Here is a 72,089-nt window from a genome sequence, read left to right as displayed (position 1 = left end):
TTCCACGGTATGTTCATCTGTAATCATACCATCATTGTAACTAGAAGGAGATGTATCAAACATATAATCATCAGTAGCAAAAGGATTTTCAAACACCTCATCCCCAAGCTTAGAGCTTTCTATATCATTATGGGAGGAAGCATGGATAGTACTGATACTATGGCAATTATTAATATCATAATTTTCAGAATTAGTTTCCCAGAGATTTTCAATATCAAAAGTAGTGTGCTCTTCTAGATCATGATCACTAATGTAGGTAAAGGGCATAGGAAGATCATTGTACTCAGATTCATTATCATAATAATCATTAGGAGCAACATACTTACGGTTACCTATTGTTATCTCATACACGCAGGGATATGCCGTTACCTCTTTCTTTTTTTCCACTCTTCTTCTTCTTCTTCTTCGTTCCCTTCTTCTTGTTCCCTTCTTTAGGAGGAAGAGGCTTGAAGGTAGGCTTCTCCACATGACCTGATTTATTTCCAGAAACAATAGAAGAAACTTGGGAGGATTTCTCCTTTTCATTAATAAGTTTAAAACACACAGCGGTCCTATCATATTTTGGCAAAGTGTCATCTTCTAAAATATTCTGTATGTAAGTATTTGTATGACAATTATTAATGCAATAAGAAAGACACCCATGCAGGACACTATCAATATCGAGATCACTCATATGTAACAAAGAAATTTTTCTTGATAACTCCTCACACCCCAAAAATAAAGTAAGTTCATCATGCTGATTAGGAAGGATTTCATCATCACAATACAAATTTGCAGCACTCATGGGGTTCGAATTATCATAGGAGGAGCATTGAAAATTAAAATGACCCACTCTATGGCAAAGTTCACAAATAAAAGGATATAGGGCACAAAATTTTTCACCAAGATCATCTAGAGCCCTAAACCACTTTCTAGTTTTTTCATTCCTATGATGGATACAATATTCATCTTCGATTTGATTAATTCCACAAGGTCTATGCATTCCACAAAAATTAACATGCTTATAAGAAATAGTATTTTCAGAAGTTTGGGCATGTTTATTGCAATCATTAACAACAATTTCATTTTCCATGCGAGTGTCTTTGAAAGGTTCATGATACATGTACCAATTTTCTTTAGGAACATTAATATGAGAAGCAAAGGCTCTATAGCAATCGACCATAATTTGAGGATCATGACCATATTTAGCACTAAGCTCTTGAAAATCAACAGTTTCAATGAAAGACTTAATGCATTCATATTCATAGTTTATACCTGATTCTTTACCTTTGTCGTTCTCCCAATCTTCAGCGTTCTCTTGAATCCGATCAAGAAGGTCCCATTTAAACTCTTCTTTATTGTGCGTGAATGATCCAGAACAAGTAGTATCCAGCAAGGTTTTGTCTTGAAAAGAAAGTCTTGCATAGAAATTATCAATGATGATATTACCAGGAAGCTCATGAATGGGGCATTTGAGCATTAAAGACTTCAATCTCCCCCATGCTTGGGCAATACTCTCTCCATCATGAGACCAGAAATTATATATGCGGTTTCGGTCTTTGTGAATTTCACTTGGAGGATAGAATTTGGAATAAAATAGAGGCATAATATCCTCCCAATCAAGAGAATGCCTATTCTTCAGCAATTTATACCAATCCGCCGCTTTACCAGACAGTGACATAGAGAATAGTTTCTTCATCACTTCATCCATAGAGATACATGCACACTTGAATAACCCGCATAATTCATGCAAAAACAGTAAATGATCTCCAGGATGGACAGTTCCATCCCCTTCATAGCGGTTATCCATAACACGTTCAATAATTTTAATGGGTATCTTGAAAGGAAAACTTTCAGTAGGTGGATTTAAAATATCACAAGCATAATTAGAGTTATCGCATATGGGAGATAAAGTATTATCAGAGCAAATTTTCTCCCCTAAATATGGGAAGCAAAAAAGTTCATAAAAACTAGCTTCCCCAAGCTTGGACTTTTCCATAACATTAGCAGTAATTGCGTTCATACTAATAACATTGCTACTAGCATGCAAATAAGGTTCCCTAGGTTTTTTAATTTTCGCATCAAACAATTCATGTCTTAACTCAGGAAATAGATTAAAAATCTCACTAGTATTTTCCATTATGCCTAACTAGTGGAAAATAAAAACAAGAAACAAAAAGATGCAATTGCAGGATCTAAAGGAAATAGCTTCGAGCACTCACACACCGGCAACAATGCTAGGAAATAGCTTAGTAGTCGGAGGATGTGAATACATTTTACCTTTCCTCCCCGGCAACGGCGCCAGAAAATAGCTTGATGTCTACGCACTCTTCTATTCATGTAGACAGTGTTGGGCCTCCAAGAGCAGAGGTTTGTAGAACAGCAGCAAGTTTCCCTTAAGTGAATCACCCAAGGTTTATCGAACTCAGGGAGGTAGAGGTCAAAGATATCCCTCTCAAGCAACCCTGCAATTAAGATACAAGAAGTCTCTTGTGTCCCCAGCACACCTAATACACTTGTCAGATGTATAGGTGCACTAGTTCGGCGAAGAGATAGTGAAATACAAGTAATATGGATGATTGTAAGTAGTAATTGCCATCTGAAATAAAGATGGCAGCAAGCAAACATGTAACAGAACTTGTTGGAAACGGTGTTTCAATGCTTAGAAACAAGGCCTAGGGATCATACTTTCACTAGTGGACACTCTCAACAATGATCACATAACTGAATAAATAAATGCTACTTTTAAAAACTCTCTTGTTGGATAACAAACACCATTCATTGTGTAGGGCTACAAAAGCACACCTCAAGCCGGAGTAAACAAGCTCCACAACGTCCGGAGTTCATATTAAAGTAACCTCTAGAGTGCATAATAGACTGTTGCAATTTAGACCGAGTACTAACATAGCATACACACTGTCAACAATAGCTATGAAAGGGGTAATAGATCACATCAATACTATCATAGTAATAGTTAACTTCATAATCTACAAGAGATTACAATCATAACCTACGCCAAGTACTACATGATGCACACACTGTCAACATTACATCATGGAGGAGGAATAGACTACTTTAATAACATCACTAGAGTAGCACATAGATTAATAGTGATACAAAGCTCATGATCACATAAAGATCACACCATGGGAGAGAGAGATGAACCACATAGCTACCGGTAGAGCCCTCAGCCTCGGGGGAGAACTACTCCCTCCTCATCATGGGAGTCAGCAACGGCGATGAAGATGGCGGTGGTGTCGATGGAGATGACTCCGGGGGCAATTCCCCGTCCCGGTGGCGTGCCGGAACAGAGACTTCTGTCCCCCGAAACGGAGTTTCGCGATGGCGGCGGCGTCCCTGGAGTCTTTCTGGAGTTTCGTCAATCAGAATCGGGTTTTTAGGTCACGAGGGATAATATAGGCGAAGAGGCGGATTCGGAGGGGCACCAGGGCTCCCTCACCACATGGCGGCGCGGCCAAGGTGGGACCCGTGCCCCCTATGGTGTGGGTCCCCCTTGGCCCCCCTCCGGCTCTCCTTCGGTGTTCTGGAACATTCCGGGGAAAATAAGATCGTGGGCTTTTGTTTCGTCCAATTCCGAGAATATTGCCCGAACAGCCTTTCTGGAACCAAAAACAGCAGAAAACAGGAACTGGCACTTCGGCATCTTGTTAATAGGTTAGTTCCGGAAAATGCATAAAATCATTATAAAGTGTGAGAAAAACATGTAGGTATTGTCATAAAACTAGCATGGAACATCAGAAATTATAGATACGTTGGAGACGTATCAACCACTGCCAAGATCGTCGCCTGGAGGACACACGTACCTACTGGTCGCAGTCGACAAGTTCACCAAGTGGATCGAGGCAGTACCTATTCGAAACCAGAAAGCCGAAACCGCCGTTCAGTCTTCAGGGGAATAACCTGTCGATTTGGTATGCCTCACTGCATCGTCACAGACAACGGAATTAACTTTGACTCCAAAGAGTTTCGAAAATTTTGTGATGACAGTGGAATCAAACTAAAATTTGCATCAGTGGCCCACCCACAGACCAATGGCCAGGTGGAAAGGATCAATGGTCTAATAGGGGATGGCCTCAAGAAACGCCTTACGGGTGCGGCTGGAGCCTGGGTCGAAGAACCGTACTTTGGAGTGTGCGTACTACACCTAACAGGTCGATCCAATACACCCCGTTCTTCCTGGTACATGGAGCCGAAGAAGTTCTGCCAGCCGACGTTCGGTTTGAAGCTCCTCGGGTGACAGCATACACATAATCCACCTCCAACATCGCGCTGCAGGATGCTGTGGACCTCCTTGATGAAGCTCGAGATATTGCTTTGGCAATACAACGGTATACCAGCAGGCGTTGAGAAATTATCACAGCCGATGAATACGCACTCGAAGCTTTAATGTTGGAGATATGGTACTGCGGCTGAAGCAAGAGAGACCCTTGAAGCTCGAATCACCATGGGAAGGACCATACATCATCACTAAAGTGATACCAGGAGGAGCTTATCGGCTCAAAAATCCAACTTCGGGAAAAGACGTTGAAAATCCATGGAACATCGCGCAGTTGCGACGGTTCTATACATAGGATACAATTGTTTTTCTATCGCTCGACAGCTCTTAAGGTCGCTTTTACATTACGAATAAAATTCTAATCAGCTTTTCTACCTTTTTTCTTGATACAGGCCTCATCATCAGAACAAACCGTTAGGGGCCCCTATCACTGGCTCTTACTCCCACCGGGAGCGCTGGCCAAAAACACGCTCGCACGGTGTCATTAATTAAATACTCCCATCGGGAGCTAAGGTTAATGACACACAAAACAACCAATCCAAGCCTCGAGAAAATACGCGAGTGCTGTAGTCGATAGTTATACTATCACGAAATAAGGCTCAAACTGGTGCACCGCGTGACGAAGCCAAGCGCCTAATTCCCTCGATTATTTGACGGGTATCGCGCCTACAAAACTTACATATCGACTCCGCAATAAATTTACAAATTACAACGGATTCGTCGGGAGAGCAGGCTGAATTGATCACTCGGCCGCCCCCGACAAATAAATTATCAATCGAATTAACAAATTCGCCAGAACTACATGATGTGCCAAACACACATAAAACAATCTTATGCAGGTACAAGGATATCACATTCATGACGAGGCTCCTTGGTTCCCTTGGGCCCTCAGATCTCTCTCGATACCTGTCTCCATCCGTGAGATGATGGAATATGCAGGACCTCTAGCGACATCATAATACTGATCTAAACTTCTCTCGGTGCTTGCTATGGCCTTCAAATCTAAAGACGGATGACATGCCAGCACTGAAGCAAAGGCAAGTTCAGCACCAGCCAGGAGCTCTTTTCGCACCAACAGTCGAATCCTCTCGGGAGATTTGAATCGGGTAAACAGAGCAGACAGAGTTTCGGGTGCTTGATCTAGAGGAAACAAAGTCTTCCAAACCATCGTGAGATGAGCGTGGAACTTGTCAAAATAGTAGTGCACCTTCTCTGCCCGATGCTCGAATTTCGCCACGATAACAGCCTTCGGACGATGCAACCATAAATCATGTTTTGGGTGAGCAACATCAGTCATCGCCTCGATCTTTTCGTGGATCCTCCTGTTCTCCTCAGATTTATCCGAAGATACGACTGTAAAGGACCGAATGTCAGTTAAAAAACATCCAAGCTTCGTCAGGAATCAACGGATGGGCCAGCACTTACAGCTCAAACTTTCGGTAGCAATATGAAGACGATCGAGGGCATGTTGTTCAATGGCAGTTGCTATTTCACTCTTCCTTTTCACCAACGCTGCCATCGCGTGAAGGGTGGTAATATCTTTATTCAAACGGGATACTTGGTCACGTAAACAACGAACAAGGACAGATTCATCGCTAGCCGAAGAATTTGAAAAAGGTTCGGCACAGGAAGAAGACGAAGGAATCTGCAGTACAACTTTCAGTTCAGAACAGCATTAACATAAATCTCCCATCGGGAGTGCTGGAGTGTATATGTTACATTCAAAAGATTGTTCGTACTGGCTACAGAGCCAAAATAAAACAAGGTCGAGTCAAATTGCATCAGGCCTTAATTACAACTAAAAGAGCAAGCATTCAAGGAAGTCTGACGATGAACCAGGGGCAGCTTCAGGTGCAGATTTGGTCTATGCCTCATCAACCAGTTTGAGGAGCTGATTAGCACATGTCACTGCCAATCGTTTGAAGGGCTCAAGGTCGATTAGATGATTGTTGTCATCCACAGTCAATGCCTTAGACAACTTCTCTAAGTCAGAGCCCATCCCATGACCCATCAGCAGCTGGAAAGTAAGTACCGCTCCAAACAGGCGGGAACAGCGTTTCAATACCTCTACAGGCTCAGAAGGGTCGACAAGGAAAGCATCTGCCTTCTCGCCGAGAGTCTCGTCCTGTTTCACCTTTGGGAACATAATCGAGTATAGCCTCGACAATGCTCCTTTAGTCTTCTGCAGAAGACCAAGAACTTGGACGTTGGACTCAGCGGCGAGTGAAAGGGCATCAGATGTAGAGTCCTCCCGAAGCATACGAGCCCGAGTGATGGTTATGTCGGTAGCCTCTGAAAGAGGACAGATCAGCAACCAGAAAGGAAATACTAAAAGAGGAGTTATGAGCTAAGAACCTTACCCAATAAATTTGTGATGGATTCACGGAGGACGCCTTCCTTCTTGTCGGCTGCAGCTGCAGCCTCGCGCCTGGCATCTTGTTCATCCTTCATCTGTCGCTTCAGCTTTTTCAACTCGTCCTTCAGCAAGGCGTTTTCGTTTTTAGCATCGGTGGCAAGCCTGTTGGCCTCCAGCACCTGGTCAGCCGAAGTTTTGACGGTCTTCCGAAGCTGAGCATTTTCAGACTCTAGTCGGGTGAACTGCTCGGCGAAGTCTACCACAGCATCCACTGTGGCATAAATCGGCTGCAACGGAGAAAACCAAGAAAATTTGGTCGGATGAAGAAAGCTCGGCGAAGCAAGAAAGAAATCAAGACAAATAAAACACTTACATGGTCGCGAGCAACCGACGAGGTGGGAGCGTCGCCAGAAGGAATTACCTTCGACACCGGAATCTTCTCTACAGTCATTGGCGGGAGAGGTATTTGGCTCTTTAACTGATGCAGTTCTCTCAAAGGATAATTTAGCCCTCTTTGCGAGAGGAACGTCATCATCATCAGAGCTGCTTAAGAAGAGTAGATGGTTAGCATACAGAACAACAAAGGATAAGTTACAAAGGGAAAGTAGATGCTCACAGGTCCAGGTCGTCTTCGGCAGCGAAAAAGCCTGTCGAACCTTTCATGATAGGGGAAGGCGGTGCGTTTGAAAGGACACGGATGTCGCCTAGAGGGGGGTGAATAGGCGGTTTAAAACTTTTACGAGATGGGCTTAACAAATGCGGAATAAAACTAGAGTTTACTTTGTCAAGCCCAAAGCCTATATACTATGGTTCACCTATGTGCACCAACAACTTATGCTAAGCAATACAAGCAACTATGTGATAGCAAGATATATAACTTCAAGCACGATGGCTATCACAAAGTAAAGTGCATAAGTAAAGAGCTCGGGTATAGAAATAACCGAAGTGACGCGGAGACAACGATGTATCCCGAAGTTCGCACTCTTGCAAGTGCTACTCTCCGTTGGAGCGGTGTGGAGGACAATTCACTCCAAATGCACGAGGGCCACCGTATTCTCCTCGAGAATTCCCACCAAAAGGGATGTCCTCGATCCACTATGGGACCTTAGGAAGGTCACCGAACCCGCACAAAGCTTGGGGCTATCTCCACAACTTAATTGGAGGCTCCCAATAAATTGCCACAAAGGCCTTGCCCTTGAAGATTCTCCACAACTTAATTGGAGTCCCCAAGAACACCACTAAGATGCCACAAAGGCCTTGCCCTTGAAGATTCTCCACAACTTAATTGGAGTCCCCAAGAATACCACTAAGATGCCACAAAGGCCTAGAATCCGTCTAGGGTTCCAAAAACCCAAGAGTAACAACCTTCTTGCTTTCACCTCCACGAATCACCGTGGAGAACACAAACCGATGCACCAAATGCAATGGCAAGAACACCACAAAGATGCTCAAGTCCTTCTCTCTCAAATTCCAACAAAGCTACAAAAGCTATTGGGAGAATAAGAGAGGAAGAACAAAGAGGAGGAGCACCAAATTTCTCCAAGATCTAGATCTAGTGGATTCCCCTCACAAAGAGAGGGATTTGATTGGTGAAGATGTAGACCTAGATCTCCTCTATCTTTCTCTCAAATAGATGCAAGATTCATGGGAGGGAGAGGGAGATAGCAAGCTCAAAGAAGGTCAACAATGGAGGCAAAACGAGCTCTAACCGTTGGGGAACTTTGGGGAAGAAGACCCCCTTAAATAGGGGCAGAGAAATCTGCCCGTTGGGGCCAAAATCGTGACAGGCCGGCACTGCCGGAGTGCTCCCGGCGGCAGTGCCGGGGTGCTCCCGGCGGCACTTCCGGCCCCCTGTTTTTACCCAAACATCCGATACGAAAACTTTAAAAACCTTTGCATCCGGACTCTGATTTCGATGATCTTGGGCTTGTTTTAAAGCTATGAACAAGCTCTACAAGATCATGCAGTAAACCATCATAGTCCAACAAGGGAGGATAGAAACAAATGAATAAAGGTTTTACCTATCTAAAAAAGGCAAACCGGTAAAACCTCCAATATGGAAAATGCAACAACTTGAGGTAGGAGACTTGGATTTAGGTGAAACCAATTTTGTTGTAAAGAGGATGACAAGAGCTACCCCACAAAGAGTGAAAAGCTTAAGAACAAGTGGGGTAGGTTTTTCTATGTATTTTAGAGTGAAATATCTCAATACGAGAAACCGAGAAAAACTCCAATATCGAAAACGCAACAAGTGATTCATGCGGAATCCGTTTTCGATGAACTAGAGCTTGCTATGGAAGTAAGCACAAGCTCTAAAACATCACATGGATAAGATCCAATTAACAACCAAGAAATATGATGATGAACCAAACTCGAAAACGCAACAAGTGATCTATGCGAAATCCGTTTTTGATGAACTAGAGCTTGTCATGAGAATAAACACAAGCTCTAAAACATCACATGGATAAGGTCCAAATAACAACCAAGAAAGATGATGCAAAGATGCAAAGGTTTTAGCTCTCTCCGAACGATACGATCGAGTTACTCACTCGAGAGCCCTCTTGATAGTACGGAACTAAACTAAAAACCGGTCTCCAACTACACCATGAGACCGGTGAGAAAGATACCCTATCAAGAGCAAACCTTAACCTTGCGCATTCCACTTGAGCTCGATGACGATGATCTTGACCTCAACAAGATGGAACGCCTTTCTTGATTGTGCTTCCATGACGAAGTCTTGTGGATTGCTCCCCCATAATCCACCATGGGAGAGCTTCTTCTTCGGCGCATCTTCACATATCCATGATCACCATAAGGATCATTGCTCCCCCATAATCCACCATGGGAGAGCTTCTTCTTCGGCGCATCTTCACAAATCCATGATCACCATATGGATGGCAAGACTCGAGCAAAGGATCTCTTCGAGATGGCTCATCTTGAACTTGCACTTCATTTCTTCATTCTTCGTCATGTTGATGTCTTGAAGTAACTCGAGGGCTCATTTCATCTTCATATTCAAGACATACTTGACACTTGATATCCTTCATCAATTTCTTCTTCTTGCAACCTTGAAGCCAACATATGGTTCAAGCATTTCTTCATGGCAAGCTTCAAGCTTATGATCTCTTCGAGTTGGCTCATCTTGAACTTGCACTTAATTATGTTGATGTATTGAAGTAACTTGAGGGCTCACTTCATCTTCATCTTCAAGACATACTTGACACTTGATATCCTTCATCAATTTCTTCTTATTGCAACCTAATACAAACATGTTGATGTCTTGAAGTAACTTGAGGGCTTACTTCATCTTCATCTTCAAGACATACTTGACACTTGATATCCTTCATCAAATTCTTCTTATTGCAACCTTGAAACCAACAAATGGTTCAAGAATTGCCTATGGCCAACTCCTACAAATATAACTCAATGAAAACATTAGTCCATAGGGATTGTCATTAATTACCAAAACCACACATGGGGGATCCATGCACTTTCAATCTCCCCCATTTTGGTAATTTATGAAAATCTCTTTGAGAGGGTTTATATAAGGAATTTAAGTAACAAATAAGTTTAATATATAGAGCAAACTCCCCCATAATATATGCATGTGTGAATGATCTTGACTTTCATTGCATATATTGGCATTCAAAGCCTAGTGGAGTTTCCTCTAAATATTCAACTATGCAAAGCAACAAGATGCAATGCAATAAAAGCACATGCTTAAGAACAAAGCAAAGACATAACCAAATTCCCTTAAACCCTCCAAACTTCTCCCCCATTGGCACCAATTGCCGAAATGGGTGAAAAAATTAGAAGGCCAATATAGTGAGAGTTCCTCCATAGCGTGTGCATTTCTCATAATTTGAGTGGAATCAAATGCACATATCCAATGACGAATATTCTAAAGGAATCACACTATAGATAGGATCAAAGATTGCAAAAAGATAACAAAGTCAAGAAGCTTCAACAAATGAAGCAAGCAACCAAATGAACCACAAGGAAGATACCAAAAGAAAGATAGATATTATGATAAGAGCAAGAAGATTGCTCTAAATAATATGAGGAAGCTCCCAAGGTTTGTGCACAAAACTAGACAATTTGCATTGGAGTATAAAGTGCACAAACATGGAATCATCACTCCCTCATTATCATTCAAAAACAAAAGATACCAAGTGAATCAAACTCTAATGATCACCACAAAATAGTGCCTTAAATAAAATGAGAAATCTCCCCAAGGTACATGCATAAATTAAAATGTTGCATTTGAATACAATATGCATAACATGGAATCCTCACTCCCCCATTATCATTTAAAACACAAACATTTTCAATAGATCATAGATAGAAAAATAAGCTTAACACTTGCAACAAACAAATGGTTGAGCAACAAGTAAGAGGCATCATAATAAAAGGCTCAACCAAGAGGATATGTGAAAGGCATGATAAAGCATATTATAAGACTATTACAAGGATGAGCAAAAAGCATCATCATAGTCTTCAATGAATTATCTTGCTTAGCATGACCAATCAACACGCAATAAATAAATAAGATATCAAAAGGAGATGTATCATCTCTTATGTGTATAAGTTTCTCTAAGTGGGCAATATCACAAAGATATTTATCCACAAAGAAACATGCACACACAAAATAGATACGCAACAAATATAGCATGATATCCAAGACGAAGTCATGCAATATACCAATAATAATTTTTGCTTAATAGCATGGCCAAAGGCTCAATTTTATCTTATTGTACATTCATGAACTTCAACCACAAACATCTAAAATACATCACAAAATATCAACAAGGGAAAGAAGATAGTTGGGATGCATTGAGAAAGTCAACAAGTATCACAAACGAGGATACCAAAAGAAATAACTAAATTTGCACTTTCATCTATATTACACATGTGAGAGCCTTGAGGAATTGATATGCAATAAAATTGCTAGATAGGCATAGTTGGGATGGATGAATCATGAGCATGATTTAATATACTTCCCAACAAATGCACTCATCTCAAATTACTCACATTCACAATAAAGAGGTTTCATTAAGACTTTTGCAAGAAGCACACTATTTGCAAATCAAGAGATTCATGCCAAGATGCAACCATAAGGTTGGATACAAGAAAAGTATGCATGAGAAGATACTTGTTACCAAGATAGCATTGGTGTGGATGTAGTAGATATGTGTTCGTTGACCATCCTAGCTTGCCTCAAGTTACCATTGAGTCACCACTTCTTTCCAAGAGTGAGACAAGCATCCAATGCATATCCATTGTACCTAACACAAAGGTAAGTACAAAATGGTCCCCAAACTAATTGGGTCCGAAGTAGTTAGACACACTACAACATATAGGACAAACTCCACAATATTATGTGCATGTAGATATGAAATATAATTTCATGCACATCTTAATCAAATTGGGATTTGATGGAGTTTACCCTATATATTGGATCAAAGAAAGTAACACATGCCATAAGATATAGATATATTAAATATGCATGCACAATACTTTCAAGAACCAAAGGAAGATACAATTTGGACAAAACACCAAATAAATCAAGAGACAATGGTTGCCCAAATTATATCAAAGAATCAAATCAACAAAAGATTGACTCCAAATACTTATCTCATTATAAGAAGCTAATTAAACCTAAACACAAGGAATGAGATAACCAACTCCCAAGAGAGCAAGGTTCCAACAAATAAACCAAACCCTCAACACCTTTTTTTATGATGGCACAAAGTACCAAAAGGAAAATTTTATGTCTCCCAAAACCAAATTTTTGATAATGATCAAGAGATGTTAAGCATTCTAACAAATATAGAAGAACTCCCCCAAGATTAGTGCATTATCTAGGATTTTTCATATGAATACAAGATGCACAAACACTAGGATCATCACACTACCTATATCTACTAAAAAGCTAAGAAAGTTTGAATAGACAAATTAGATCCATAAGATGCAAGGAAGACACATGGGAGTCAAAGCAAAACAAATTAATGGCAATAAATAAGGCAATTTGAACACAAGAGCCAATGTAAATATGATCAATAAAAATCTACCTCATAATAGATTACCAATTGTCCTTGGACAAGAGGTATTAGGAAATATTTTCCGGTGGTAGTTTGTAAGTATACGAAAGATCATATTTACAACAAATAAAGCATATGGTAAAAGATAAGAGTTAACCATCATGCAAAGAGAGTTTCTTGATAGCTTCAATTAGTCATACCAACATGCAAATCAATTAATAGCATTCATGCCAACATGCAAAGCAATCAATAGAATGACTTGAAGCATATGGTTTCCCAAAAGTATATTGAGGTACATGTTATGAAAAACCATGCCAAGAAAAGCTTTCACAAATAAGATCCACAAAGATATTATCAATGAAGCATATTTAAGCAAATTGGAACTTGTTTGAGCAAACATGCCACATAGGAGAGAGATAAATTACGGTATCAATTCTATGTGACACAACCTCAAATGTTCATATTTTCTAGGCTTGTAATATGCACAAAGCTTATTACTCCCCCATAATTAGATAAGGAATTTAGTTTCACAAGAGGCAAATAAGATCCAACTAGAGATATTAATGGACATTAGAATTTGAATTTCTCATGAAGATGACATACCACATAGAGACTAGATAATATTGCAATATCAATTCTAAGTGATATTCCTCATGTACACACATTGTTTAGGATCATGAAATTCCCAAAGGAATATCACTCCCCCAAAATGGGATAGTCCATTAATCGCTCATAAGAGCCATATAAGATACAACAAGATGCAAAGTGGCTCCAACACAAACACAAATACATGGTGTGCAACCCAATATTCATAGACTTGATTTCTCAAGAGAAGCAAGTAGGAAGCACAACATATACAAACACATGTTAACAACAAAACTAACACATGCAAAGGGGCGAGTAACTTTCAATATAAATGAGTTGAGCACATGTTACCGCAAGGAGGAACATTGAATATATGATAGAAGCAAGATAACCAAAAGACTTGGCTTGAGATAATATAAATGATGAAGATCCCTTAATTCTTCATGATGTGGCCAAGTCTCCAATGTCCTCCAACAAGCACCTATTGATCAAGTTTTGGATTGTTGGTCCCCAACTAAGTTGGGTCCTAAGAGGTTAGTCACAATAGGCTTGGCAACCCAAATGGTTCTTTTCTTGACACCACTTTGAGCACCAACATATTTAGCAAACACATTGCCACCCTCATCCTTACGAAGAGAATAAACATCATCAATGGTGATAGAGTTGGATGAGGTACCAATAGTGCAAAAGGAGGAGATGTGGCCCTTCTCGCGGCATATGTAGCAAGTTCTTTTCTTCTCCTTCTTCTCACAAGATTTCTCCACAATGGGAGCATTGGCTTGATTCTTCTTGGGAAGTGGCATTTCTTCAACTTGAGGTTGAATATGAGTTTGAGCTTGAGGCTGCTTCCCTTTTTGCTTCTTCTTCAAAGGGCAAGATCTAACATGATGCCCTTCAATTTTGCACTTGAAGCAAACAATCTTGGCCGGGTCTTTGACTTGTACTTGGCCCTTCTTCTTCTTGTTGTTGTTGTTGTTGTTGGACTTGTTCTTGTTGTTGGATTTGAATCCAAGTCCACTCTTATCATTGGGGGATTGTTGCACACTTAACATCGTGTCAAGTTTGCATTTCCCTTCATGACTCTTTACCAAGTCATTCTTCAAAGAAGTGACTTGAGCCTTGAGCTCTTTGATTTCCTCTACATGGTTAGTAACAACACAAGTACTAGAGGAAGTAGAACCTTCATTGTTAGAGCAAGAAGGCAAGGAAGATAATTCATCACAAAATTTAATAATATTATGAGCGGATGAATTACTAGGACTAGCACATGGCAATATAACGTTTTGAGTAGTAGTGCTAGTACCCACATGAGGCTCGCAAGGTGTTGCCTTAGATATGATAGCCTCATGAGCTAACTTTAGCCTACCATGATAGGCTAGAAGATCCTCATGGGATCTAGCAAGCTTTCCATGATTTTCTTCCAATTTCCCATAATTGCTAGTTAGCAAATCAAGTTGAGCCCTTAGCTCAACATTCTCCTTAAAGATAGATGCTTCACAAGAAGTAGAGTTAGTAGCACAAGCATCATTATTAATAGCAATAGGAGAAGGCAAGTTTGCATGCTCTTTTAGATACGAATCTTTAAGTTTCTCATGCGATTCGGTGAGTTTAGTGAGTGCACTCTCAATGACCCTTGAGCCCTTTTTGAGTTGCTCAAAATCCTCAAGGAGTTTAGCATTAACAAACACAAGCTTATCATTTTTTAGCTTTAGTTCATTTGCCATCTCAAGAGCTCTATCATGGTTTTACTTTTCTCTAGACAATTCTAGAGCAAAGGTTTCCTCAAGAGCTTCCTTGGTGGTTTGTTCTTCTTCAAGTTCATCCTTTAGAGATGCCACATCATTGGCGTACTCACGTTCAAGAGCACCCTTTTTATCAATGGTGTTCTCATGCATCCAAATAAGTTTTTGGCTCTCAATAGCGGTAGTCAAGATTTCATAGAAGTGAGAGCAAGCAATTTTATCTTTGCAAATAACCTTGAATACACTCTTACCCTTATCGCGTAGAGAGACAACCCAATCCTCTTCTTCATAAACATCCTCATCCTTATCACCACGAGAAGTATGAGGTTCCATGGTAGGAGATACCGTGGAACCCTTGGCCATAAGGCACATATGAGAACCGTGAGATAAACCTGAGGAGTTACTTGAGGCTCCTTTCAAGATCTTGTCTTGACCAATAGAATCTTTTGTTTCCTCTACAATGTTAGTCACACAACAACTAGAGGAAATAGAAGCATTTTTATCATGGCCACAAGACAAAGCAAGCATATCATCATTAGATTTATTCAAGCAACTTACACATGATATGCAAGGACTATCAACACAAGCATGTAAATCATTTCTAGTGCTAGATGTGTTTAAGTCCAAAGATGAACCATTGCAATGAGATATAGATGAAGGATCATCAATAGTAAGCTCAATACAGACATTGCAATTTCCATCACCACTCACCATATCATTACTTTGTGTCTTGCCACACATTGGTGAAGTGGATGAAGATGAGAACTCATCATGGCTGGAAGTGGAAGCAATACAATCATCCTTAATAATATTGGACACATCATATTTGTCTTGAAGCTTTGTCCATAATTCATGAGAGCTCCCAAAAGGCATGATTGACGAAGTAACTACATTGCTCACAACAATGGAAAACACATGAGAAGCAAGAGCATCGAGGCAAGAGTTTTTCACCTCCTCGAGAGATAAATTTTGAGGATCCTTAGGAGAAGAAAAACCCATGCCAAGAAATCGCTCCATGTCCGGGGACATACCCCGTAAGATTTTAAGCACATAAATTTTCCATAGATCATAATTTGTGCCATCAAATATAAACAAGTTATTGTGCGCTAATCCCCTAACTGACATCTTTACTCTCAAGGCGGTGAAGCCTAAGAATGAGAGACCTTGCTCTGATACCAAATGAAAGGACACGGATGTCGCCTAGAGGGGGGTGAATAGGCGGTTTAAAACTTTTACGAGATGGGCTTAACAAATGCGGAATAAAACTAGAGTTTACTTTGTCAAGCCCAAAGCCTATATACTATGGTTAACCTATGTGCACCAACAACTTATGCTAAGCAATACAAGCAACTATGTGATAGCAAGATATATAACTTCAAGCACGATGGCTATCACAAAGTAAAGTTCATAAGTAAAGAGCTCGGGTATAGAAATAACCGAAGTGACGCGGAGACAACGATGTATCCCGAAGTTCACACTCTTGCAAGTGCTACTCTCCGTTGGAGCGGTGTGGAGGACAAGTCACTCCAAATGCACGAGGGCCACCGTATTCTCCTCGAGAATTCCCACCAAAAGGGATGTCCTCGATCCACTATGGGACCTTAGGAAGGTCACCGAACCCGCACAAAGCTTGGGGCTATCTCCACAACCTAATTGGAGGCTCCCAATAAATTGCCACAAAGGCCTTGCCCTTGAAGATTCTCCACAACTTAATTGGAGTCCCCAAGAACACCACTAAGATGCCACAAAGGCCTTGCCCTTGAAGATTCTCCACAACTAAATTGGAGTCCCCAAGAACACCACTAAGATGCCACAAAGGCCTAGAATCCGTCCAGGGTTCCAAGAACCCAAGAGTAACAACCTTCTTGCTTTCACCTCCACGAATCACCGTGGAGAACACAAACCGATGCACCAAATGCAATGGCAAGAACACCACAAAGATGCTCAAGTCCTTCTCTCTCAAATTCTAACAAAGCTACAAAAGCTATTGGGAGAATAAGAGAGGAAGAACAAAGAGGAGGAACACCAAATTTCTCCAAGATCTAGATCTAGTGGATTCCCCTCACAAAGAGAGGGATTTGATTGGTGAAGATGTAGATCTAGATCTCCTCTATCTTTCTCTCAAATAGATGCAAGATTCATGGGAGGGAGAGGGAGATAGCAAGCTCAAAGAAGGTCAACAATGGAGGCAAAACGAGCTCTAACCGTTGGGGAACTTTGGGGAAGAAGACCCCCTTAAATAGGGGCAGAGAAATCTGCCCGTTGGGGCCAAAATCGTGATAGGCCGGCACTGCCGGAGTGCTCCCGGCGGCAGTGCCGGGGTGCTCCCGGCGGCACTTCCGGCCCCCTGTTTTTACCCAAACATCCGATACGAAAACCTTAAAAACTTTTGCATCCGGACTCCGATTTCGATGATCTTGGGCTTGTTTCAAAGCTAGGAACAAGCTCTACAAGATCATGCAGGAAACCATCATAGTCCAACAAGGGAGGATAGAAACAAATGAATAAAGGTTTTACCTATCTAAAAAAGGCAAACCGGTAAAACCTCCAATATGGAAAATGCAACAACTTGAGGTAGGAGACTTGGATTTAGGTGAAACCAATTTTGTTGTAAAGAGGATGACAAGAGCTACCCCACAAAGAGTGAAAAGCTTAAGAACAAGTGGGGTAGGTTTTTCTATGTATTTTAGAGTGAAATCTCTCAATACGAGAAACCGAGAAAAACTCCAATATCGAAAACGCAACAAGTGATTCATGCGGAATCCGTTTTCGGAGAACTAGAGCTTGCTATGGAAGTAAGCACAAGCTCTAAAACATCACATGGATAAGATCCAAATAACAACCAAGAAATATGATGATGAACCAAACTCGAAAACGCAACAAGTGATCTATGCGAAATCTGTTTTCGATGAACTAGAGCTTGTCATGAGAATAAACACAAGCTCTAAAACATCACGTGGATAAGGTCCAAATAACAACCAAGAAAGATGATGCAAAGATGCAAAGGTTTGAGCTCTCTCCGAACGATACGATCGAGTTACTCACTCGAGAGCCCTCTTGATAGTGCGGCAACTAAACTAAAAACCGGTCTCCAACTACACCATGAGACCGGTGAGAAATAAACCCTATCAAGAGAAAACCTTAACCTTGCGCATTCCACTTGAGCTCGATGACGACGATCTTGACCTCAACAAGATGGAACGCTTTTCTTGATTGTGCTTGCATGACGAAGTCTTGTGGATTGCTCCCCCATAATCCAGCATGGGAGAGCTTCTTCTTCGGCGCATCTTCACATATCCATGATCACCATAAGGATCATTGCTCCCCCATAATCCACCATGGGAGAGCTTCTTCTTCGGCGCATCTTCACATATACATGATCACCATATGGATGGCAAGACTCGAGCAAAGGATCTCTTCGAGATGGCTCATCTTGAACTTGCACTTCATTTCTTCATTCTTCATCATGTTGATGTCTTGAAGTAACTCGAGGGCTCATTTCATCTTCATATTCAAGACATACTTGACACTTGATATCCTTCATCAATTTCTTCTTCTTGCAACCTTGAAGCCAACATATGGTTCAAGCATTTCTTCATGGCAAGCTTCAAGCTTATGATCTCTTCGAGTTGGCTCATCTTGAACTTGCACTTCATTATGTTGATGTCTTGAAGTAACTTGAGGGCTCACTTCATCTTCATCTTCAAGACATACTTGACACTTGATATCCTTCATCAATTTCTTCTTATTGCAACCTAATACAAACATGTTGATGTATTGAAGTAACTTGAGGGCTTACTTCATCTTCATCTTCAAGACATACTTGACACTTGATATCCTTCATCAAATTCTTCTTATTGCAACCTTGAAACCAACAAATGGTTCAAGAATTGCATATGGCCAACTCCTAAAAATATAACTCAATGAAAACATTAGTCCATAGGGATTGTCATTAATTACCAAAACCACACATGGGGGCTCCATGCACTTTCAGCGGTTTCATCGGCATCATTATCTTGTCCGCTAGGACTTGATTCAGCCGTTGTAATAAGGTCCTCGTTTATCTGGTTACGATTTCTGCTCCTGATGAAGGCATCATCTTCGGCAGCTTCATCCTCTTGGATGTCACTATCCTCAAGGACATGCTGGACGTCCTCGGTCTCCTCGGAGTCATCATCATCATCCTCTGGTTCCACACCGCTTTCGGGTGTAGGAGGATAGCATTGAGCCACGACAGAGGCCTGTCGACAGGAGAAAACTTATAGAACACGGTGAAGAACGAAACAACGATAGCAATAAAAGCAAGAAACAGCAAGAATTACCTCAGCTGGAAGATGGCGTAGATCATAGGGGGAACGAGCCGATATCAAAACAATATTGTCCTTCATACTGAGGCACGTCAAGCGGCGAACTTCATCTCGGAGTTCATCAGCCGACAGGTCAGCAGAGCTGACCCTCGACTTGTCGTCCTTGCCAGTATAAAGCCACAACTGGTGGGCCGGGACATTAGCGGCTGCACTCGACGTTGTAAGAACACTGAGACTACCTCGGTGCCGCACATCGTCAAGCCTCCCGTGTTCTTCAGATCCACGACCTGGTCGAACAGCCTGTCAGCTATTGCCCTCTCTTCGGGAGAAAGGGCGTTTCGCCAGGACTTCTTCGGCTGAGCTATCAGGACATCTTTGAACGGAGGGAGATTCGAGCGCCGCCCAGGCACCGAGGCGTCTCGCAGATAAAACCATTTGTTGCGCCAGCCTTGGATGGAGTCCTTCATCGGGTAGTCGAAGTAGTCGACTTCTTTCCTGACAACAAAGCCAATGCCACCGACGACGGGAGGGATGCTTAACATAGAAGATTTTCCTCCAAAGACCCCAGTGGAGATCAATGCCGAGGAAGGCTTCGCAGACAGTGATGAAGATAGAAAGGTGGAGAATGGAGTTTGGGGTCAGCTGCCAGAGCTGAATCCCGTAGAAGAAAAGAAGGGAGCGGGGAAACTCGTGGGCAGGAAGAGAGAGACCACGAAATAAGAAGGCGACGAACATAACAGTAAAGCCCTTCGGAAGCTTTGGGCGAGAAACTGGACCTGGGAGACGAATGTCATCGTTAGATGAGGAGATGAGGCCTAGGGCTCGCAGCCTGTTCACGTCACGGTTAGAAATGGCGGAGGCGCTCCAGTCACGGCTGACTTTGGTTGCGTCTGAGGCGCTGGTGCTCTTCTTCTTGCCCATGGCGCGTGAAGCTCTTGAGGGAAGAACAGAGGTGACAGGAAAGGCTGGGCGAGAAGATGAGCAGTGGGAGGCGTAAAAAGTAAAAGCAAGGAGGCTCTCTATTTATGCCGTAAGATTGATGCAAGATCGCGGCCATAACTTCGCAGGCATCGTGGGAGGTGGATCAGATTTGGCTGTACATGTGTCATCTAAGAGAAGAACGGAACCGGCGGCCCATTATTCCCACTACGTGCGAAAATCGAGGAGACGCCTCGGTCGGTGCGCGTGCACTAGTCACTTCCTAAAAACTGCCCGCGCAGAACTAGGGTGGGCCCGTCAGGTCAAGTCTTGTCAGTCAAACCACAGCAGCGATAACGTCATCAGTGACGTAATGAAGACTGCCGTGAGCAGTCGAAGGGAAATGAAGAAACATCGGATGGTCACGCTCGAGTCTGCACCCGGTTGCAAGCGCCTGTGCCCAGACTCGGGGGCTACTCCCATCGGGAGCGCTGGTCGCGCACCCGATAACCCGAGGACTCGAAGATATTCCTATGAAGAAACATTTGAAGAAAAGGATGGAATGCACAGCTTGAGTCTGCACCCGGTTGCAAGCGCCCGTGCCCAGACTCGGGGGCTACTCCCATCGGGAGCGCTAGACGCGCACCCGATAGAACTTTTTTGTGATCCAGGATCATGCTCGGGGACTTGATTCTGCGTAGGGTGACGTTGTTTTGCCATCGGCAGTTAACCAGCAAAAGTTGGGCACGTTACTCATTATCCCTTACGCGTTGAAAACTTGTTGAAGCATACAAGCCTTGGTACAAATGTATCGGATGACCCATGAAGACTTACAGATAAACTTCGGCAGAGTAAAAACATTCGAGTGGTACAACTTGAGTCTACGCACAGATTGCGAGCATCCGTACCTAGACTCGGGGGCTACTCCCATCGGGAGCGCTGGACGCGCACCTGATAGAAGAAGATGATGCTGATACAAGATGGACAAGAACAATCAAGGAGAAGAACATTAGGTGGAGGCATGCTTTAGTCTCTACCCGAACTATCTTCGGCTAGACACTCGGGGTCTACTGACGTGGGCATTACCCTTCGGGTAGCCGACATTGCCCTATCCTGTACAATCTAACTGGAGGCCCATGAAGGTACTCGATGGCAAGGCGGGCCACTTGGACGGCGCAGCAGAAGATTCCTTGATGGACAAGACAAAGGAGGAACCGAACAAGGAAAGTTTAGAGCTAGGACTACTGTAAACCTAGTCGTACCCGGTTGGACCTCTTGAGACCTGGCCTCTTATATAAAGGCCAGGAGAGGGGCCGCCGAGGGACACGATCAGTCTTAGCAACTTTAGCCACCAGAAGTCTAGAGCTAGGACGCCGCATCACTTAGCCTCTCGACGAGATCTCAGCCGAAACCTTCGGCGCCCCATTGTAACCCAATATTCTCATAACCAAGATCAGACAGGCAGGACGTAAGGGTTTTACCTCATCGAGGGCCCCGAACCTAGGTAAATTGCTCTCCCCGCTTGTCTGTGAACCGATGTCTCGTGTCAGCCTATAGGATTCCATCAACCCTAAGCCCCAATCGGAGGGCATTGCTGAGGAGTACCCTCGACACCGGGCTTGAAGAAGAACTTGAAGAATCCCTTGGAGAAGGTTTTGGACTTGTCCTTGCAGACGAGCCTCCCACCATTCTCTTCCCTACTCTCATAGAGACAATCCGTGACGAAGTGGCTTTTGTCGCTGCAATTATAGCAAGCCCATCCCATTTTCTCTTCCCTCGGGCTCTTGGAGAAACTTCTTGGAGAGTCACGAGGCGAGTATCTTGAGCTTCCTCTTGGCCTTGAACTTCTAGTCTTGTTCCCGTCCCAAAAGTTCTTGGCGACGAGCGCCATGTACTCATGGTAGTTGGTCTTGAGATCATCCGGGCCCCATTCAGTGGGGTCCTCATCACTTTCACTTCATGCTCCCTCATATTCAATGCGAGGTTGGGCTTGCGACCGTTGTGAGCGCGGGCAACAAGATCATATGTGTTCTTCTTTGAGATATCCAAAGCGATGACTTCGTTAAGGACCACATCTGATGTCATGGAGCGGAAGGAGGCATTTTGGCAGATGGCCGTCAACTTGACTTCCTCATAAGGGAGGAGAGTGTTGTAGAACTTTCTTTTGATCCAATGGTCATCCATAAAATTTTCTCCAAGATCTTGCATTTGCACGGAAAGAGCGATGAGGCGACGGTACATCTCTTCGGGAGATTCTCCTTCAATCATGACGAAGTTGTCGGCCATGTTGTTCACTTCATCGAAAGGAGAGCTTTGGATGCTCGCATTTCCAAGGAAGAGCTTGTCGAGTTTATCCCATGCTTCTTTGGCTGTCTTGAGAGAGCGATATGAGCGCGGTCCTTGGGTGTGACGGCCATGTGGATCATGTGGATGGCGATGGCGTTGAGTTGGTCATCCACCATGTCTCTTCTTGTCAAGTTCTTTGGATCTCATGGTGAGTAACCTTCCTCGATGATACGCCATAGATCGGTGGAGGCGCTGCAGAAATGGGTACGCATTAAGAATTGCAAATTTTCAAAATTGTTAGATTCAAGCTGCGGTGGTGCACCATGAGACACTATATAGGGCATTGGAATTGGAACGTTTATGATGTAATCATTTGGTGGTGGCACCGCATGATTACCCCCTAAACGTCCCTCAATCGGTAGATCATCCTTCCCTTTTGATGAAGTGCCAACATTCCCAAGCGACTTTGGCCTTTTCGGGGACAAAATCAACAAGAGGAATTGGATTAGCTTTTTTTGTAGAGACATCGACACTTTCCTTAGGATGTACGGGCGGGTTTGGTTTTGGAGCTACCAACTCCACCATCATTGCTTTCATTTGGCTTAAGATGGATGACTCCAATTTCTTGAGGTCATCCAACGTAGCCGTTGTGCTAGCGGTGCTAGATGGAGGAGGTGGTTGCTCACCGGGAAGGGTCCCATTCCCAACCGCCTCTTGTTCGGCCATTTCTTAGGCGGTAAAGCCCGAGCAAAAAACTTTGCTCTGATACCACTTGAATGGACCAGTAGCCGACAAGAGGGGGTGAATGGTCGGTACACAAATCTTATGTCTTTTTCGGTTTTATGAGCGATGCGGAAGTAAAGGTGATATATTTGGTAACTATGGTGAACCTAGGATGATGCTATGATATGCAACAAGTAAAGGAACCGGTAAAGGAGTAAGAGAGAGGAGCGGGACAACCCGGGTAGCGAAGAGGAGACCCGATTTGTTTCCCGGAGTTCCTCCCACAAAAGGGAGTATGTCTGCGTTGAGGAGGTGTGGACCACGAAGGTCCAACGGCCACACAGGCCTCACCTTGTTCCTCGAGAAAGCCCCACGAAGGAGCTTTCCCTTCTCCACTAAGTAGCCAGTCGAGGCAGCGGTTCCTTCACAAGGTTGGGGCGAGCTCCACAACACCGGATGCTCCCAACACCCTATGGGCTAGCACAACTCCAAGCTAGCCTCCATAGGAGCACATCACCATCAGATCCCACAAGAGGAACCATAACTTCAAGATCCACTAAGGACTAGGTGGTATTGGCAAATTCTAACTGGGTGGAACAATAGATCGAGGTCTCCTCCACCAATCCTCAAAGTTTGGGCATGATTGGTTGGATGGGGAGGGAGATCCTCAAGGTTTTAAACTCAGCAACAATGGAGGAGAGAGAGAGAAAGCTTAGGGCGAGCTGGAGAAGAAGGCCCCCTTTTATAGGGGCCTCCAAATCCAACCGTTATGTGCAGTTCCCGCACAACCGGTACTACCGCATGTGGGAGCGGTACTACCGCTCTGGTTTTCGAATCAGGCTGCAGAAGTGCCACGTGGGGCACAAGCGGTACTACCGCTTCCGGTACCACTTAGGTACCGTAAGGGTCGTCCAGAGATACTAGACACCTCGCGCTACCACAACGGTACGAGGGCGGTAGTGTCGTATCGGCACTTACTGTACCTGAGCGGTACCAAGGCGGAAGTACCGCTTGGGAGCGGTACTACCGCTCGAGGTACTGTAAAGGTACCGCACTGCCTTCTGTAGTCTTTTCCACGTGTTCTGTCAGAGCGGTGTCAGTTCAGTACCAGAAGGGATAGCGGTACTACCGGTCAAGCTGGAACTGCCTTTTCCTCTTTTCCTCTCCAACCACGTCGCCTCGCGACACACACACAAAACCAGAAAACCTATCAACTACTCTTGAGTCTTCAAGTCCTGAGATGATCAGCGAGGCCACCGTGCACCTGCAAATCTTTTCAAACAAACTATGCACACGGTGAAATACATTTGAGTGTTGTCAACAAACACACAAAACACTTGGGGATAGAATTTGCTCTTTCAGTTGTCCTATCCCAGCCATCGTTGGTGGTGAAAAGACAAACCGGACCTCGCCATGGCCTATAGAACCGCCAAGCGGACCACCATGAAACCCTAACCTTTCTATGCCCTCTCAATTCCACTCATGTTCTCTCTACTGCTCGCAAGCTTCTGTGAGATGTCGTCGGCGTCAAAGAAGAATCCAGCGACTAGAGCCACCTCAACGTCGGTGATTTAGTCGAGTAGGAGTGCCTCGATGCGTAGACCATCTTGGTGGAGTCATGCATCCAGGGGAGCTTCGAGTACCGCGAATCGGTCGCCTCTCTGTCACCGGCCATCTCCGGAATTGGCGAAACTAAGCTCGCCTCCGACCATCTCCTTCATCTCCAACTACCTCAATCAAACAGGGTGAGTGTGCGCTTCTCCCAAGCATTTTCCCGTATCCTAGGATCCACCGTAGCCGAGATTGGTACCTCGCCGAAGTACACCGCCGCAACACATGCTCGTCATTGCTGTTCCGGTGGTCACCTTAGAAAAGTGTCAGCACCAATAGGTTCGTGATGTCGTGTTGAATCGATTGATCCTAGTCTTGCCTCACTAGGGCCGTAAATCGGCGGCGGCATCATCGCCTGGGAGGGAGTATTAGATATTCGCTATTACACAATGGAAAAGATGGGTCAATCAAGAACTCTTTGACATTTAGATGCACTTGATTTGATGTGCCTTAGCAAAGCTCGAGCTTTGTCTAGTTACATACTACCTCCATAAGACGCAGGCGTATTTTAAGACAAACTTTGACCGTAAAAATTGAGCAACAAAATCTTGATTATATTATATGTAATTAGTATCGTTAGATTCATCTTGAAAAGAACTTTTCAATGATACTAATTTCATACAAACAATGTTTATCTATTTTAAGTAATTTTTTCTATAAAAACACACGTAAAACAAGGGCACCTTATTCCTACAAACGGAGGTAGTATGAAGTACGTACTACTTTTTATCAAGCTAGTAGCAGCTAGCATAACAGTATCAAGCTAATAGCAGCTAGCATAACAGTAAGCTAGGTCTACTTAAAACCAAGACGATTACAGCCTAATGAATTTCCAAACTCATCTCTAGTTGGACAGCTGAACTAAAACACAGCACAGCAAAAGCACCAACAACAACGAATCTTATAAAAGCATCAAGACATCATCATATCAGTTTGAGAATCAGTAGCTCTCTGTGTATATACGAAGGTAGGAATAATAGCCATTGCTATCCGCTAGTACCCCCTCTATATCTAGAGCACAAAGATTTTCTAAAATAATCAAAGCGCAGATACTGTGGGTAATCTCTACTTCTCTAGACACATCCACACATGCCAAAGAACAGTATAACATCTAAAATTGTGGCATATACTATCCAATATCCATATAAAATTAAGGAAGCAAGGAACGCTTTTGCACGACCAACTCTGTACACTAACAGCATTTTATATTGGATACAAAGAACACAAGCATTTGATTGATATAATAACTCCATCAGAAGGAAATGACAAAAGAAAAAAAAAAAGGCAAGCACTATTTTAGTCATTACATACAAGTCTTTAAAATGCAGAACAGAAACATCAACTGGTGGTAACACATGACTTCTGAAGCATCAAGACATCATCATATTATCAGTACGAGAATCAAGAGCTCCGTGTATATACAAAGGTAGTAATCATAGTCATGGCTAGTACCCACTCTATATCTAGGAACGATATTCATCAAAACACCAACTGTATGCTCTGAAATGTCTCCAACACTTGATGATTGGACAGATCTAAGAGTTGTGGTGAGCAACACTAAGTTTGATTTATGTGGACTTTCTTAGTGCTATTTGCAAGAACTGCATAATGTTGTTTTTCAGTGCTACTATAACATTAAAAAATAAACAGAATGTAACCAGCACTAAACCTGGAGCTAGTCACAAACTACTGTAAAAACCAATGAAAGCTAACTCTGTTTAGTGGTTCATTTATCTCAAAAGAAGAAACATATCTGGGGAGTGTTCTAGCATAATTGGAAGTATGATTCATGGCATTGACCATAAGGACATGATTGTGGTAGCAGTAATCAAGCACAAAGATTTTCTAAAGCAATCAAAGCTCAAATACTGTGGGTAATCTCTACTTCTCTAGACACAGCCGCACTTGCCAAAGAACAGTATAAAATTATTAAGGGGCCAAGGAACGCTTTTGCACGACCAACTCATTACACTAACAGCATTTTATATTGGATAGAAAGAACACGAGCATTCGATTGTTGATATAATAACTCCAAGACAAGCACCATTTTAGTCATTACATATAAGTCTTTAAAATGCAGAACATAAACATCAACTGGTAAGACATGACTTGTGAAGCATCATTTCCTAACAACAGACCCAGCTGGGAATCCAAGCAGGAAACACAAACACGGTCTTCAGCAGCAAAGGATAGTAGCTGATAGCATTTGAGGATCAACAACCCTGCAACACAAACCTTACAAGCCTGAATCATCTTGTTGCAGCCAAACAAAACAATCTAGAACTTAGATCGGGTGACTAGTACTAGACAGGCAAGAAGTTTTAAGATGCATGAATTACATAGTTCAAATGATGGTTTCAGTATTGGTAGAATTATACCTGACCAATGAGAGATCTGTCTTATCAAACATCCATCCACATGGGCTCCGGGCTGGAAGGAAGAGGGTCGAGGCAGTTGAAGAAACCAGAAGGCAATTTAACAGGGCCCAGGATCAGCGACGTGTGTGCGAGAAGTTTGGCTTGCAGGAGGCTCTGAGTGGGCATATCCAATCGGCAAAGGTAATGCTTTTGCCCAGTTATTTGGGTTTTGTCAGCCAGTATCAGGTAGAGAGTAGACCCTTCCTGCTCCCTCAACATGGGCCACATGGGCAAGTTCTTGGGCAATCCAGCCATCTTGAAGTCCTTCCACAGTTTCTTCAGTCGGAACTCCGAGTATAAGGTCCACTTATGGCTAGGGCCAGGTGCTGCCAGAGTCCACACCTTCACCCTCGTTCCGCAATGATCACGAGGTTTGTCTATGGAGACGAACTTGAAAGAACCTCCAACGTATCCCATGGTCCGGTACACCTCCACCGGCCATATACCCTCCTCATGACGGTCAAGCTGGTACCCTGGGGGCAACGGGATGAACTTGGATTTCACGAGATAGCTCTCGCTGAGCAGGGCGCTGCAGTCACAGAACAGAGTGCCTAGCGCGAGATCGGTCCAGAATGCAAAGCCATTGCACGAGAAAGCCACGTCGGGGGAGAAGAACTTATTGTTCATCTGAGAAGGGAGGCACAGCTTCTGGGTCTGCCACGAGTCGGGGATGCTGCCCCACGACGCAGCCATCGGAGACCACTGCCAGATGTATTTCTTGGGCCCCTCTCGGCCAAAGCTGAACTCACCACCGATGAGGACCAGGGAATAGCCGCTTTCATGGCGCAGAGGGAGAGGACACTTGGTATAGCAGGCAGCCCACTCTGGTATGTAGGGGATCATGGAGAGCGACCTGTCGAAGGAGTCGAAGACGAGGTAGTAATCGAAACCACCATACTCGGAGAAGGACAGGGTGACGACGATGAGGCCCTTGTCAACGATCTCGACTTTGGACATGAAGTAGCGATCCTTGCCCGGAGCCGCTGGCCTGCCCTTCTTCTCCGCGATTACCTGGTCGATCCAACGAAAAACATCGTCGCCCGCATGGACGGACAGGGAGGATGACAGATTCTCGAGATCGCCCTGGTGCAAAAGGAGATCTAGATCCTGCACCGCCGAGTTGCCGGTATCCCCGCATCCGTATGCGCGCTTACTTGCACACTTGATGGTTGCCCAGCCCTCTCGCCCGGCGGCGTACTTGGGGTTTATCCCGGCACAATCCATGATGGCAAAGCCCGAATCCATGGCCTAGGGTTTGCGTCGGCTGGGTGTAGATGGAAGGGGAGAGGATTTGTTTTTTCCCTTTAGGGACGGAGAGAAGAGGAGAGGGATCTGGTTAGACTTCGATTCGCTCAAGAAGACGGGTCCATCCAAAGAGCGATGGCCAAACGTTAGATGCGGAGCGTGCGACCGGTGGACGGTGGATGTGTAGCTTCAACAAACACACCGCGCAAACATACCCTGGACCCGGTGCAGCGGGACTACCACTATCTCTACTTTTTTTCTTTTTTTGATCAGATGCCGCTATCTCTACTATACCAACAAGCCCGTCCATCCGGTGCACCATGGGCCGCATAACTGAACAACACCCCGCATCGGATTGGTCTTGTTTGCATTTTTTTTTTTTACCTCGCCAACTTTTGTTTGACCTGTTTTCCCCTATCTAATTAACAATTTTAGTATAGTATAGTATAAAATAAATAAAAAGTATATTTTGAAACAGATATTCACTCCATTTCTATACCTAATAATAAAGGGAGAAGCGTTTCCGTGGTTTGGTCCGTTTCATCCAACCCACCAGGTTTCGTCCGTTTCATCCAACTCACGAAATTTTCCACGTCCTCCCACTCCTTCCTTCCGTACAATGTCGTGTGACTATGGTATGCACCGCGCGAAGCTTCCGGAGACCGGCGCCCTCGATCACATATCTGCGTGCCGTGACAGGCCTCAACTCTAATATAATCCGATGGCTTCTTGCCTAGCCTCACGTCACCCCTCTACTTATACACGATGTCCGTCGGTTTATCAGCTTGATTGATTTCTTTAATATGCCGGCCACGCGTACGAGAACGGGCTGCGCTACAAGGCATCGAGCACATCGAAGCTGCGCTTGAGGAGGACGATCTCGATGACGAGTGGAAAGCCCCACCGATGCCATCGGGGATCAGAGTACTACAGAGTCGCCGGAGAGAAGCGCGGGGACTTGCGGATACGGCCGTCGATCCTGCTAGGGTGCAGCTAGGTTGCAGGACACCACCAGCGAAGTTAGCTGCAGAGGCAACACGACCATTGAGGCAATGCACGGGAAAAAACGACTAGCGATTTGAGGTCCTCCACGTTGTCCGCGCGCAAAACGATCTGCAGGGCTGCCATGTGATGCGGCGGCCGGAGTTGAGGCATGCATCATGTCTGCGCCAATGATTTGTGGTGTGGTTCTCAGCCCTGTTCATGCGGTGTTCGATCTGGAGCCTGTGTACTGTTCCTCTCTTCTTCTGCCTTGCTACCATTGGGTGGCGGGGAGCTTTGGCGTGGTTGGCGGGGTGGTTTATGCGGAGATCTTGGTTGCCCTATTGGTAGAGGTCGGTGCTACGACTTGCCTGAAGTGGACGCCTCTCTGTGTGTCCCCTCCGCTGGTAAGCAGTGTGGCTCTGCCGTTGTGTTCGCTCATGACGGAGCTTCATCTGATTATCTGAACAGCCAGGTCTTGACCCTTTGCGTGTGCCTATTGCGATCTCGGCACGGTGCTTTGCGCTATGATCTGCAACAAAGGTGAGGCAGGCACTGGAATGTTTGTCGATCGAAGCCGTCGTGGGTATGAATTTCACTCCTGAGGTCCAAATGCAATGAAGATGTCGTCCCGCAGGAGTATGGAGTTGAGCGTCGTGCTGCAGCCTGCAGGTATCCTACACATCAAATTGGTTAACGCTCGCGCTGCCTTCATCATTTTATCGGTTCAGCTTAATGCTACTACGAAAGGTGCGCTCTGTGCTGATGACGGCCACGTGATAGACCCTGATGCTTGAGAACATTGTGCGGCTTCTGCTGCTTCCTATTCTTTTCAAGTTGTAGAAGTATGATGTATTTGACGTGCATTACAATTGGAAATTTTGCTATCATGTTTGCTGCTTTCTTGTTCGGTACCATCTTATTCCAGTTTTGTTTCTGATACTATCAATATGCATATACAAAGATGCAAACTGCACAAGAACTCACGAGTCCTAAAAATGTCTCGAGTTTGGAAGATTTAGATCTGCAATTCTAATGTGCATTGAACTGATGGTAATTGTACAATCAATTCTGTTAAATAGCTTACGAAGCAGATATGTACTGTTTGTTCCCTAGCATGTCATGCAAAAGGGCTAGAACTAAAATGACCAGTAAAGCTTAAGAACAGATTATAAATAACAACGATGGGATAGAATCAGAGAGGAATTTATAAAAAACTTTTTTTTGGACCTGTGTCGGGTTTGTAACTTCTTCAATTAATTTATTTCTACATTGCAAAAAAATCAGTGTTAAATATGTTGTAGCTTGTAATTTTTTAGTTCGCAAATTGCACTTAATATGATATTGACGGTGTTGTTAGGGTCATGAGATGTGATAGCGGGCACAGAACCCTATCAAGTTAGGGATTTCGGGGTGAAATAGTATCAATCACTGTAGCAACGCACTGGCAAGCTTCCTATCTATACCTACAAATAAAAGCAAAAAATGTTTCCGTGGTTTGGTTTGGTACGTCGTGAAATCACATCCGTCCGTGCGCCGCTCCTCTATCCGTACGTCAGAAACGGAAAAGTTCGTCACTCAGTCGAGGCCGGTCACGTTTAGACGGCGTTGTTCCCAAAAAATTTATCAACCAACGTATAGAAGTAGGATTCCATATTGGGATGACTTTCCAAACCAGTTGATATCTTTATAATCCAACGAAGAGAAGCAACGACCAACATCACGGAGGAGAGCAACACACCGAGTCACCGATCCGCGTGATCCCCCAAAACCGTTGCATCCCTGTGGTGACCCGGCATACCACTGCATGGTGTAGTATGCAAGTCTGATATAACACCAATGAAACACCGTTCCACTAGTATTATATCGCTCAGAGTGGTACAACAGAAACATATGCGGGTCCAAGGCATGTCTATAGAATTACAACATTGACTCTGTTACATAAGATCATCACAGCCTCCTACTTTACAATGAGGTAAAACTGCAGATAACTCTAGAAGAACGACTCATAGTCTAAACCTATCACGAACTCTATTTGTAGAGTATTTAACTAGCTATAGAGGCTAAGAATAGATTCTATCTAAATAGGAGATAGGTTTAGGAAGCTAGTTCCCTTCTATGGCTAAACTAGGTTTTCTCCTTGATGGATGTGGTATCTGACTCCTCTGACAGGATCCTGTATCTTGAAGTAGTGGTTGACTCCTCGGTCTTCGAGTTGCACTGTAGATCCTCCTTCGATGCCTCCATATCTAAGCAGGGGATTTAAGAGTGGGATGAGTACGAGCGTACTCAACAAGTTCATTATAGGAAAGAGGTGTTTAATGCACTAGCTACGGCATTAGACCAGAAAGTATAATACCAATGCAAGTTTTAATAATTATTTCTTCAAAAGGTTGCTTTTATTCAGAAGAACTATGTCCGTCAGCCTTCACCGGTTTACTAGAACTTCATGGAGCTCCTTTCCGACCGCGTTCGCAGTTCCATATCCCGCAACAGGGAGTGACAGGTCACGGTTCTTTACACTCTGCGGAGGTGTGTTGCTTTATCCATAAGAGATCTTAACCTTGGTGCCAACCGGGCGCGCAACCCGTCCACACTTCCTATGGTGTGAGGCCCGGTATAAGGTCTAGCCAATCATGTTCCTCCGCTACCTCGAACACCCACCCGTTGTTGCCACGCCGGTCCCATTATTCCTGTAGATTTCAAGGTGGACCCCGACCACGACGACAGTGCTGGGCTCTACCATACACTCCTACGCCGGTAGCTGCAACCCATCATAGACCGCAATACCGTGGGGACTTAAGGCTTCCCCAGCCTACCGCTTGTTCTTCGAGTGACAAGTGTCTACGGACTATGCCGTGGGGACTTAAGGCTTCCCTAGCATACCGCTTGCCACCGACAGATACAAGTGTCTACGGTAAAGCGCATCCGTTGATGAACGAGAGGTGGAAACACTTTTGACTACTCCGTCCCACTCCGGATCTTATGGTTAACACGGGTATTACGGCACAAGAATCACTGGCGACATTTGTTGTTTAATCCTAGATGGATATAAACCCTTGCAATGGAACCTCCACCATATCAACACAATCCATGGTTCCATTGCCCACCACATAGTCATATTCATAGTTATGAAAGTAGTGGTTTTGGTTTTTATGCAATAGTGATAATCATAGTACTTTGCAAGTAATTTGATAAAGATACTCAAATGACATGAGCAAGCGATGAACTTGCCTTTCTTGACTGCAAGATTATGCAGGCAAGGTCTTCGATTCGCAATAACTCCAAATTCTGAAATAGCATCATCGTCCGGTAAGGACGATGTTTAAAAGATTGGCAAGGATGCAATAATGCATAAGTATGAGATGCAATCGTTCTAAGCGTGTCCTAATCCCGATGATTTAGGATCAGTGAGTTGTAATGATTGGTTTAGGGTGTATTGTACTTTTAGAGTGATTCACATACAAGGTTCTTATTCAGGTGTGATTACTTGGTATTATAAATAGGTAGATAATAAAGCATAATAATCCATTGAGCACACAAAGAATGATAATTGGCATAATGTTAACAAGTAAAGAGTAGTGGTCAGTTTTAGTACTATATGGCATGGTTGATGATTACTGATTATATAATTCAAAAGAATAACTTTTGAAGAACATGTTCTTAAATGAAGAACAAGTATGATAATTAGGTTTGTGAGGTTCTATGGTTTTCTATGATTCTAATTGGTTTCTGGAGTAAGTAGTAGATGGATCACAACAATGTTGGATTCATCAATACCTAGGGCTGGTAAGGCTGAGTTAAGCCTAGGCATCTTGAGCAATTTATTATAAATAGTTGTTATCAAGGTTGGTATACCTTGCTGGTGGTAGCTGGTTATTGGCTATAGGTCCTATTAGGCAGGATTGATGATGATTCCTTATTTTCTTCAAAAGAATAACTTTTGAAGAACATACTTCTTAAATAATAAGAAGTATATCAATTAGGTTGAGGTTGTTTAGGTTTGCTATTTAATTCCCTAAGTAAAGAATGGTTGGTTCTTAGATGGGATGGTTCCTAAGTATTTCACACTAGTAGGGTTTGGTGGAGTATGGTATGTAATGCAAGATATTAGGTATGATTGCTATTAGTATTCATCACAATGGTGTGATGCTAAGCATGGATAATTAAGGATGTTTGTTTGGTAATAGGTTCTAGGGTTTATACTTGGTTAACCCTACTGGATTATCTAGGTCTGATAAACACATGGGATACCCATAAATTAATGATAGGTCTTCTACATTTTATGTGGCCAAGCTAAGTATTTGGTTGCTACTATAATTCTTATGGTTTGGAAGAAGGTACCATGATCACATGTTCTAACCTAGGGTTTAGGTTAGAAACAATTTAGGTTTCACATGTATTAATGGAACTAGGGTTTCCCAATTAATTTAGGGTTTTAAGAGTCACATGAAATGATAGGGTTGTAATATCATTCCATGAGGAATTTAGGGTTTGCTATTTACAATTTAATTCTATGATTAATAACTTCATGGTAAAGTTGAAGTTATTAATAACTTTGAAATAAAATTAATATTCTCTTTGGCTTTTTATTATTTTTAAATAATTTACTAATTAGGGTAATTATTAATTAGGGTTTAAATTTCCCTAATAATGATTTAATAGGATTGCAAATAAAGAAAATTAGTTTTCATGTTTTCTTTATTTGCTTACTGGTTTTATTTAATTTATAAATGGTTTCTTAATTTCAGAATTTTTAATGGTATTTAGGATTTAAAATTAAAGGCTTAAATAACAAGTATTAAATAAGTGAATTTTTATTAAAAATAAAATTTTCATTTTATATTTTTATTGGATAGAGTTTTCTTTTCTAAAAATTTTGATATCTTATTTTCATTTTTCTGAGTTATTATTTATTTTATATAAATTTGTAAAGTGGCAGTATTTATTGAATTGAAATTTAAATGGAAAATCCTAAATCTACCCGGGCTGTTATACCCATAAGGGACTGACTGGTGGACCCAAGCCACGTCAGCTGCCACGTTGCAGTTGACTGGGTCAAATTGGACGACGTGGCCAGTGGAGCTCCTGGCCGACGAACAGTTGCCGGCGTTGCCAGCGATTTGGGGCTCCCGCGCCCATCCAGAGCAGCGGGGTGGATGCGCGGTGCGGTGCTGAGCCAAAAGGTGGCGGCGCCGCTCCCGATTGGTTGCCGGAGTATCTCCGGTGAGCACAAATTGCGGCAGCGCGCGACGGACTACGGCGGTGGCAGACTACGGTGCATGCTGGGGCCAATTAGGGAGCTTGGGAGATGCGTGTGCTCACCCTCGTTGCGCAGGGATGCTCAGGCGAGGCGGAAACGGCCGGACGGCGACGATATCGTCCATGGCCGCGGCGGCAGTGGTCGGAGGAGATGGCCAAATTCGTCGGAATGGAGGCTTCCCGGCAAGCATGCGTTGACGAGGGGGTTGCTGGCGACCAGGCGAAGCTCCAGAGCTTCACGGCGGTGCTCGAGGTGGCCCTAATCGGCGACGGCGAAGATGGCCGGGCGGCTAGGGTTTGAGAAATTTGGGGAGAAAAGAAGAACAGGAGCGAGGAGGGCTTCGGCCGAGTATTTATAAGGTATCCGCGTTCGTCGATGGTCGCCCAGGTCAACAACGGTGGCCGGGACGTGGCTTGCCGGCGTCGTGGCGCTCCCCAGTGCGTCGACGGTGGCGAAGACGAAGGTGGCGACCTCGCCTTCGGTCTTATCCATCGAAAAGGTATAGTGGGCCGTGTCTGTGATTGTCTGGGCCGAGTGTTGGGCTGCTGCTGGGCTCTGGTGTTGGGCTCGGCAGCTGGGCTGCTGCGGCCAGGTAAGCCTCTTCTCCTCTCTTTTCTGTTTTTTTATTTCTGGTTTTCAATTCTATTTTACATCCTGGTTTTAATTCAATTTTTGAATGCTTTTCTATTTTGCAGGTATTGCTTATTTAGATTATACAAGGATTAGCCCCAAGATACTCAAACACTTTACTGGTGTATTAAAATTACTATGGGTACTATAACATTAGTTTAGTTATTAATATTGGAATTTGGATTTTTAAATACCCATATAGACATGAATTTGAATATTATCTGTGGAAATATTCAAATTGTTTTCTAGATGATAGTTTTCTTATTTAGTAATATATAGGGTTTTGTTTGGTATTACTTTGCAAGGAACAACCTCAAGATAATACTTATTTATGGATTTCAAATAAGATATTGACTTTGATGGCATGATTTCATGTGCTAATATATCTCTAAGGACTTGATCTCCCATTTGAGAATTTGGGCACTAGCACATGAATTCCTGTGAATACTTATTTATTAAGGTCTTGTAGGGTTTAATTTAACCCTATTTCAAGGTTAGTACTGATATTATATTTTAATACACCATGAAGTACTTAGAGTAAGTATTACTCTCCTCATAGTTGGTTCTTGGTTATTAAGTCAAATGGCTAATATGAGTGGTTATTCACCACACATGAGTTTTCAGTATGGAATTTAGCATTAGGTGTTTCTTATGTTTAATAATTGAAGCATAAGATTTAGTTTGTGAGAAATTCTTGAGTTCTAATGATATTCACCTAATGGCATATGGTTTGGGCACTCAAATGTAAGTTAGGTTTATATTTGTGATCACCCAAGTGATGCACAAACTAGGATTGAGATATTGTTTAAGGTTTGACTTGTGATTATCAATTAATTCACAAGTTAATTGGAAATATGGGCATAGGTTCTATATGTGACTTAACACCATATTACCCTGGTTAGGTTTGCTTTTCCTCACCACATATAGGATGATTCAATCCAAGATTATTTGGATTGATATAGGGGCTGAACCATACAAGGTTTGTTTCTATTCAGTTGTTTCTCCAATTAATATATTGGAAATGGTTTTAGGGTTTTAGTTTCTCCTATGATTTTTATGTGCTTGATTATACTTATTTAACCCTCTAAGGTTTAACTGGTATTCATATCTCTCCAGGATTTGATCATGGATTAGACATGATCAACTTGTTCTTAAGGTCTCTACCTCAAATTCTTAGGGTTTATGATCGTTACTCAATTTATAATAATCAAGGTTTGGCTTCCTATAGTATATCTCTCCAGAGTTAAGTTTCTCACTTCTAAGATCAAGCATTGTCTTGATCATCTAGGGTATAGTACTTCTATTTCACTTTCTAGGTTGGGCCTATTATGGTTGCCTCTAAAGTATATATCCCAGGAGAATGCCTGAGATATTATGTTAGGGTTCTACTGGATCAATGATGATATAATCATCTGGTATATGGATCTTCTCTCCCTTACTTTATTTATGGTATTATTTCATGTGATATTAGGTTATCTCACCACTCCAAAGGAAATGGTTTTACAACCTAATACTTTAGTTCAAAGATTGTTCTTTATTCATTGATAGGTAAAGCTAGAATTGATATGAATGGACTCTCTCATTTGGGAAGGACTTCAATGCTAACCTAAGGTTATTCTCCAGAGATAATGATGTGGTCACCAATATCCATGTTTTAACATAAATGGGTTCTCTCTCTAGGGAAGGTCTTGAATAATATCCTAGGGTTTCTCTTAGAGATGATGATTTGAATACTTGGATGTATATCCAAGGTTTAACTCAAGGTTTGTTAATGCTTCTCTAATAATTATAATTGAACTCTCACCTCTCTAAGTTTGATGCTTAATAATTTGGAATAGAGAAGAATACATATTTCTAGAGTTGATCTACATGTCCTGTTTCCAAGAATGGAGTAAAATGAATACCATGAGATTCATGGTAGGATCAAGGATTAGTTTAAGACATGGAAAAGATAAGTGAAGAATGGTTTCTCCATTTATTGTTACTTGATTTCCAAATAAATGGACGTTCATATGTTATGGCAAGGATTGCCATATTATAAGATCAAGCAATTGATCATTGAGTAAAGTGTTGTTGTGTTGATTATTAGTTCCATTTGATCTAACCCCTTAGATCAAATCATCTCTACCAAAAACAAAGTTTTAACAAAGTCACATTGAGGTTCATAGGGCTTGACTTGATGAGCTACTTCAATTCCACCAAGGTCAAGTGAAACTTCAGTTTCTGTGACTGTTTTACTTTAAAGCGCGAAAATTCCCCAGATTTTCTATGCATGAATGCAATGCACACATCTGTTTCCTCTATTTTTTGTATCCCCAATACCTGGGATATTACAATCCCCTCCCGATCTCGCCTCCCTATGTCTCAGACACCGCACGTACCAACCACATGCGAGCAGGGAGAACGTCACGGCTGAGGTGGCATCAGCCAGGCTCAAAGGAGCAGCTGCGTGTTGACGAGTGCGACTCGCTGGAGCGGCACGCGTGTGAAGAACCACGAGATGAGATACCAACAAGGCAACTGACAATGGGACCACGAGTTGAACAACGGTACGTGTACGCACAGTTCAGTCAGGCATCATCGTCGTCCCGGACGGCCACCTCTGGGTTGGCGACCTTTCTGAACCTGTACATACCAGGACGACATTGAGGACAATGGAGACGAGGTGAAGAGAAGGGCGAACACATGGGCAGATGTCGTCGTCCCGGACGTTAGCCCCTGGGCCAGTGTTCATGAAGATTTCTCGGCGCGCCCTGGGGCACCTGGATTGGCCTGCAAGATTGCACCAGTTCCTCTGAAGACTCGGACATGATAGCTTGCCGACAAGAAGGAATATCGAACAAGCTGTTTGAGGACGGTGGACAGCTATTTCTCCAATGCTCTGAGCTGAAGAAGGTATGGCGTTTGACCAGACCGGAACAACTGTGGGTGAAATTCGTCAAGTGCACTTCGAGGCAGCTAGGGCTCATGCATGAAATCCTCTCACTGGAATATGATACCATGATGACCACGGTTGTTCTGTTTTGGTGCTGCTGGACGAACTTAAATAAAGCTAAGCACTGATCTTCGTATCAGTCAATCAGTCAGTAAGTTTTCAGTTTGAACTCTAGACATTCAGAACCGGTTTTGGTTTCGTTAAGAAGGGATAAGATGATATGCTTTGTTTCCGACCGTGTGTGGAGGTTACTAAAAAATTAATTGAGTTTGGCATCAGTTTGTTGCGAAATTACAAGATCAAGATTTGCATGTTGTAAGAGTTCCTTTGATTTGAACTCTGAACGATCAGAGATGCATTGATTGTTATTACGAAAAGAGTAATTTCCATAAGATTGACTAGGAAAAATACCCGTGCGTTGCACCGGGAAGAGGCGCATAAAGCAAAATTTCCGGTACATCGTGTCATAGAAATACGTGCTCCCTCCGTTCTTAGATATAAGCCATTTAATTTTTGAACGGAAATTAAAGAACATATGGATAGAAAATTACACCCAGTTTCGGAAGGATCACAGCATAATGAAGCGATTTTCAATTGAAATCTTGTACGGTTGTACCCATACACTAAATAATTACCCACACTTTAGTGTGTTATTGACACGAGATTAAGCAAAAAGACCATAAAGAGAGCTTAACCAATCCACCTCTAGACACTATATCAGATCTTTAGTTTAAACTTAATACCTGAAATGCAAGTGTACAAATACGGCACTCCTGATAAGTTTTGAATATATTAGCCTACTTTCCGACAACAAAGACAGAATTGACAAGATGTACACCGAGCTGGTGAGTGAAGATAACCTGCAGGCAGCTACCATCAGTGTCATTACGTTAAATAGCCGAAGCAAGAATTATGCATCAACTTACATGCCATGTTGGCTGCATGCATAGGCGGAACCACGTCAAGTGCATCCTGTACTCAGAATTCAGAAAACAACGTCACTTCTAAAGTAGTACAACCAATCAACGGCAAATTTCATCAGAATCAACCGACAGTAGAAGAAGGGATCCACATGAATTTCCGGAGGCGCCTGGCGCAGCTATACATCGATGATCCGATCGACATGAATCTCCGGAGGCGCTAGCTGGGAAATCGAGCGCGACCAAGCACCAAGCAGGTGCAGGAGACAGCCTGGCGCGACCTGGAGCGCGCCCAAGGAGGACGACTTGGCGCCCCCGCTAGTGGTGGTTCTAGGCACGGCCGCTTCACTCTCCATCCATGGAAGACTACACAACTACGGCGAGGGTTTCTATGACAACCCTTCCGAGAAGGTCAACGACAACGATGACTTGGGGCGATCCCTTTGGTGCTGAATAGGTGAAGCTGATCAACAACTGTAACGGGAGGAATCGAGGCCGTGTTTCGACGGCGCCACAGAAGGATGATGGTCTCAGATCGGCGAAGAATCAATCAACGACACGAAGTTCGTCGTCTGCAGTGATGAAAATATCGATAGAGCGACGACGGGCGTCTCGGGTTCAGCGGCGTAGCGTTGGGATCGTCCATGGCCGCATCCTACACTTTGAGCATATGTGCGATGCCGAGGCATGAACAGCTGCAGTGCAGCCTGCTGGGAAGGCTAGAGCGGAGAGCTTGACATGGCACGAATCAGCTTGAGGATCTTGGGGACGTTCTCAGTGGTCGTGTTTGGGTTCCCGGCCGGTCAGATTCGCTAGCAAGTGCGCCTCCCAAATTCATCTAATAGATTGGATCCGGACATCCGGTTGAAGAAATCCTCAGAAAGTCGATCTATTGGCCACTCGCCGGCAAAGATTTTGCTGATCGATTTGTCATGGATACCTAGATCACAGCCGTGTTTATATGAGTGCGTGCAAAGTAGACTAAACCAAACGTGAATCTTTGGGCCAGCCTAGAGCTGGAGACCCTGCCCTGATACATATCGCTTTGGGCTGACGTAAACGGGTTGGTCTTATGTGCTGCTGAAAGGACACAGATGTCGCATAGAGGGGGGGGGGGGGGGTGAATAGTCGATTTAAAACTTTTACGAGATGGGCTTAACAAATGCGGAATAAAACTAGCGTTTACTTTGTCAAGCCCAAAGCCTATATATTATGGTTCACCTATGTGCACCAACAACTTAGTCTAAGCAAGAGTTCACCTATGTGCACCAACAACTTATGCTAAGCAATACAAGCAAGTATGTGAAAGCAAGATATATATAACTTCAAGCACGATGGCTATCACAAGGTAAAGTGCATAAGTAAAGAGCTCGGGTATAGAGATAACCGAGGCACGCGGGAGACGATGATTTATCCCGGAGTTCACACTCTTGCGAGTGCTAATCTCCGGTGGAGAGGTGCGGTTGCTTAGTGCTCCCGAACGCCACAAGAGGCTCACCTTGAGGTGTGGTTGCTCGATGCACACCAACGCCACAAAGGCCTCACCCCAAGATGCGGTACTCACACCACACACCGAACGCCACGAAGGCGCCTCACCTAAATCTCCGGTGACCCTCGCCACAAAGGCCTAGGTCACGGTTCCACTAAGGGATTTCCTTCGAGGCGGAAACCGGGCCTTACACAAAGATTGGGGCACACATCCACAACTCAATTGGAGGCTCCCACCAAATCACCACAAAGGCCTAGAATCCGTCTAGGGTTCCAAGAACCCAAGAGTAACAACTTTCTTGCTTTCACCTCCACGAATCACCGTGGAGAACTCAAACCGATGCACCAAATGCAATGGCAAGAACACCACAAAGATGCTCAAGTCCTTCTCTCTCAAATTCCAACAAAGCTACAAAAGCTATTGGGGGAATAAGAGAGGAAGAACAAAGGAATTCACAAAGAACACCAAGATCAAGATCTAGAGAGTTCCACTCACAAAGAGATGGATTTGATTGGTAGAAATGTAGATCTAGATCTCCTCTTCCTTTTCCCTCAAATGGATTCAAGAATCATTGGAGGAGTAGAGGGATGTGCAAAGCTCTCAAGGTCAGCAATGGTGGAGAGCCAAAGGAGGAAGAAGAAGTGGGGAGAAAGAGGAGGAAGAAGGCCTTAAATATGGGTCTTAGATTTCTGCCCGTTGGGGCCAAAATCGCGACAGGCCGGCAGTGCCGGCCTTGTTCCACCGGCAGTGCCGGGGTGACCGGCAGTGCTAGCCTTTTTCAACCGGCAGTGCCGGCCCGGCGGCAGTGCCGGGGTGTTCCCGGCGGCAGTTCCGCCCCCCCCCCCCCCTGTTTTTTACCCAAACACCCGATACGAAAACCTTAAGAACTTTTGCATCCGGACTCCGATTTTGATGATCTTGGGCTCGTTTCGAAGCTAGTAACAAGCTCTACAAGATCATGCAGGGAACCATCATAGTCCAGTAAGGTAGGATAGAAATAAAAGACGAAAGGTTTGACCTATCTAAAAAAGACATACCGGTAAAACCTCCAACCTCGAAAATGCAACAAGTTGAGTTAGGAAACTCGGATTTAGGTGAAACCAATTTTGTTGTAAAGAAGATGACAAGAGCTACCCCACAAAGAGTGAAAAGCTTAAGAACAGGTGGGGTGGGTTTTTCTATGTATTCTAGAGTGAAACCTCTCAATACGAGAAACCGAGAAAAACTCCAATATCGAAAACGCAACAAGTGATCCATGCGGAATCCGTTTTCGATGAACTAGAGCTTGTCATGAGAATAAGCACAATCTCTAAAACACCATATGGATAAGATCCAAATAACAACCAAGAAAGATGATGCAAGGATGCAAAGGTTTGAGCTCTCTCCGGACGATACGATTGAGTTACTCACTCGAGAGCCCTCTTGATAGTACGGCAACTAAACTATAAACCGGTCTCCAACTACACTATGAGACCGGTGAGAAAGAAACCCTATCAAGAGCAAACCTTATACTTGCGCATTCCACTTGAGCTCGATGATGACGATCTTGACCGCAACAAGATGGAACGCCTTTCTTGATTGTGCTTGCTTGACGAAGTCTTGTGGATTGCTCCCCCATAATCCATCATGGGAGAGCTTCTTCTTCGGCGCATCTTCACATATCCATGAACACTATATGGAGAGCATGCTTCAAGCATATGATCTCTTCGAGTTGGCTCATCTTAAACTTGCACTTCATTTCTTCATGGCAAGCTTCAAGCATATGATCTCTTCGAGTTGGCTCATCTTGAACTTGCACTTCATTTCTTCATGTTGATGTCTTGAAGTAACTTGAGGGCTCACTTCCTCTTCATCTTCAAGACATACTTGACACTTGATATCCTTCATCAATTTCTTCTTATTGCAACCTTGAAGCCAACATATGGTTCAAGCATTGCCTATGGACAACACCTACAAATATAACTCAATGCAAACATTAGTCCATAGGGATTGTCATTAATTACCAAAACCACACATGGGGGCTCCATGCACTTTCAATCTCCCCCATTTTGGTAATTGATGACAATCTCTTTGAGAGGGTTTATATAAGGAATTTAAGAAACAACAAGTTGAATACATAGAGCAAACTCCCCCATAATATATGCATGTGTGAATGAACTTGACTTTTATTGCATACATTGGCATTCAAAGCCTAGTGGAGTTTCCTCTAAATATTCAATTATGCAAAGCACCAAGATGCAAAGCAATAAAGGCACATGCTTAAGCACAAAGCAAAGACATAACCAAATTCCCTTAAACCCTCCAAACTTCTCCCCCATTGGCACCAATTGCCGAAATGGGTGAAAAATTTAGAAGGCCAATATAGTGAGAGTTCCTCCATAGCGTGTGCATTTCTCATAATTTGAGTGGAATCAAATGCACGTATCCAATGATGAATATTCGGAAGGAATCACACTATAGATAGGATCAAAGATTGCAAAAAGATAACAAAGTCAAGAAGCTTCAACAAATGAAGCAAGCAACCAAATGAACCACAAAGAAGATACCAAAAGAAAGATAGATATTATGATGAGATCAAGAAGATTGCTCTAAATAATATTAGGAAGCTCCCCAAGGTTTGTGCACAAAACTAGACAATTTTTATTCGAGTATGAAGTGCACAAACATGAAATCATCACTCCCATAATATCATTCAAAACAAAAAATACCAAGTGAATCAAACTCTAATGATCACCACAAAATATTGCCTTAAATAAATGAGGAAGCTCCCCAAGGTACATGTATAAATTAAAATGTTGCATTTGAATACAATATGCATAACATGGAATCCTCACTCCCTCATTACTATTTAAAACACAAACATTTGAAAATAGATCATAGATAGAAAATTAAGCTTAACACTTGCAACAAACAAATGGTTGAGCAACAAGTAAGAGGCACCATAATAAAAAGCTCAACCAAGAGGATATGTGAAAGGCATGATAAAGCATATTATAAGACTATTACAAGGATGAGCAAAAAGCATCATCATAGTCTTCAATGAATTATATTGCTTAGCATGATCAATCAAAATGCAACAAATAAATAAGATATCAAATGGAGATGTATCATCTCTTATGTGTATAAGTTTCTCTAAGTGAGCAATATCACAAAGATATTTATCCACAAAGAAACATGCACACACAAAATAGATACTCAAGAAATATAGTATGATATCCCAAAATGAAGTCATGCAATATACCAATAAGAATTTTTGCTTAATAGCATGACCAAAGGCTCAATTTTATCTTATTGTACATTCATGAAATTCAACCACAACCATGTAAAATACATCACAAATATCAACAAGGGATAGAAGATAGTTGGGATGCATTGAGATAGGCAACAAGTATCACAAACGAGGATACCAAAACAAATAACTAAATTTGCACTTTCATCTATATTACACACGTGAGAGCCTTGAGGAATTGATATGCAATAAAATTGCTAGATGGGCATAGATGGGATGGGTGAATCATGAGCATGATTTTATATACTTCCCAACATATGTACTCATCTCAAATTTCTCACATTCGCAATAAAGAGGTTTCGTTAAGACTTTAGCAAGAAGCACAATATTTGCAAATCAAGAGATTCATGCCAAGATGCAACCACATGGTTGGATGCTAGAAAAATATGCATGAGAAGATACTTGTTACCGAGATAGCATTGGTGTGGATGTAGTAGATATGTGTTCGTTGACCATCCTAGCTTGCCTCAAGTTACCATTGAGTCACCACTTCTTTCCAAGAGTGAGACAAGCATCCAATGCATATCCATTGTACCTAACACAAAGGTAAGTACAAAATGGTCCCCAAACTAATTGGGTCCGAAGTAGTTAGACACACTACAACATATAGGACAAACTCCACAATTCTATGTGCATATAGATATGAAATTGAATTTCATGCACATCTTAGCCAAATTAGGATTTGATGGAGTTTACCCTATATATTGGATCAAAGAAAGTGACACATGCCATAAGATATACATATATTAAATATGCATGCACAATACTTTCAAGAACCAAAGGAAGATACAATTTGGACAAAACACCAAATAAATCAAGAGACAAAGGTTGCCCAAATTATATCAAAGAATCAAATCAACACAAGATTGACTCCAAAGACTTATCTCATTATAAGAAGCTAATTAAGCCTAAGCACAAAGGAATGAGATAACCAACTCCCAAGAGAGCAAGGTTCCAACAAATAAACCAAACCCTCGACACTTTTTATGATGGCACAAAGTACCAAAAGGAAATTTATGTCTCCCAAAACCAATTTTTTTATAAAGATCAAGAGATGTTAAGCATTCTAATAATATAGAAGAGCTCCCCCAATTTTGGTGCATTATCTAGGATTTTTTATATGAATACAAAATGCACAACACTAGGATCATCACGCTACCTATATCTTCTAACAATGCTAAGAAAGTTTGAATAGACAACTTAGATCCATAAGATGCAAGGAAGACACATGGGAGTCAAAGCACAACAAATTCATGGCATTAAATAAGGCAATATAAATACAAGAGCCAATGTAGATATGATCAATAAATATCTACCTCATAATTGATTACCAATTGTCCTAGGACAAGAGGTATTAGGAAATATTTCCCGGTGGTAGTTTGTAAGTATACATAAGATCATATTTACAACGAACAAAGCATATGGTAAAAGATAAGAGTTAACCATCATGCAAAGATAGTTTCTTGATAGCTTCATTTAGTCATACCAACATGCAAGGCAATTAATAGTATTCATACCAACATGCAAAGCAATTAATAGTATTCATACCAACATGCAAAGCAATTAATAGTATGACTTGAAGCACTTGGTTTTCCAAAAATGTATTTGAGGGACACGTTGTGAAAAACCATGCCAAGAAAAACTTTCACAAATAAGATCCACAAAGATATTAGCAATGTAGCCATTTAAGCAAATTGGAGCTTGTTTGAGCAAACATGCCACATAGGAGAGAGATAATTTACGGTATCAATTCTATGTGACACAACCTCAAATGTTCACATTTTCTAGGCTTGTAATATGCACAAAGCTTATTACTCCCCCATAATATGATAAGGAATTTATTTTCACAAGAGGCAAATAAGATCCAACTAGAGATATTAATGGACATAAGAATTTGAATTTCTCATTAAGATGACATACCACATAGAGTCTAGATAATCTTGCAATATCAATTCTAAGTGATATTCCACATGTACACACATTGTTAGGATCATGAAATTCCCAAAGGAATATCACTCCCCCAAAATGGGATAGTCCATTAATCGCTCATAAGAGCCATATAAGATACAACAAGATGCAAAGTGGCTCCAACACAAATACAAATACATGGTGTGCAACCCAACATGCATAGACTTGATTTCTCAAGAAAATCAAGTAGGAAGCACAACATATACAAACACATGTTAGGAACAAAACTAACACATGCTAAGGGGTGAGTAACTTTCAATATAAATGAGTTGAGCACAAGTTACCGCAAGGAGGGACATTGGATATATGATAGAAGCAAGATAATCAAAAGACTTGGCTTGAGATAATATAAATGATGAAGATCCCTTAATTCTTCATGATGTAGCCCAGTCTCCAATGCCCTCCAACAAGCACCTATTGATCAAATTTTGGATTGTTGGTCCCCAACTAAGTTGGGTCCTAAGAGGTTAGTCACAATAGGCTTGGCAACCCAAATGGTTCTTTTCTTGACACCACTTTGAGCACCAACATATTTGGCAAACACATTGCCACCCTCATCCTTACGAATAGAATAAATATCATCAATGGTGATAGAGTTGGATGAGGTACCAATAGTGCACAAGGAGGAGATGTGGCCCTTCTCACGGCATATGTAGCAAGTTCTTTTCTTCTCCTTCTTCTCACTAGGTTTCTCCACAATGGGAGCATTGGCTTGTTTCTTCTTGAGAAGTGGCATTTCTTCAACTTGAGGTTGAATATGAGTTTGAGCTTGAGGCCGCTTCCCTTTTTGCTTCTTCTTCAAAGGGCAAGATCTAACATGGTGCCCTTCAATATTGCACTTGAAGCAAACAATCTTGGCCGGGTCTTTGACTCTTACTTGGCCCTTCTTCTTGTTGTTGTTCTTGGACTTGTTCTTGTTGTTGGATTTGAATCCAAGTCCACTCTTGTCATTGGGGGATTGTTGCATACTCAACATCGTGTCAAGTTTGCATTTCCCTTCATGACCCTTTACCAAGTCATTCTTCAAAGAAGTGACTTGGGCCTTGAGCTCTTTGATTTCCTCTACATGGTTAGTAACAACACAAGTACTAGAGGAAGTAGAATCTTCATTGTTAGAGCAACAAGGCAAGGAAGATAATTCATCACAAGATTTAGCAATATTATGAGTGGATGAATTACAAGGACTAGCACATGGCAATATAGCATTTTGAGTAGAAGTGCTAGTATCCACATGAGGCTCAAAAGGCGTTGCCTTAGATATGATAGCCTCATGAGCTAACTTTAGCCTATCATGAGAGGCTAGAAGATCCTCATGGGAGTGAGAAAGCTTTCCATGATTTTCTTCCAATTTCCCATAATTGCAAGTTAGCAATTCAAGTTGAGCCCTTAGCTCAACATTCTCCTTCAAGATAGATGCTTCACAAGAAGTAGAGTTAGTAGCACAAGCATCATCACAAGACATATTAAGAAGAGTGGGTAACATAGCATGCTCTTTTAAATAAGAAGCTTGGAGTTGCTCATGTGACTTGGTGAGGATAGAGTGTTCGCTCTCCAAGGCCTTGTGGGCCTTGTCTAGATCATCTAGATCCTTAACAAGTTTATCATGGCCAACGCCAACTTTGGAATTTTCCTTTTTAAGCATTTTTACTTGAGCTTTAGCATGGTCTCTTTCCTTAGTGAGTTTAGAAACTATTTCATTTTGAGACACTTCAAGGGTTTCAAGTTGCTCTTCAAGAGAGGCTACGGTCTCTTGTTCTTCTTCAAGATCATTCTTTAGGGATGCTACATCATTGGCATACTCTCGTTCAAGAGCACCCTTTTTATCAATGGTGTTCTCATGCATCCAAATATGTTTTTGGGTCTCAATAGCGGTAGTCAAGATTTCAAAGAAGTGAGAGCAAGCAATTTTATCTTTGCAAAGAACCTTGAAAACACTCTCACCCTTATTGCGTAGAGAGACAACGCAATCCTCTTCTTCATACTTATCCTCATCCTTATCACCACGAGGAATATTAGGTTCCACGGTAGGAGATACCGTGGAACTCTTGGCCATAAGGCATATATGAGAACCGTGAGATAAAGATGAGGAGTTACTTGAGGCTCCTTTCAAGATCTTGTCTTGACCAATAGAATCTTTGGTTTCCTCTACATTGTTAGTCACTCAACAACTAGAGGAAATAGAAGTATTTTTATCATGGCCACAAGACAAAGCAAGCATATCATCATTAGATTTATTTAAGCAACTTACACATGATATGCATGGACTATCAACACAAGCATGTAAATCATTTCTAGTGCTAGATGTGTTAAAGTCCAAAGATGAACCATTGCAATGAGATATAGATGAAGAATCACCAATAGAAAGCTCAATATCAACATTGCAATTTCCATCACCACTCACCATATCATTACCTTGTGTATTCCCACACATTGGTGAAGTGGATGAAGATGAAAACTCATCACGGCCGGAAGTGGAAGCAATACAATCATCCTCAATAATATTGGACACATCATATTTATCTTGAAGCTTTGTCCATAATTCATGAGCGCTCCCAAAAGGCATGATTGATGAAGTAACTACATTGCTCACAACAATGGAAAACACATGAGAAGCAAGAGCATCGAGACAAGAGTTTTTCTTCTCCTCATAAGATAAATTTTGGGGATCCTTAGGAGAAGAAAAACCCATGTCAAGAAATCGCTCCATGTTCGGGGAAATACCCCTCAAAATATTAAGCACATAAATTTTCCAAAGATCATAATTTGTGCCATCAAATATAAACAAGTTATTGTGATCTAATCCCCTAACCGACATCTTTACTCTCAAGGCGGTGAAGCCTAAGAATGAGAGACCTTGCTCTGATACCAATTGAAAGGACACAGATGTCGCCTAGAGGGGGGGGGGGTGAATAGGCGATTTAAAACTTTTACGAGATGGGCTTAACAAATGCGGAATAAAACTAGCATTTACTTTGTCAAGCCCAAAGCCTATATACTATGGTTCACCTATGTGCACCAACAACTTAGTCTAAGCAAGAGTTCACCTATGTGCACCAACAACTTATGCTAAGCAATACAAGCAAGTATGTGAAAGCAAGATATATATAACTTCAAGCACGATGGCTATCACAAGGTAAAGTGCATAAGTAAAGAGCTCGGGTATAGAGATAACCGAGGCACGCGGGAGACGATGATTTATCCCGGAGTTCACACTCTTGCGCGTGCTAATCTCCGGTGGAGAGGTGCGATTGCTTAGTGCTCCCGAACGCCACAAGAGGCTCACCTTGAGGTGTGGTTGCTCGATGCACACCAACGCCACAAAGGCCTCACCCCAAGATGCGGTACTCACACCACACACCGAACGCCACGAAGGCGCCTCACCTAAATCTCCGGTGACCCTCGCCACAAAGGCCTAGGTCACGGTTCCACTAAGGGATTTCCTTCGAGGCGGAAACCGGGCCTTACACAAAGATTGGGGCACACATCCACAACTCAATTGGAGGCTCCCAACAAATCGCAACAAAGGCCTAGAATCCGTCTAGGGTTCCAAGAACCCAAGAGTAACAACTTTCTTGCTTTCACCTCCACGAATCACCGTGGAGAACTCAAACCGATGCACCAAATGCAATGGCAAGAACACCACAAAGATGCTCAAGTCCTTCTCTCTCAAATTCCAACAAAGCTACAAAAGCTATTGGGGGAATAAGAGAGGAAGAACAAAGGAATTCACAAAGAACACCAAGATCAAGATCTAGAGAGTTCCACTCACAAAGAGATGGATTTGATTGGTAGAAATGTAGATCTAGATCTCCTCTTCCTTTTCCCTCAAATGGATTCAAGAATCATTGGAGGAGTAGAGGGATGTGCAAAGCTCTCAAGGTCAGCAATGGTGGAGAGCCAAAGGAGGAAGAAGAAGTGGGGAGAAAGAGGAGGAAGAAGGCCTTAAATATGGGTCTTAGATTTCTGCCCGTTGGGGCCAAAATCGCGACAGGCCGGCAGTGCCGGCCTTGTTCCACCGGCAGTGCCGGGGTGGCCGGCAGTGCTGGCCTTTTTCCACCGGCAGTGCCGGCCCGGCGGCAGTGCCGGGGTGTTCCCGGCGGCAGTTCCGGCCCCCCTGTTTTTACCCAAACACCCGATACGAAAACCTTAAGAACTTTTGCATCCGGACTCCGATTTTGATGATCTTGGGCTCGTTTCGAAGCTAGTAACAAGCTCTACAAGATCATGCAGGGAACCATCATAGTCCAGTAAGGTAGGATAGAAATAAAAGACGAAAGGTTTGACCTATCTAAAAAAGACATACCGGTAAAACCTCCAACCTCGAAAATGCAACAAGTTGAGTTAGGAAACTCGGATTTAGGTGAAACCAATTTTGTTGTAAAGAAGATGACAAGAGCTACCCCACAAAGAGTGAAAAGCTTAAGAACAGGTGGGGTGGGTTTTTCTATGTATTCTAGAGTGAAACCTCTCAATACGAGAAACCGAGAAAAACTCCAATATCGAAAACGCAACAAGTGATCCATGCGGAATCCGTTTTCGATGAACTAGAGCTTGTCATGAGAATAAGCACAATCTCTAAAACACCATATGGATAAGATCCAAATAACAACCAAGAAAGATGATGCAAGGATGCAAAGGTTTGAGCTCTCTCCGGACGATACGATCGAGTTACTCACTCGAGAGCCCTCTTGATAGTACGGCAACTAAACTATAAACCGGTCTCCAACTACACTATGAGACCGGTGAGAAAGAAACCCTATCAAGAGCAAACCTTATACTTGCGCATTCCACTTGAGCTCGATGATGACGATCTTGACCGCAACAAGATGGAACGCCTTTCTTGATTGTGCTTGCTTGACGAAGTCTTGTGGATTGCTCCCCCATAATCCATCATGGGAGAGCTTCTTCTTCGGCGCATCTTCACATATCCATGAACACTATATGGAGAGCATGCTTCAAGCATATGATCTCTTCGAGTTGGCTCATCTTAAACTTGCACTTCATTTCTTCATGGCAAGCTTCAAGCATATGATCTCTTCGAGTTGGCTCATCTTGAACTTGCACTTCATTTCTTCATGTTGATGTCTTGAAGTAACTTGAGGGCTCACTTCCTCTTCATCTTCAAGACATACTTGACACTTGATATCCTTCATCAATTTCTTCTTATTGCAACCTTGAAGCCAACATATGGTTCAAGCATTGCCTATGGACAACACCTACAAATATAACTCAATGCAAACATTAGTCCATAGGGATTGTCATTAATTACCAAAACCACACATGGGGGCTCCATGCACTTTCAGCTGCGCAAAACAAAACGAAAACGATGCAAGAAACCAAAAGAAACACAGACGACGGACGACGACAGAAAGGAAACACACGCACGACGGACCAAACGTACCAAACCATAGAAACGTTTCTCCCTTTATTATTAGGTATATATAACTTATTTTTAAGTTAACCTGAAGCTCTATTTCCTAAAATCAGTTGGAGCTAAACTTATTTGATTCTAAATAATGAAAGAATTTTCTATTTCTCTAAAATCTTACTGAAATTTAACAACATAAACAGGTTTAGCACCCTGTACCCTATGACAGATATAGCGATTATTTAAGTCAATTCCAAGTGCTTGTTTCGGATTGCTTATATTTATTCATGCGACTAATAGTAAAGGGACGGAACCTAACTTTCACCAATCCGTTTATCCCTAAGCGGTGGAAGTTGCTGTATTTTCCATTGAAAAATAAGAGTAAAGGGGAAAAATATATGAAAAAAATGAAGGAAACCCTCCAACTTTCAGTAAGTTGGTGTGCTTCAGCTTCCCAACTTTTAAATTTGTTTTATGTAAATTTAAGACTTAATTTCTTGGTTTGTTTGGCCGTGGCAACGCACGGGTATTTTACTAATCTATTATATATTAAAAGTACATTATGGGGTCACCAGAAATTAGAGAAATCGCTAGAAAATCCCACAAAAAACAGAAACATCTGACCATCAATTAATTTAGTTAGGCAATTATTACCGTTCGATCTCTATAATAGTTGATTAACATCAGAATTCAATATAATTACCCACCAATACCCTACATGAAGTTCTCATCGTACCCCTTCGATATCATGTCTAGCTAATAAAAGTCAGCGATCAAAATCATCAAAACCTAAGAAAGACACGAACTCCCTGCGTGTCCTCACAAACGCCGTCGTATATGCCTTCGCGTTCTCCGCCGGCTGACTGGCCGGCCGGCCGACCAACCTCCTTCAAGTGCAGCAGCACATGAGTGGCTAATGTTTCAATCCTGATTTGCTTTATTGACGGAACAGAGTCAACAGAGCAACACTACATAGAGGCCTCCAAAAACTAGGTACGATCTAAGATTTGCTTCATGGAGACATCCCAGATTTATGCCATGGTCTCAGGAACCGGACTTCAACATTGTCAACGACGCATGCTTCCCAGTCCCAATCCTCCATGCCATACAGATCTAGACGATATATCTGAACCTGATCTTTGTGTTCTCGAGAGAAGAAAAGCAAGGATACGGTCTTCCTTGCAGTACTTACGCACACGATCGTCAATACCCTTGAGTTCGCCTCGGTGTTCGAGACGGCCGGCGGTCGACTATGATGACAAGCAGATATAAGTGTGTATAGACTTGAAGTTGAGGCAGACCTGCACGTGCGTGTGCAGAACCCTAAATTCTAGGCACCAAGTGGGCTTGTGGTAGGCCGACGCAGTAGAGATCGGGAGCTGCCTCGGATGGCCGCGATGACATCTGTGATACTCATGATTCTAGCGGCCGAGCCAACTTTCCCCGTGTGTTCTATGATTATCCCTGCAAACAAGAGCAATGACATGTCAGCCAAGAGTGTTAATTCAAAAATCGGATGACCTAGATGGCCGCGACGACATCTGTGGTACTCATGATTCTAGCGGCCGAGCCAACTTTCCCCGTGTGTTCTATGATTATCGCTGCAAAGAAATGCAATGACATGTCAGCCAAGAGTATTAATTCAAAAACCGGATGACCTTCTACTTACTGCTAATCTATTTCAAAGATATTTCTTGTGGCCCTAGCACTGGGAACCGTGATCACAGTTTCAATTTCTGTCTCTGTGAGTTTGGCAACACAGTTTTAGTCTCTACCAAAGTAGCAAACAGTTGATTCATTCTGCATCTGGAGGTAAAAAATAGTATATTAGTAGCTAGGAACTATTCTGGCAGGGATTTGTTTGCCTTCCGTAGTTCAGTATGATTTCTCTTTTCCTGTTGGTTCTAGATACGTCTCTACCAATATATCTTTGGAAGTACTATATTTTCTCTTATTTTGTAGGTTTGTATTCTACAACCAAGGTACAAGCATGAGGATAACACCATGGTTCTATTGGTGACGTGAGCACTCTGGAGTCTGGACTTTGGACCTGGCAATGAAGGGCTTTGTCGGTATACAAAATATAACCATATCCATTCAAATGATCATGGTTGCTTTGTTTCATGATAATTATCATAGCTAAGGTGTTATCTAGCATGTTCTTTTTCTCTGATCACTCTTAGCGATAGCACATGTGGATGGTTTTCTCTTCTTTCTAACAGAATTTCTGGTGCAACAGTTAATTAGGAGCAAAGATATATGTTTTTCTAATGAGACATAACAAAATAAAAGCATTTAGTTGCATGTTTTCCTCCATGAGCATCTGATTTCTCGATCAAACTACAACATCATGTGACTTTTGTGACTGCAAAAATAAAAAAACATTTTATATGGAAAGAAATTATGGTGGAAGACATATTTAAATGATGAAAATGCATGTGATTTTTCACTATATATAAATAAGGTAGCACTATCAGTAGCGTCATGTGGTATTGCAGCCCTGCTTCTACGGGGGATGTAGAAATACCCACTCAACTTTCCGCATCCCATTGATCCTTATAAAAGAGTCAACTTGTGACATAGGACAATGTTGACACTTGGCAAAACTTTTAAAACAGACATTGCTAACACAGCTCCTTAACCACCGCTTTTGTGCGCCGCCGTGCAGCCAAGGGCACCGTCGCCGGGAACATGACCACTTGGGACGATGCTCCGGGAGCTAACTGCACGAGAGCTGAGGGGCCTCCTTGACGGCATAGAAGCCTGGAGGTTAGGATCACCTGTGCACGCCGGCCGGAAGAAACCGAAGCCGACGGCGACGAGGGCGGGAGCGGTCGCCCTACGACCATCTTGGACGGTGGCTGACGACGAGCCACCGTTGATTGACTCCCAGGAGCAGCTTCCACACTCCCCCACTGCAGATTGAGCGCAAGGCGACGTCTAAATTGAAGCCCACCATCCTCCATATCACCATGACAAAAGAAGGGAGCACCAATTCTTGCCCGCCGGCATCGAATCTGCAAGAGCAGAAGGCCTTATTGAAGATGGAGAACCCCGCCGCCTCCTCCCCCATCACATCCGGCTCCAGCCGTTGGAGCACCGTCATGAGGAAGAAGAACAGCAAGACGCAGCAGATCTGGCCTAGAAGATCTGATGCAAACTCCCGGCATGACGCCAAAGACGAGCATCTTGCCCAACTCTACAGCTAGACTTACAACTACACCTACAACTACTAGATACAGAGAGGCGAGCTACCCTTCCATCTCTTCCCCGGCAGGCAATGCCGTCAGAGTCGATCTGGAGGAGCACTCGCTCACGGAAGATGACTCTCAAAGCGGGCAAGACAGAGAGAGCTCTGTATCGGAGTGCAGCTCAAAGGTAAAGAATGATTTTGTGCTAGCCATCATGTGCAAGAATATTGGGATTTATATTACTGAAAGTACTATTGATGATTCGTGCTATTTTGCAGACTTGCTCTTACTCGGTTCTGGGCATGGCATCCTTGGTGATAACTTCTTTGTAAGTAATCCAATTATTGAGACCTCATGGAAAAAATTAAGCATCAAATATTAGGAAATAGTTGTTGCTCAAACATCTATTTTCCCTATTTTTATTCGAAATATAGTGTTTCTTTAAATATTTGTATACCTATAAAAGCAATCAGAGGAAAGTATCTACACAGATCTCTATGTTCCATTACTGACTAGCTAGAAGAAAAAAAAGTGCATTTTTCCTTGAAATAGCATCAATTTTGAATTTCATTACTATTAATAACATAGTGTTTCTTGGAATATATATATGCTCAAAAGCAAATAGAGGAAAGTGACTAAATAGAAGGGAGTACATACCATATCGAAATTTTCATACCTCTCAGGGGTATAAGACTGGCCCGCAGTGAAGTAGTTGTATCATCATATTGGCAGGTTCAATTCTAACACTTATCTTTTGTCCTTCCTGCAACCGCAAAATATTAATTGGTATCAAGTTGCTACATGCTTGATATAGCTAATAGGGTATGCTTCAGCTCCGTTTCACAATTTGTTGCTAGAAGAACTTTGAGTGCTAAATCAATATTCCACAGTCCATTCACTTTGTTCGCAGAGCTTTCCCTTTGTCTCGCATAATGAGAGTGCGAGAACAAATCAAATGGAGTTAGTTTCATCACAAAATTTGACTCTCTCCTTCCCATGAAAGATGTCTTAGATTTATCTAAATTTGGATGTATTTAGACACCAAATAGTGGATATATACATCCAAATTTGGAAAATCTAATACATCTTTCATGGTACGGAGGAAGTACTTCTTATGTAGTTATTTTCCTCCACGATTCTATCTCATTCGAAATGTGTTGCTTCAATTTTTTGTTGTGGGTTTAATATTAATAAAATGACAGCCGCAATCGGCTATACTGGAATATGAAACCACTAGCCCAATATTAGAAACAAAAAAGGGTTCTCATGATTGAACAATTGAATTTTGAACAAGTTTTCCCATTCTAATTAACAAAAAGCTATTCTTTCTAAAAAAATAATAGATGGATAGAAGTCAGGTAATTGATATCTGGGTGGGACAATTTTAGGTCAGATGTATCCATGATAAAAAAAAAGTCTGTATACAGGGAAAATCCTGAATATCAAGCTTATGGCCTTGAATCTAAATAATAATGGAATCCTGGAGGTAAGCAGTCAAACCTATGACAGAAAATTACTAATATTAACATTTCAGCATCTTTATATATGACACGAGCAAAACCAAAACAAACCAAATGTTCACTGAACCTAGGAGAACCATGTGAATGCTCACACTGAGATTAAATCTACAAAAGAAGATGAGAGGAAAAAGGAAAAGGAGCATCGTGTGATATTACAACAGAATATATGGGTACTCTCATTGCAGAATGGAAATAAGAAAGAACAGGTCGGTACCAATTCTTGGCAGAGTCCTTGCCGATGCGCAACAACACCAGGCACCAGTCCCTCTATCTTCTGTAGGTACACGATCGGCAGACCGCCGGCTATTAGCCCCAATAATCGCCGCAAAACTCGAGCTCCGGGTCCGATCGAATGGTCCTCAGCGGCTCACAATCTTTCGGCCGGCCGGCCGACATGATCCTCCAAATCGAACTGCAGTTCCCATTTCTCCAATTGAAGCTCCATTTGTACTCGAGGGGGAGAGTTCGCGATCTAACTTCGGTGAATTCCTGGAAGCGAAGAGAAATTTTACTTTCTACACTAGACTAGATGAGAGCGGAGACAACCTCCATTCGAGAGCGGTGGTAGACAGAAAAAAATGGAACGGTCAACTCTGCCTGTGGGGGAAAAAAGAGGTCGTTTCATGGAAGAAACGTCAAGAAAATAATATTTCTAACTCTATTTTCATATGTAGGCCTGATGCGTACTTGAGAACAAATCATTTGACCAACATTTGAAACTCTTTAAAATAAATTCAACGGTATATTTTTGGTGATATATAACTTATATTTTATTGATCAAATTATTAGTCGAAGTTTTGCCTCAAAAATTCAAAATACGTGCTAGCCTTATATATATAAAAAGGAATACTATGGTTTATTTCCTAACAAGTCACTTAATCACAAAGAAGTTCCACAATTACCATTGCACTACACGCACAAAGGCATAAATTTCAGCCAACAATAAAAGAGACCTAATAAAACATATAAAAGTAATTTACACATCTACATTGGGTAGATAAAATTAAAAATACAACAAATATAAAATACATAAATATATTATAAAATTATTAAACTAATAAAAGGCCATCTAAAGTTTATTATGATCCGTATGTTTATTTGACTATCTAGATATGTATATATTCAATAGATAATAAAGGAAAAGAAAAAAAAGATCATCAAAGTGTCGCCCGCGCATGTGCGCGGGCCACTATGCTAGTTATATCTAAAATCTAAACAATAATTGATGCAACCCCATGGAGATCTTATAGAGATTTCAAGCTCGATGGCCATTAGATCTTGTCATCTAGTCCATCTTCACCGTCCATTTTTTTCCGTCGAGGTCGTATAAAAAGGCTTCCTGGGGTGAAAATCCCTAGCCGACATCATCTAATGTCCCCTCACGCTTGTGCCCGTCCCCAATCCGCTGCATCCATCTCTCCCCGATCCCCGCCTCCATCTCTCCTCCAATCTCCTCCTCTATCTCTCTCCCAATCTCCTCCACCTCCTCTTCAACACCTTCTCTTCCACCGGTCTTCCTAGTTTCTTCCTCCTCCTCTCTATTCGTCGCCGGCTCGTGCCCAGAAGGTGGAGCACGGGGCACCGCTACTATCGCTGCTATTGAGGGTCATGAGAAGAAGATGATCGGAGAGGAGTAGGGAAGACGGGACTGACATTGGAGGAAGAGAGATCCCCGGTGGTGCGCTACATCTCCCATGGACCTCCACCCCAGCTTCTTTATATCACGCATGGTGGACAACGGCTGGCCGGGCTCTGCCCCTCCACCCAACCCTTATTTTTTGTGGAAGAAGGAGGCCCTACTAGGCATGTAAGTGGTCATGGCATCGTAGGTGAAAGGGAGCTAGCCCCCATCGAGGCGTCCAAACCCATTGTCGTTCACCACGCCGCTGCCGAGCGCAATGCCATGACCGTTGGTGGCGCCGGCGGCAACAAAAAGAGGCATGGCCGATGACGATCTTGTCCGGCGTGTTGCACCCCATTGTGCCATATCGAGAAGCAAGCAGCAGCTGCTCGAGCTTGCAGTCAAGCGACAGCTCAGCAGTTACTCATGGCTGCACCATTGGCCTAGCTGCACACGGCCGTTGTCATCCACAAAGCTAGCCTGCCTACATCCCGCTACACCTCTGCTCCTAGAAAGGCCAAGTAGTCGCCTCCGCCTCAGCCAGGTGCCACAGCTATCGGCCCTGCTCCTCTACCGACGATACTCGTTGTCGCCACCGGATGCGCTCGTGTTGGGCCACGATCTGGGCATCTTGGAGGGTTGGTCCACCGCATCGCTGCACCCGGCCGCCGCCGGAAGCGCTCATGGTGGTGGTCGTCTTGGAGGGTCAGTCCACCTTGTTGTTGCACCAGGTCGCCGCCGCTACACGCTCTCGTGGTGGGCGGCGAGCTCGGCATCTTGGAGGGTCAGTCCACCGCGTCGCTCCACCCGGTTGCCGCCGCCTCCCATGTCGCCATAGACACAAAGGAATATACCCCACCCCTTGTCATTAATGGAGATGCATTCCAACGCCCGTTGCCACTACCAACGCCCTGAAGCCACGATGCGGAGAGGGTGAGCAGAGGGATGATCCTCGACGAATCCCTATAGAACGGTGTGGCGGTGGTAGTGAACAGGCCGCGGCTGCACGTCATTGTTTTTCCCTAGTCGTGGTTCTTAATTTAAGGGAATTGAGTGGGTTGGGATGGGCTCGCGGCACCGTGGTCAGCCCGTAACCACTTACAGGCTAAGGCCCTACATTTTGAAACAGATGTTCGCCCCATTTTATATCTAAATGTAAACATTAATTGATGCAAACCCATGGAGAGCTTAGGCATAATTCAAATAATTAACGAACGATTAGGGTTCCCTAATTCCCGTCGGCGTCATCGTTGAACCGCACCTAGCTTGCTTATTTCGCCTTCAGTCCGAGCCATGGAGGCGGGGTGGGGTGTCAGTCCGCGTTGGTAGGAGGGAACCATTTTCTGGTTTTCGGGTTAAGGTTTTGGTAGGGTGGCGATCGCGGGTGGTGGCGGAGATGCCTTGTCCAGAAAGGTCTCCTCGACTTTAGCCCTATATCGGCAGCGCTGATAAGCTTTGCGGGGGTGTTGTGTGGTTCTCAAGGACTACCTTCTCTTATATTATGGATATTGGCCGGGAATCTTCGGATCCCTGTCAAAGAACTTCGTCGACGGTAATCCCTTCATTGCCTCTTTGGGATGAATTTGGTCTTGTTGACCCGTTCAACGACTTCTCGTTCTCAATCATCTGCGGGGACCCCGGACTAACTGTCCGAAATACCCTGTTATGCATTGCACTCACGATCCCATGATCAGTGTGCCGTGAGTATATAACCGAACTGAATATCCAGATTACAACATCCATTACAAGTACCAAATAAAATTCTTACAATAATAGGGTCACATGACCTAGTCTTACATAAATGCCACTTCGGGCGAGTTCACACAAACATAGCAGCGGATACACGTCAACAGCGTCGGGCCCAAGTCATGCCTTAGACCTACAGGCAGCTGACTTGGAGATCGTCCTAGGTCGCATAGTCGTCTAGGTAGCCTCCGTCATCTTCATAGTCCTCCTCATAGTCTGGCTAAGTTAATAGCCAGGGACAAAGTCGTGAGTGCATTTGGAATTGTACTCGCGAACCATCACGAAGATACTAACAAGATCTAGCTAGTGAGACAAGAGAGGAAGAACAGTTTCTCTTGTGGATAAAGCATGCATAAGACATTCAGTTTCTCTTGTGGATATAGCATCACGACGTTCCAGCTAACGGGGACACTAAGGAAGTCCTAAGACATCTCTATATCTTTGTTGAAAAAGAGGTAGCATACCGCCATCTCAATTGATGGGGACACTAGGGAAGTCCTATGACATCTCTATATCTTTGTTAAAGAAGAGGTAGCATACCGTCATCTCAATTGATGGGGACACTAGGGAAGTCCTATGATATCTCTATATCTTTGTTAAAGAAGAGTCCTTCTACATGAAACACTAGGAAGGGGTAACCCAATTTTTTTCCAAAACCCTCGATCATCTCCATATGGTCGACACAACACCTTTCCCGTACCCTTCCGGTACATCCAACACACTCACTTTCTTTGGAAAGCATTTGCAAAACAATACTCGACGCAACTCGATAACGGCCATCCCAACCATCCATAACCGCGGACGCGGCTATTCGAATAGATTTAAGGGATTTCTATTTTAGTGCCCTCAGGTCCTTAGTTGTACTCAGTTTTCCCCAGCCCCTTAGTTTTTATTCAGTTTTCCCCAAGCCTTTGTCTGAAACCCGCAGAAAGAGCTCGGACAGAAGGAATCCGTTTATTTGAACGTTCCGTGCTGACGTATGGGGCCGCATCATTTGTGGGGCCGCGTCGTGTGGGGTTGGTAGGAAGGGACCGCGTGGGATAGGACGAGACCGTGTTTGGTTGTACGTGAGAGCTGGGTTTTGTCTCTCTCGGCTCAAATTGGCATTTTAAGAGCACCTTTTCCCCTCTTTCTCTCTCTGTCTTTTTCACCAAATTAGTATCAAATCTAGATAAGCTTCTATTTCTGTCTTTCTTCAATTATTTATGCCTTTTGGCCCTCGTTTTTTGCCCAATATGGTAGCAAATCTAGAAGCTAGTATATGATAAATTCACATCAGCATAATCAGAAAACTAAGTATAATACATAAACTGCATACAACAGCCAAAAGCAGCCAATAACGTTGTTAATGTTCACGACAAACTAAGCTGAAAAAATACAAGACACACGCAATGTATGGCCAACATGAAGATTAGGATACCCCAGGATGAATGAATTTGTTCTTCATTCCTCATATATTTCTTCGTCGCTCCATTCGTGCATTATCCCAAGGAAATATTCATTGAACTCCTTCCGTCTGCAATGTGCGGTCAATACATCCTCCAAACGGTATGGCCTGTGTTCATTTCTTAGACCTAAGTTTCCTATACTATCCACACATAGTGTCCACTCATCCCAGACCTTTGTATCATGAAAGTACTCTATGATATAACCCAAATCAGCGTAGTAGATGCAGCCAGGTCGAAGTATCGGGTGCACTCTGGTGTTGACGGAGATACACCGGATATAATGCACGAAGAAGGCATGACTGCCAATGTTATTGACCGGATGGAGAGAGCGGCTCTGAGTGTCCACACGTTACACCAATGGTTGGTCCTCCAAAAGCATGTTGTCCAACAACACAAGCAGCAGATCACCATCCGACTTCACAAGGTAGAACTTGTCATTTCCAAGTTCTGGAAATGAAATTAGTGTCTCCATCTTGACAGTGCTTGCGCGCTGCTCCAACTGTACATTGGTGCACACTAATTGTCCGTCCTCAGAATTGTCCACAGCTATTGCATACAATTCACCATTGAACGGGGTAATGCAACGCAGCGAATGATGCTCGATCGTAAATCTTCCTTCTCCCCAGTCTTCATATATATCCTTAGTTGGAGTGCTCTCATCGACCCAAGCAATTCCCTTCGGGTAATGTGCGAAAACGAAGACCATAGTCGGGGATTTCATAACAGCAACTGAATCCAGATAAACAGATGGCATCTGCGCCTCAAACATAGTGTTTGATGTCTTTGTGAGTGGGTTCAGAAGCCGTATCTTGTGCGGCGGGTTCTTCTGGGCAAGCACGATGACACCACGGCAAAACTCGATGAAGTAGTATCTAAAATATATTTATGAAGATAACATTCAACACTAAGATGTTTACGATTGAAAATAAGAATAGATTAACCCTATAGATATGGAGGAATTTGAACCTTGCATGAACTTCTGATAGATCTATGGTGACGTAGCGCGATGTGCCGAGTTGGAGGAAGGTGAACTCAGCGGCGCGTGGAAGGGCGTGGTCTACCATGATCCATTCGTGCAGGTGCACGTCGGGCTCAGGTAAACATGAGCGCCAATTTCTACAGACTTGCCTCATAGCAGAGTAGGTGTCCACGTACTCCTCATTCGCAGTAAGCATTTGCCGATATTGTGAAGTGGTCCGTCAGCCATGAGAGAGGCCCAGTTCACGGAGGCGCCGTGCTTGGATGCGCCGCCCTCGGAGGCGACGGGCTCGGAGGTGACGGGCTCGAAGGGGATGGGCTCGGAGGCGATGGGCTCGGGGGCGATGGCCGCCGATGCATTCTTCTTGTCCATCGCCGGCAGGGGAGCGCTCGTACGGCGGTTGGGGTTTTTTCCTTCGATTTGGAGAAGTTGATGGGACGTGAGAGGCGTGGTTTCGTGTGTGAGCGAGAATGAGACGTACTGTGTGCGGAGGGAGGGAGAGAGGGGCTTACGCATCCTAAATGCGACCCGCGTCCTACACGTCCACTATTGCACGTCTGCACCGCGACACGCGTCAACAATGGCACGTCTTCCACTTCTGCACCGCAACACGCGTCCTCGAGTCTAACCCTGGAAATTTAGATATACTCAGGTATATCCTCGAGTCATATACTAGCATTTTTTGTGTGCTCAGTTTTCTCCTTGAGTGCTAATACTGGCTAGTGCAATATACTCAGTTTTACCCTCAAGTGGCTGGTCAACAGAGAGTCAACAAATGGGATTAACTAGTTAAATGAGTCATTTAATGCGCAAAAAATTCCGAAAAAGATTGCACTTACTCATGGAGTCTTTGCCACAAATTGCCACTTCTCAAATCATAGATAAAGCATAGATAAATCAAGTTTTACCACAAATTGCCACTTCTCAAATCACCTAGCAGCTATGAAGGTGCATGGTTTTCCACAATAAGCCCTACCCAAAACAACTTTCCCCAAAACATACTTTGTTTGAAAGAGGCCATAATTTTCACACTCATGTATATTTGTATTGCAAATAGTTTGAGGTAGGCCAAGATGGGTTTCATTGTACAAAACAAGCATTTTCCATTTTTAAAATCTCATATTTGAATCCCTTAGTCGGTTTACTACTCACTTGCCCTTGGTTTCTTGATACTACTCAGTTTTGCTCTCTCCCTTCACAAATTCTCACAGACGCCCAACATTGGCCTGATTGGTCTAGCCCATTTCACGCGGATCGTGCCCGCCGACCGTTGATCGTATAATCTAACGGGCAGGATAACCCATATCTCTCTCTGGTCGGGGCCACCACCCTCTCTCTCTCTGTCGGTGGTTATATTCCACCCTCTACACTACAAGAAAAGTTCTGATAGACAACGTCCCAAAATCGTCCGCTAAGGGGTATTTTTCGTCGCCTCTGGGCCTAACCCGAAGATATGGGTTCTGTTGTCGAAACTGCGTCAGGCAAAGTCCTACCACGTTTTTTTCGGTCCGTCGCGCTTGGGCGCCCTTCCGCCACGGAAAATCGGACCGTTGCAGAAGTGTTTCCTGGAGCCCGTTGACTGCTGACGTCATGCAAACTGCCACGTGGCAGATGCCGTTAACTGTCAGTTAACGGCGTTAACCGGCTAAACCCCGTGGTAGATGGTAGGCCCACACGAGGCCTGTCACGTCTTAAGCGGGCTGGCCCATTAAGTTTGCGGGCCGGGCCAGGTGACTTAGTTTGACAGGTCAACTATATAGCTGGGCTGGTCCATTAGTTACGTGGGCCGGGCCTAACCTCTCAGGTTGACTAGTCAAAACTTTAACGGCCCGACCCATTTAAAAAGTGGGGTCCACCTTGAAGCAAGTGGGCCGGCCCAAGAAGTTATTGGGCCGGCCCAATTAGCATGTGGGTCCCACTTTCCTGCTATCGGGCCGGCCCATTTAGTACGTGGGGTCCACAATAGATCAAATGGGCTGGCCCAACAAGCCAGTGGGCCGGGCCAAAAACACAGGTGGGTCCCACTTTCCTGTTAATGGGCCGGCCCATTTAGTATGTGGGGTCCACCATACAGCAAGTGGGCCAGCCCAAGAAGATAGTGGGCCAGGCCAAAAACACAGGTGGGTCCCACTTTCCTTTTTAAAGGGCCGGCCCATTTAGTATGTGGGGTCCACCATATAGCAAGTGGGCCGGCCCAACAAGAAAGTGGCCCGGGCCAAAAAACGTAGGTGGGTCCCACTTTCCTGCTAAAGGGCCGGCCCATTTAGAACGTGGGGGGTCCACCGTATAGCAAGTGGGCCGGCCCAACAAGATAGTGGGCCGGGCCAAAAACACAGGTGGGTCCCACTTTCCTGTTAAAGGGCCGGCCCATTTAGTATGTGGGGTCCACCGTATAGTAAGTGGGCCGGCCCAACAAAATGGTGGGCCGGGCCAAAAACGCAGGTGGGTCCCACTAACCTGTTAAAGGGCCGGCCCATTTAGTGTGTGGGGTCCACCACAAAAGCTTTTGGGCTGGCCCAACAAGTTAGTGGGCCGGCCCAATTAGTATGTGGGGTCCACGGTAAATCAGGTGGGCTGGCCCGACGAGTTAGCGGGCCGGCCCAATAAGCTTATGGGGCCCACTTTTCTGTTATTGGGCAGGCCCAGTAGTGGGTGGGGTCCACCTTAAAGCAAGTGGGCTGGCCCAATATGTACGTGGGCTAGCCCGTTTAGTTAGTGCTTATATGCCGGCATAATAGGCGCTTTAGTATTTTGCGGGCCGGCACATGTGTGATTTCGCTTAATTGGGCCGTTTAAGTGATGGGAATTTGTGATTTACTGAGAATATTTACGCAGCACATGATTTCTGTCGGATAGCCTCACTTACCACAAGCACCAAAGAAAAAATGCGCGAAAGAACTATAAAAACTAACTAAATATTACATCAGCTGCAAGGCTTTGAAAAAATATTACAGAACCCAGAGAAATTGAATGGTAATTAAACCTAGCAATACAATGAAGCGATCCGGCAATCTTTTAAGTTGTCCATGCAGCACCTATATCTGAAACAAAGACAATACAAGTTAAGATAGCAACAATGGAAAGGCAAAGACACTACAATATTGTTTGCCAAAGAATTTGGAACTAATCATTTCGTCGTTATAACAAGATCATTGTAATGCGCACAATAAGCAAACAAAGAGTGCATGCCGCATACCAATAGCCAATATAACAGAGCATGTTAGAATGAAACAACAGACTTACTAATGTCGAGTCCCATGCAAACCAACATGTTCAGGGAGTACAAGATTGGCATGAACAACATAGTAGCAGGCTATAAATTTTGTAACAACGACTAAGCAAGATGAAGTTATGATGGCTACATCTACAGAGCAGGGAATGTAAACCAAAAATAGAAGTTAAGATGGCAAAAGCTAAAGAGGAGGGAATGTGAACCAACATGTGCCAAGTGAAATTACTTCATTTTGGCCATGAACTAAATAATACTCCTGAACTTATAGTGAAGGGGATGCAAATCAAGATGTTTCGGGATATAAACTTGTAATGAGCAACACATAGAGGATAGTTAATGCTGGAGCTTAGGATGGACCAGATACAGAATATAGTGGGATCACCTGTGAACTTGTATAAGAGGGAATGCAAACCAATATGTTCAGCATTCCATATGCGAGCGTCATGCCAAGTCAGAGAAACAAGTCAATAATGCAGCTTTTGAAGAACAAGATGGCACGCAAAATTATTATCTAGTAGTATGACAAGTTTATTTATACTACAGGCTAGCTAGCAGAGTGGTAGCATGCCAAACTAAGTCCTTACTTTGTTAGCTTACAATGAACTAGATACAAAACAATGGCATCACCTGTAGTACAGGGAATGCAAGCCAACATGTTCATGGAGTAAAAAATTGGCACAAACAACATAGTAGCAGGCCATAATTTTTGTAACAACGACTGAGCAAGATAAAGTTATGATGGCTAGATCTACAGAGCAGGGAATGTAAACCAAATATAGAAGTTATGATTCCAAAAGTTATAGAGCAGGGAATGCGAACCAACATGTGCAATTACTTAAAATTGGCCATGAACTAAATAATAGCAGGATGTTACTATAATAGCTAGGAATAAAACAGATAGGAGTTATAATGGCATCACTCATAAACTTGTAGATGAGGGAAACAAATTAGTTTGTTTCGGGATATAAAGTTGTAATGAGCAACACATATAGGATAGTTAATGCTACGGCTTAGGATGGACCAGAAACGAAATATAGTGGGATCACCTGTGAACTTGTAGAAGAGGGAATGCACACCAATATGTTCACCATTCTATATGTGAGCGCCATGCTAATTAAGAGAAACAAGTTAATATTGCAGCTTTTGAATAATCAGATGGCAGACAAAATTATGATGGAAGTAGCTGCTGTGACGAGTTCAAATAAATTTGTACTGCAGGATGGCAGAGCGATAGCATGCAGGAACTAATAGCGACGATTACTTTGTTAGCTTACGACGAAGTAGATAGAAATAACAATGGCATCACCTGTAGTATAGGGAATGCAAACCAACATGTTCAGGGAGAACAAGATTGGCATGAACAAAATAGTAGCAGCCTATAATTTTTGTAACAACGACTGAGCAAGATAGAAGTTATGATGGCTACATCTACAGAGCAGGGAATGCAAACCAAAATGTTCAATCTCTTAAAGTTAGCAATGAACTAGAAAATAGCAAGGTGTTACGGTCATAGCTAGGAATGAACTAAAAGAGCTTTAGACAAACAAGCATCTGAACCCAGAACATGGCGCTAAAACAAGGGACTTACATTAGGAGAAGCACTCTGTGGGAGTCACAGCAGATCTTCCTGGGGTTGATAGATCCGGTGATGAAGTACGCTACATGTGCTACTTGGGGTTGGAGAGATGGCCATTACAATTCATGGTTACTCATCTCATCTGCAAAAAACGTAACGGCGCGTCGTTAGCACAAACAGGTTCCCCCAAGATTAAACAAGAACTTGCAGGCAAGCAATAGAAAAGCGACAGTAGAAGAGTTTAGATCATGCACGACGCCGGTGAAGCAGATCCGGTTCATGCACAGCGGTGTCGGTGAGCAAGATCCGATGCGGTGGATGACGGCTCCGGTGGGGTGGACGATACCGCAGCTGAAGCGACTGCGGTAGACTGCTGGATGAGCATATGGTTTCGAGGTTCGGCGGGGATGATCCGGTCGGGTTGATGATGGCGTCGATGAAGCGGCTCCGGCAGGCAGCCGGATGACGAGGATCGCGAGGCCTCTGGTAGGCCAGGGACGTCCGGCGGGGATGTTCCGGTGCGGTGGTCGTGGAGGTGGGAGAGAGGGACTTGGAAGTTCCGCTGGGTGGTCTGAGGGAAATGAATTTTTTTGGGAGGGTTTCCGGGCTAGGGAGGTGGTGATCAAAAAAATGACGGGCATACCCCCCCACCAACCGACTTTGCTGTCATCTCCACAGGGGTAGAATGGGAATTTGGAAGCGTGTGAAATTTTTGTATTTTGTGGGCGGGAAGTTTTGCCGCTATGAGATTTTGAATTTGGCTAAGGTCCAACTATAATGATAAAAAATTGTGAGACCGTACTAGTACCTCTGTTCAAGGCCGAGTGCAAAATCAAATCATCATCACATTAAATACCGGTCACTACCATGATCATGATCTATAGTCCCTATCTTCTTAATCCCATTCAAAAATGCGTTTGAAATATTTCAGGATTGGTGGGAGATTTTGCCGCCCGGCTGAGATTAAATTAAACCACACGTTCGACAATTCAAACTTGAGACCTTGGCTATGATACCATTTAAGTTCGAACTGATTGAAAAAGGCTATGCAATTAATTTATATAACATCCACAGGAACAACTACCAAGTTGATCCCAACCGCAGATAAATGCATCCACCAACAAAAGTAGGAACGGTGCCATAATCTAAGGAAACATTTCACAAGACCAATGTACTCACTATGTAGTGTTCATCTCCAATTATCTATGGCATTTTCTTAGTCTTTGGGAGATTATAACGAACTTGATTGGCCTCGTGCAGTAGGGCATCACATGTTTCTAATCTCGATCTCAACATGTCAACTTTTGTTCTTAGCATAGCTGTTGCAACTCGTTCTACTTGGAGTTGTTCCTCCAAAACTTGAGCAGAGAAAGACTTGGGCTTGGGTTTCAAAACCCAGAATTTCGCAGGAAAGAGTTTTTGGTGATATCTTTATCTTTCCCAGGTTTTGCCATCTCGAATTTCATACTAGTATGACAAGTTTTGAGTTGTGTAAAAAGAAAAGTTATTACAGAGAAAAATGCAGATGGTAGATTTAATGTGTACGAACTACTTTTAATCATACAAGTTGGCATGCCTGACTATAATAAGGACCATCTATCTTGCTAGCAGGCATAATTATTAAGGTATTATTAATGGGCTACCATGTTCGTAGTCTTCGAAGAAACAACCTTTACTGCATTACGAGCAGAAAACAGTTCACACGTGCGCTCAGATTCAAATTTTCAGCATGCAGCCAATTTATGGTTTAATTGAAGTACACATCAGGATATTATTTCACACAAAATACAGCAGCCACATGGAACATATCTAATTTTAGTACAACAACAAAATTTGCAATTATTACAGACCACGAAATTTTGAACGAAATTTTGAGCAGTAATTAATTACAGCATTGGCATCAGCAGTCCACTTGACTGAACAACAGAATCAAAGTTTATTTAGACACCTTCAATTCCCAGACACATCACAACTGGCTTACCATGACAAGTGCATAGGAGATTCTTTAGAACATTTTCTGTCAAAGTTTGCCTATTTTTCAATTCATGTATCTCTTGGCGTGTGTTGGCAATTATTTCATCAGCATCTTTGTTTTCCCGCCCAAATATATCAACTGCTTCTTGGAGTGCATCCCCCAAATCTCTTTGTGCCGGATTAAGTTGAGCAATAGATACCATGGGCCTATGCGAGCAATATGCACTCTCACTGCTGCTTTGTGAAACATCAATAGTTGAGGCATTGGCCCTTGCTTCTGGCTTTGTAGCTTTATTTGAAGCCTGAAATTTAGATAAAACAAGTTACAACATCATATGATGCAATAAAAGACCTCCAATTTCAAGAGCATCATTGAGCTGATATAACATAGCAAGCAATCAAAAATAGAGCCTCGTACATCTATTTCTTCTGGAACGGTTGGTGTACTAGACTCAGTGGACCAATGAGAGCACGTGCCACTGTCACTGTTGCTCTATGAAATGACCGCAACACTTGATAAATGGGTTGTCCCTACTGACATTACAACTTTGTTTGCAGGCTGAAACTAAGACAAAACAAGTTAAAATGCAATACAATACACGGCAAACAAACAAGACTGTTGACATAATTTTGAAAGAACCATGGGCAGATATAACAAAGAAACCAGTTAAGCCACATGCCTCTTAGAACAAACCAAACTAGATCATGGCGATGATGTATACAATGAACCAAGCAACTAGACATCATGTGCCCAATAACGAAGCCAGGTCACTGCACAGAAGAAATCTAGCAAATAGCCAAATACAGTCAAAACATATGCATGTTGGATTGGATACAATTAGGAAAATAATGTATGATTGATTTAAGCATGACTCAGATAGTGCCTTCGACAATGTAGAAGGTCAATGCAACAATTAATTGTATGGCTTGTATGAAGTGCCATAACATTTAAATTAAGCATAACGAGGCATTGCTTAATCTGAGAACTGAGTGCTAGCTCAGTGGCAAGGCTTGCGAGTGCGCAGCCAGCCCACCCGGGTTCGAGTACCAACGGGACCGAATTAAACACGAATGAAGCGAGATGTCAGTACAAGTAGTGGCAATGAAATGCAAAATCCATAACAGGGCCAATGACAACATTCACTTGCCAACAAAATCTAAGGCTTTAGCTTTCATATACCCTCAAAATTTAAAATAGTGTAATCCCCCGAAAGGGTATCATGGTGTCATTTAATCTCAGCCATCTCGCCCCTAATACCAAACATGTATCATTTAATCTCAGCCGTTCTTTTGTTTTACTCAAGAAAACATTTTTGTTTTGGGAGTTTATAGAAGCACAAGCCATCGTCTACATTGGAACTGTGTTATGAAAAATATCATCTTCATCGTACATGGTTATGTGAAGATATTGATATATAATTCTGTGCTACGAAAACAAATAGCAATTACTATGTTACAAGAACCATCTTCAAGCTCGATGATACTAAGTTCATTGGTCCACCAACCAAGGCTGATAAAATATTATATATTAATTTAGTACTAATATTTTGTATTTACTCATATTAAGGTCTAACTTTTTTCCCCATGACAACCAGTTTTGATATAAAATCTAACGGTGGCCATGTGTGGGTCACATAAAAAGTATTGAGGTAGTAAATTTACTAGCACAATACCCGTGCGATGCTACGGGTCATCAAGTTCATTTTCCGGTCGTATATGTAAATATAATGCATGTATACTATTATAACATTATGAAGAAATTGCAATTTTGCCGAGGAAAATAGCACATCGGTTCATCTAAACTATTATAAAGTTATCTTATAGTTAAATAAAAAAACCAAAACACAACAATCTCCATTGTGCAACGACAAACAAGAAATATGTAGGTGCATGTGTGGATGAGCCATATTTGAGGGCCGCACTTTTGATTGAGTTTGAAAAGTTCAATGAGTAACTCATTAACTCGAAGATTATTTATCTTTTAAGAAATTGGACAAACAAATGTATGTTATATTATTATGTTAAGAAATACATACGATGGTAGCAAAATTTTCATCGTGCTTAATAAGCCTACCTTTGTATTCATGGGTACATAAGAGAAGCATCTGTGTTGACAATTTAACATTGCTCCATTTTCCACATGCGACAACCCAAAGTGAGACAAAGATAAACCAAAAGACATGGCCGGATAAGTTGCACTGGTTGAGTCATGCTGAACTGGTTGCAGCCGAACTTTTCATCGGAAGCACGATGTAATTCAGACAAATGCAACTAAATAGAAATAACCACAGCGACATGTGGCTCGCTGCTTACAGCAGGCCTGTTCATCGACTCACAAAGCCTCGTTGGCGATGGTGCTCTTTTGGATCTTGCAATGGTGGAGGCTCGGTGTCTCTTCTTGCGTTCGTCTCGGCGGCGTTGGAATTGGACGGCGGCCGCTGGCTACGGTGGTTATTTTTCCGGACCAAACCTCCGACCCAACGATAGAATGAATTTTTGCTATTCATAAAAAAAAATCGCAGGAAAACCTAGGGATCGTTTTGTATTTCTCGATCTTTTAGGATTTTATCTGCAAATTCAGGATAATCATTTTATCCCGGTTTATCTTTTAGTTTCCACATGTGTTGCTTCATGTAACTTGATTTTCGATTAATGAAATATGTGGTTGCTCTCAAAAAAAAAAATAGAAATAACCAGCGCCAACATCCCCCTCGCCAGTTACCGTCTTCTCGTCAAGAGATCCAAGTCTTAGGCGAGACTGCATTCTGGAAACTTGTGTCCTTCCCCTTCAATTTTATGCCACGAGATCTCTTAAATGAGCTCAGGCCTATTGGTTCCAGAGTTGTTGCTCAGGTAAGGTTGTAGCAGAGCACAACTGTGTCCATCCTCGTTACAAGGCAACTACTAAGTACTAACCCTGAGCTCTTGCAAATGCTGGCATTTTCAGACATGACTCTAGATGTCGGCGGTTGGATCCGTTGCCAAAATACAGCAGTAGCTCCTCAATCATAGTTGGGCACAAAAAGAACTCAGTGAAGTGTTGCCCTTTCACAATAAGCAAGGAGGAGGTATGCCGTGTCAAAATCCAGTAGACCTCCAAGCACCGACGAGCCGAACAATCCCGTGTAATCAGGGAAGAGTCACCAGAATGCATTGTAGGACGGGCAGCTCGGCATGCGAATCTCGTCTTCGATCAAACAAGCCGCACCACCATCACATTGAGACGGTTGCTGCTGCCTCCGACGGGTTCTATCCTCCTAATCTGACCGCCAATCGGCACCTCCCGCCTTCTGGGTCCAGGTCGCAAGGATGCTCTCCACCCCGATGCCAGCCCCGCGCCTCCACTTCCTCTCTGCGTCGCCACTTCCCTCACCCCGCGTGTGCTGAGCTACTCTGCCTCCCTCTTCCACTCCTGACGCTCGACCCCTCTCCGTTCCCCCACCGGCGGTGTC

General features: G+C 43.1%; 1 protein-coding gene and 1 long non-coding RNA gene across 2 annotated transcripts; both read right to left on the bottom strand.

Moving 5' to 3' along the window:
- Window positions 1-26,811: 26,811 nt before the first annotated feature.
- On the bottom strand, window positions 26,812-28,621 carry LOC127298604 (uncharacterized). The gene is made up of 2 exons (XM_051328452.2): window positions 27,224-28,621; window positions 26,812-27,067 (listed from the first exon to the last, which is right to left on the bottom strand). Exon 1 carries the CDS (start codon window positions 28,505-28,507, stop codon window positions 27,248-27,250), a length of 1,260 nt encoding a protein of 419 aa, XP_051184412.1. The 5' UTR covers window positions 28,508-28,621; the 3' UTR covers window positions 26,812-27,067; window positions 27,224-27,247.
- A 24,127-nt stretch (window positions 28,622-52,748) lies between these two features.
- On the bottom strand, window positions 52,749-56,676 carry LOC139830986 (uncharacterized). Its single transcript, XR_011744696.1, has 3 exons — window positions 56,276-56,676; window positions 55,199-55,304; window positions 52,749-52,951 (listed from the first exon to the last, which is right to left on the bottom strand). It is a non-coding gene; the product is annotated as an uncharacterized lncRNA (long non-coding RNA).
- Window positions 56,677-72,089: the final 15,413 nt, after the last annotated feature.

This window comes from Lolium perenne, chromosome 5 (assembly GCF_019359855.2).
Source record: "Lolium perenne isolate Kyuss_39 chromosome 5, Kyuss_2.0, whole genome shotgun sequence".
Taxonomy (NCBI): Eukaryota; Viridiplantae; Streptophyta; class Magnoliopsida; order Poales; family Poaceae; genus Lolium; species Lolium perenne.
This window is presented reverse-complemented; position numbering and strand designations above follow the sequence as displayed.

Coding starts and splice junctions, on each gene's coding strand:
- LOC127298604 (XM_051328452.2), bottom strand. CDS start 28,507: ATGGATTCGGGCTTTGCCATCATGGATTGTGCCGGGATAAACCCCAAG.